At 44.4% G+C, this 72,089-nt stretch overlaps 1 protein-coding gene across 1 annotated transcript; it reads right to left on the reverse strand.

Annotated features, from left to right (window-relative positions):
• Positions 1 to 1,021: 1,021 nt before the first annotated feature.
• LOC140476589 (cysteine-rich protein 2-like) lies at positions 1,022 to 57,829 on the reverse strand. Its single transcript, XM_072569409.1, has 8 exons — positions 57,584 to 57,829; positions 31,887 to 31,981; positions 18,406 to 18,463; positions 17,014 to 17,160; positions 13,543 to 13,611; positions 13,146 to 13,240; positions 4,034 to 4,091; positions 1,022 to 1,669 (listed from the first exon to the last, which is right to left on the reverse strand). The coding sequence occupies exons 1-8, from the start codon at positions 57,624 to 57,626 to the stop codon at positions 1,605 to 1,607; spliced, it is 630 nt and encodes a 209-aa protein (XP_072425510.1). The 5' UTR covers positions 57,627 to 57,829; the 3' UTR covers positions 1,022 to 1,604.
• Positions 57,830 to 72,089: the final 14,260 nt, after the last annotated feature.

Genomic DNA, 72,089 nt, shown 5'->3' on the forward strand with positions numbered 1-72,089 from the left:
TGACCAGAAACTGAACTGGACTTGCCACATAAATGGTAGATATAAGAGCAGGTCAGAGGTTAGGAATACTGTGGTAAGTAACCCAGCTCCTGACTCCCCGAAGCCTGTCCAACATCTACAAAGCACAAGTCAGGAGTGTGATGGAATACTCCTCACCTCCCTGGATGAGTGCAGCCCCAACAACACTTAAGAACCTTAACATCATCCAGGACAAAAGCAGCCACTTGATTGGCACCAAATCTACAAACATCCACTTCCTTCACCACCTGATGCTCAATAGCAGCAGTGTGTACTATCTATAAGATGCACTGCAGAAATTCACCAGTGATCCTTAGACAGCACTTTCCAAACCCAGGACTGCTTCTATCTAGAAAGACAAAGACAGGAGACACATGGGCATACCACTACCTGCAAGATCCTGTCCAAGCCACTCACCATCCTGACTTGGAATTATACTGCCATTCCTTCAGTGATGCTGGGTCAAAGTCCTAGTACTCCACCTCCCTCCAAGGGCATTGTGGATCAACCTACAACACATGGACTGCAGCAGTTCAAGCAGGCAGCTCACCCCCACAAGGGGCAAGTAGGGACAGCCATCAATACCTATGTCCCAAGAGTGAATAAGGAAAACCTGCTGATCATTTTGAGGCTGAACATTGACTTTCATTGTAGTGACAGTGAACAGATAAGTGAAAAACAGCTGGCTTCTTATCCCTTAATGCAATGTAACAATGTCCAATTTAATTGAAAGTGTGCCCAAAAATGAACATAGTTGGATAGAGTAGTGCGCAGGGTGTGGGGACAAAGGAGGAGAGTTGCTGAGGTTGGATGTTTCCAGCTCCCTTCCTCTCAACACAGTCTGGAATCACTTGGGTAAGAGACCAGAGAGGTTTAAATCTACACAAACACTCCCAGTAAGAGTGTATTCCCTCAGAAGAGATTAGGAGAGGAAATATAGATTGGATAAAATTTAACTTTGCAGCTGAGAAGTAAATGATTAAAATGAAGAGACGCCCAGAAATATGTGGCATAAGTTTATTATCAATAAAGGTAATGACAAGCATTTAATATTTTATTTAATGTGATGTAACAGGGTGCTTCACTTTGTTGGTGCTTTCTTTAGAAAAAGAACAAGATTTTTAAAACGTAGTTTGCACAATATAATACTGTAGTGCTTGAAATCACAATGGAGTGAATGATGAGGGGACAAGCAGCTTATAATACAAGGAGAGATCAAGATGTTGTGACTAATAGGTACTGCAGTAGAGCTCAAAATAAAAACATTTGCTGGCTTTTAACCCTGACCAAACCCTCTGTGGTTTGAGATCCGACAAGAGTTTTGGCAAGTCTGTGGTGTTTTTAAGAGCTGCCAACAGCTCGGAGCTACGTTAAAGTTCGAGAGGGTGATCGGAGGCCATCAGGTAGTGAGGGCAGCCCTGTCCCATCCCTCACAGATTGCACACTACATGGAATACATCTGAACATGCCTAGTTCTAAACTATTGTTACTGTGTGTTACAGTGAAGACAGTGTCCCCAGCACTTTGCGTTAGCGGGTAAACAGCACAACATCGAACTTGGATCTTCCTGGAGTGTATGAAAGCCATCACTGGCCCCCAGCAGCATCACTCTTCTCATAGATGTAGCTCCCAACAACGCCGGTATTGACCCCTGTAAACACAGCAAGGAAACAGATGGCCATTGAGGAAGATGCACTGCCTTACAGGATTAAACAGGAAGGCCATGCATTTTAACTTGAAATAGCTGACTGCTCAGATCCCTCTAAGGTCTGACCTCTCCCTACCCTTTGTAATTGTCTCCAGCTTTTCAAAATCCTTTCCCCTTCTGTAACTCTAGCCCCTTGGTGATCATTGCCCCAGCAGCCAGGGGCCCTGCAGAGATGCCAGGCTCTGAACTTCCTCTCCCTAATGCCAGTCACCATCAGGCAGATAAGACTGACTGCTGAATCAATCTTCCAAAGCTACAACAAGTAGCATTTCAACTGAGAGGTGATTATACTGAATCCCATGGGTCACCAGATTCCAGTGAGTGGGCAGTCAGTTCCACCTGCAGGTCACTAGATCCAAGTGAACATAGAACATAGAAGAATACAGCGCAGTACAGGCCCTTTGGCACTCGATATTGCACCGATCCAAGCCCCCCTAATCTACACTAGCCCACTATCCTCCATATGCCTATCCAATGCCTGTTTAAATGCCCATAAAGAGGGAGAGTCCACCACTGCTACTGGCAGGGCATTCCATGAACTCACGACTCGCTGAGTAAAGAATCTACCCTTAACATCTGTCCTATACCTACCACCCCTTAATTTAAAACTATGCCCCCTCGTAATAGCGGACTCCATACGTTGAAAAAGGTTTTCATGGTCAACCCCATCTAAACCCCTAATCATCTTGTACACCTCTATCAAGTCACCCCTTAACCTTCTTTTCTCCAATGAAAACAGCTCCAAGTGCCTCAGCCTTTCCTCATACGATCTTCCTACCATACCAGGCAACATCCTGGTAAACCTCCTCTGCACCCGTTCCAGTGCCTCCATATCCTTCCTATAGTATGGCGACCAAAACTGCACACAATACTCCAGATGCGGCTGCACCAGAGTCTTATACAACTGCAACATGACTTCAGGACTCTGGAACTCAATTCCTCTACCAATAAAAGCCAGTACGCCATATGCTTTCTTCACCGCATGATTTACCTGGGTGGCAACTTTCAAAGATCTATGTACATGGACACCAAGATCCCTCTGCTCATCCACACTACCAAGTATCTGACCATTAGCCCAGTATCCCATCTTTTTGTTACTCTTACCAAAGTGAATCACCTCACACTTAGCTACATTGAACTCCATTTGCCACCTTTCTGCCCAGCTCTGCAGCTTATCTATATCCCGCTGTAACCTGACACATCCTTCCTCACGGTCTACAACTTCACCAACTTTCGTATCATCCGCAAACCTGCTCACCCAACCTTCTAGCCCATCCTCCAGGTCATTTATAAAAATGACAAACAGCAATGGTCCCAAAACAGATCCTTGCGGAACACCGCTAGTAACTGCACTCCAAGATGAACCTTTACCATCAAACTACTACCCTCTGTCTTCTTCCAGCCAGCCAATTCCTAATCCAAACCTCCAACCCACCCTCAATGCCATGGGGAACCTTATCAAACGCCTTAATAAAATCCATAAACACCACATCTACCGCTTTCCCCTCGTCCACCTCCTTAGTCACTTTCTCAAAGAATTCAATAAGGTTTGTGAGGCACGACCTGTCCTTCACAAAACCACGCTGACTATCCTTGATCACATTATTCCTATCCAGATGTTCATAAATCCTATCCCTTACAATTCTCTCTGAGACTTTGCCCACAACAGAAGTGAGACTCACCAGCCTATAGTTACTAGGGTTATCCCTACTCCCCTTCTTGAACAAGGGGACCACATTTGCTATCCTCCAGTCTTCTGGAAATATTCCTGTAGACAACGAGGACATAAAAATCAAGGCCAATGGCTCTGCAATCTCCTCCCTTGCTTCCCAGAGAATCCTAGGATAAGTGCCATCAGGCCCAGGGGACTTATCTATTTTCACCCTTTCCAGAATTTCCAACACCTCTTCCCTACATACCTCAAAGCCATCCATTCTATTCTATGAAGGGGTGGGGTGGGGTATCAGTTCCAAACATGGGCCACCAGATCCCAGCGAGAGGGGAATCAGTTGTACCCACAGACCACTGGATCCCAATGAGAAGGGGATCAACTTTACACCTGTGAACCTCTGGATCCCAGAGAGGGGCATCAGTTCTACCTACAGGCTACTGGATCCACTGAGAAGGGGCGGATCAGTTTACACCTATGGGCCACTGGATCCCAGTGAGAGGGGGATCAGTTCCACACATAAGCCACTGGATTCTAGACAGATGTGGATCAGTTTTAGTTACAATGAAGTCAGTAGGTCAAGATAAGCAGCAATTCCCCACTTGTGTGTTAATTCTGATAGTTGAGACCATTGTTACCTTTTGGTCCAAACAGGATTCCGTAGCAGGGCTTGTGGCAGTAGGGTTGTCCATCATGCTGTGCAGAGACAAACAGAAAAACTATTTCAGCACCTTACCACTGCACTCATATACCAACTGCTCACCTTAAACAGCCCCCTCAACGAAGATAAAATCCCCAGACTGTTTTGCAAGTGGCTTTTCCTGGGATCCCACTGTTTTGAAATGGGCCATGCTCCCTACATACCAACGGTGACAGTACTTCACAAAGCCAAATCATTAGCTGTGACACACTCTGGGATGTCCTGGACCTGCTGAAAAGCACTTCAGGAACACAAATTGCTTTTCAACAAAAAAATAAACTTTGGCAAAGGGACATGACTTGAGGAGGAGTTACAGCTGCCAGGCTCATCCTTTGGGTATGTTTTGGTGGACTCCATGTATTGGGATAAAGCATTAAGATTGTTGGTCACAGCAATCCTTGCCTTTAATCCACTGGGAGACCAAGAAGGCACCAGGCACGTTGACTTGTTGGTGATGTTCACTTTCCTGTAACTGGGGAAAGGCTTGTGGGGATTGGGGCAAGCCCATGTTCCCATTATGCAGTGAGGCAGTTGTAAGCTTGCCCTTTGTTCACCAGTCAATTCAGCATATGAATACACTCCACCTGATGACCTTTCCCCTCTTAGCTGTTCTCGACCCTCTGCCAATTTCAATCAATTGGTTATCAGAATTGGCTAAGTAGCCAGCACTGACCATGGCACTGCCCAGGAACAGGTCATTCATCCAAATCCCAAAGGCAATGCTCTACCATTCCCTGCAGCACAATTAACTTATGCGCATTCCCCATAGCAGCAGCAATAAGATAGAGTGGGGGGGGTGGGGAAGACACGAAGAGGAGGAGGAGGAGGAATGGACATTTGTCAAAATCTGGATGACTCTTATGTCCCTTTTCTTGTTTGAGAAGTGGAGGGATATTCAAAGGACAAGAGGCATCTCACTCCATTGGAGAGACATGATTGGCTCAGTATAAATTGAAGATATACAAATGTTGTTTGGGGGTGGGGACAGGCCACCCCATTAACAACCACATCTGCTACAAGTGACAGGCTACACATTTAAGACAACAGGACCCTCTTGTCCCCACCACTGGGCCAGAAGGCCTGGGTTCAAGTCTCATTTGCTCAGAGGTTTATAGTGACATCTCTGAACAAGTTAGCTAGAAAATATCTTGAGAGAGGGATGAGACTGAATTAGATCTCAGAGGGTAGTGAATCTGTGGAATTCTTTACTGCAAGAGGGCTGTCCAAGCCTGGTCATTAAAGCTGAGACAGATAGATTTTAATCAGTATGAGAACTCAAGAGTTATGGGAAAAAGGCAGGAAAATGGAGGTGAGGATGGAGGTTGAAAATGGAGTTCAGCTATGATCTCCTTGAATGGTGGAGCAGACTTGATGGGCTGAATTGCCTACTCCTGCACTAATGTCTTATGGGGACTGAACCCACATTTTAATCTGCACCAGTTATCTAACCAAGACAGCCAAGTTCCCCCATTTAAAAAAGTGTCCATTTAATGTAAACCAGGATGACATCTCTAACTGTGATGTTCTTCCGTACACAAACAGTAAGCTATTGAAACCCATTTCTCAGCCACACTGGGAGGTTAATCAGTCCTGACATTTTAAGAGTACCAGTCAGGAAATGGCTTGCAAAATGTTGACTGACCAGAAAACATCTGGATCGCCCGGATCCCTCCTGGAGTCCTGGGATGATCTGCTATAAGTCCCAGCAGAGGTAACAGGTTTGACCACAACTTCTGAACAAACTGCTCAAAGATGGACTGAGCTGCAATGGGAAACATTACTCATGCTGGCTCACCTTGCTGTCACTGTACTGCTGATATCTGTCCCACTGCCCTGCCATCTCTCAGCACCTGAACGTCAACTCTCATCAGGTAATCCTACTGTGGGGGGCATCATGTACATTCTGCTTCATATCAGCTGTGAGGAAGTGACTTACATTTCTTGAGTCAAATCTTAACTAAAACACAAAAGGAAGCCTACAAAGGTTCAATGATGGGCAAAGATCTGGTAAATGGAGTACACTGTGGCAAAATATGAAACTGTCTATTTTGGCAGGAGGATTTTTTTAAAAAGCACATTATCTAAATGGTGAGAGATTGCAGAGGGATCTGGGTGTCCTAGTGCATGAATTGTGGAAGATTAGAGTGTAGGTACAGCAAGTAATCAGGAAAGCTAATAGAATGTTATATTTTGCTGTGAGGGGAATTGAATTTAAGGGTAAGGAGGTTATATTTCAGTTATACAGAGTACTAGTGAGACCATATCTGGAGTACAGTGTACAGCACTGATCACCATACTTACAGAAGAATGTTACTGCATTGGAAGCAGTTCAGAGCAGACTATTGGACTTGTGGATTACCTTATAAAGAAAGGCTGGGCCTGTATCCTCTGGAATTTAGATGAGTCAGAGGTCAGTGATTTGAAGTCCTGAGGGGACCTGACTGGGTGGATGTGGAAAGGAGGTTTTCTCTTATGGGCGAATCTAGAACTAAGGGTCATTGTTTAAAAATAAGGGACAACTATTTAAAATAGAGATAGGCAATTTTTTTTGGTCTCAGAGACTTTGAAATTCCCTTCCTTAAAAAGGACGTGCTTGCAGAATCTTCAAATATTGTGAAAGTAGAGAGATAAATCTCTCCACTCTGCAGACACCCTGCCTTATTTCTGATGAAGGACTTTTGCCCGAAACGTCGATGTTCCTGCTCCTCGGATGCTGTCTGACCTGTTGTGCTTTTCCAGCACCACTCTAATCTAGACACTGGTTCCCAGCAACTGCAGTCCTTGTTTTTACCCAGGTCACTGTTGGAATATTGCATGCAATTCTGGTCTACTTCTTATCCGAAAGATGCTGTGAAACTTGAAAGGGTTCAGAAAAGATTTGCAAGGATGTTGCCAGGGTTAGAGGATTTGAATTATAGGGAGAAGCTGAACAGGCTGGGACTGTTTTTCCTGGAGCTGAATTGTGACCTTATAGAGATTTACAAAATTATGAGGGGCATGGATAGGATAAATAGACAAAGTCTTTTCCCTGGGGTCGAGGAGTCCAGAACTAGAGGGCATAGGGTTAGGGTGAAAGGGGAAAGATATAAAAGAGACCTACGGGGCAACTTTTTCACGCAGAGTGTGGTGCGTGTATGGAATGAGCTGCAAGAGGAAGTGGTGGAGGCTGGTACAATTGCAACATTTAAAAGGCATTTGGATGGGTATATGAATAGGAAGGGTTTGGAGGGATATGGGCCAGGTGCTGGCAGGTGGGATGAGATTGGGTTGGGATATCTGGTCGGCATGGACGGGTTGGACCAAAGGGTCTGTTTCCATACTGTATATCTCTATGACTATGACTCTATGTCAAAGGTCCAACAGCAAAACTACTGTCATTTCAGAATCAGAAGGTTTATGGCCTATCCCTCAGATTCGAGCACAGAATCCAGACTGGAAATTGTGTGCAGTGCCAGGGGGTTGCTGCACATGGGGTGTTTAATCAGATTTCAGGCCCCATCTGCTGTCGGGATGGAGGTTAAAGACTTCCACAGCCTTAACTGGAAGAGCAGGACGTGTGTTCTCTCCAGCACTCTGGAGGAAATAAAAGGAAGACTTGCATTTATGATTATTTTTCATGATTAGAATGGAAATCGAAGTACGTCAGGTTTAAATGCACCTGAATCGGTTTCTATCTCTGAGATATGTTTCAGTAGGTTTGTAATCAAGTTGGATGCTGCCTGAACTGCTGTGCTCTTCCAGCACCACTAATCCAGTATTTGATTTTCAGCATCTGCAGTCATTGTTTTTACCTTGTAATCAAGTATGTCTCAAATTGCATCCTTAATATTCTCCAGTGTTGATATGCGATAGGTTTCCAGATATGGACCATGACAGATTGATTAAACACACGTCCCCCATAACAAAGCTGCAGTAGCAGTGAAACCCTGTGTAACCCTGGCAGCAGGCAGAGAGTGAAGCCTTGGATTTGGAGATTGATTAAAAAAAGCAAGTGCTCGTTCTGGGCGGCACAGTGGCTAGCATCACTGCCTCACACGCCAGGGACCTGGGTTCGATTTCACCTCCAGGCAACTGTCTGTGGAGTTTGCACATTATCCCCATGCCTGTGTGGATTTCCTCTGGGTGCTCCGGTTTCCTCCCACAGTCCAAAGATGTATAGATTAGATGGATTGGCCATGAGAAATTGCACCATAGTGTCCAGGGTTGCGTAGGTTAGGTGGTTTAGTAATGGGAAATACAAGGATAGGGTAGGATGCTGTTCGGAGGGTTGGGTGGAACGGATCGGCCGAATGGCTTACTTTCACATTGTCAGGATTCGATGAGAGGTAGGTTTTAAAAGAGGAAATGAAATGTAGTGGGGTACACGGCAATAACAACAAGCTGCATTTACATTGTGTCCTTAATGTGACGGAACATCTGACAGGAGCTTACAAAACAGTATGTTTCCAGTGGTAAACAGAGCTGGTAACAGCAAGACACGGTGGAGATGATTGGAGAGAGAGCGGAGAGAGAGTGAGACAAAGGGGAGTTATGGAAACATGTTATTTTTAAATGCAGTAAGTTCAGATCAGGATCCTGCGCAATGAAAGGGTGATGAAAGCAGTGAAGTTTATAAAGGCAGCTCGATAAATAATTGATGTGGAAACACTTGCAGGATTACAGGGAAAGAGCAGGGGAGAGGCACTCCAATGCTAACGATGGGCCCAATAGCTTCCCTGTAGTGAGACTGTTTGAGTCGACAATTTGGGTATTCCTTCTGTGAGTAAAACGTTGTTGACATTATTTTACTAACTCCTTGCTAAAGCAATGCTCACAACTGGGTCGTGAGCCCTAAGCTCATGGCTACAAAGAGACAGTTAATTTCAACCTCTCTAGCTTGTTCCATTATCAGCTTGCAGGACCATGAGTGACAGTGAGCAGTCTGGAATATGTCTTGTTGGCTGAAGGGGTCTTCCACCCCTTTTAGACTGTGGGAAATGCAGCAACTGATTGGTGCACACAGCAATTTCCCATGCAGTAATAATGACCATACAATCCACTTTCTGTGATGTGACTGAGGGATAAATGTTGGCCCCAGGACTCCTGTGACACTACTTAGAATGAGTGACATAGCCCACTGCACCCTTCCCAGGGCAATTAGAGATGAGCAATAAATATTAGTGTAGCCAGCAATTACAAACAAACAGAACATTTTTTTTAAAATATAAAAATCGAAAGAACTGCAGATGCTGTAAATCAGAAACAAGAACAAATTGCTGGAAAAGCGCAGCAAGTCTGGCAGCATCTGTGAAGAGAAATCAATGTTAACTCTGATTTCTCTTCACACTTTATTTTAATTATTTGGTCTGGCATTGGCATGCAACTTTCATAAATTGTCATGTCTTTCCACGTGCTTTTTCAGCAATCGTCAGTGATTGCAGATCATGGGGAGATAGTGACTTAGTGTATCATCGCTGGACTGTTCCCACAGATTCTGGGGACCCGGGTTTGAATCAGACAATGGCGGATAGTAGACTTGGACCTTTATTTTTTTAAAAATCTGAAGAGTTTAATGATGGGCATGGATCCGTTGTTAATTGTGGGGGAAAAGACACATCTGGTTCACTAATGTCCTTAGGGAGGGAATCTGCTAACCATAGATGGTCATAGCTGCAGACCCACAGTAACATGGTTGACTCTCAACTACCCTCTATACAATTTGGGATGGGCAATAAATGCTGATCAAGCACTGACACCTACATCCCATGAGTGAATGAAAATCATATGAAATACTGAAAGGATCTTTGGAAAACCTGGATTTCGACTAAGTAATGTCCTGGCTGATATGGCCACACTTATGGTCAGGAAGAACTATGTGACAGGGAGAAAAATTGGAGACTATTGACATTGACTGATGGTGTCATCATAGAATGATTCAGAGATATTCATAGAATCATCATGGGTGATACGATGCCACAGTGGTTAGTACTGCTGTCTCACTCTGCCAGGGTCCCTGGTTCAATTCCACCTTTGGGTGACTATGTGGAGTTTGCACATTCTCTCAGTATTTTTGTGGGTTCCCTCCAGGTTCCTCTCACAGACTAAAGATGTGCAGATTAGGTGGACTGGCCATGCTAAATTATCTCAATGCCCACAGGTGTGCAGGCTAGCCATGGGAACTGCATGGTTATAGGGTGGGGTGCTCTTTGGAGGGTAGGTGTGGACTCAATGGGCTGAATGGCCTGCTTCCACACTGTAGGGATTGTGTGTTACAAATGGAAAACCTTCAAGTTTCCAACACTCCCCATCCCTTGCCTTGGTTCACTCCAAGCATTTTGCTGCATCACCCTTGGCTAATTTTTTCACTCCCACTCCAGAGTTCAAGGTCAAACTTGTGAGAACTTGCAAAGTGAGTGTAATATGATGGAAATCAGAGTCAGGTGGGCATCTGGGTGAGTTGGTATCTCTGTTCACAAAGGCAGATGGGGCTTAATTATGTGTGCTGAACCCCTTTGCATTCAGAAAACTCCTTTATCATTACAAGATATGCCAAGGAGAGTGAGCAGCCCATTGACGGCAGCTAATAGATGGTGGGGAGTAGAGGTGGGAATTTGTTAGTTCAATGGTTTACAGCCTTATGGACAATGTGTTGCAGCTGTACAAGACACTGATAGGACCACATTTGGAATCTCTGTACAATTCAGGGGTCGCCCTGAATTAAATTGGAAAGGCTGAAAAATGGTTTACAAGGTGTTACAGAGACTGGAAGGTTTGAGTTACAAGGAATGACTTTTTACCCCGGAGGGTAGGAGACTGAGGGGTAACCTTATAGAGGTTCGTAAAATCACAGGGAAACAGATAAAGTTAATAGCCAAGGTCTTTTTCCAAGGGTAGAGGAGTCCAAAATTAAAGGGTATAGGTTTAAGGTGAGAGGAGAAACATTTAAAAAGGGACCCAAGGGGCAACTTTTTCACATAGAGGTTGGTGTGTGTATGGAATGAACTGCCAGAGGAAGTGGTAGAGGTGGTTTCAACTGTAAGACATTTGGACAGGTACATGGGTAGGAAGAGTTTAGAGGGATATAGGCCAAATGCAGGCAAATGGGACTAGTTCAATTTAAGAAACCTGATCGGCATGAGGGCCAAAAAGCTTGTTCCTGTGTTGTATGACTATGGCATTTTACAAATTTAAGTTGTTTAAATTGCTGGAGAACCTGTCAAGTCAGCCAGTGACTGTGAGGAGAGAGACAGAGTTAACATATCGAGCCTAGGATCACTCCTTTTCAGTTTCATTCTGAAGGAGAGTCATACCAGATTCCAACTCTGTTTTCCTCTCTCTCTGCAGACCTGCTGAGTTTCCACAGCGCATTCGGTGTCTCAAAATCATCATGTGTCCAGAGCCACAGTCTCTGTCAATAATCTCTGATATTTCTCTGTCACAGTTCTCCCTGACTGTATTATGTGGTGATATCAGCCCAGGCATCATTTAGTCAAAACCCAGGTTTTCCAAAGATACTTTCTGCTTTTATTTCAGATCTCCAACATCCATGGGTTTTTTAAATTTAAATGAAAGTATTTGCCTTTGGTGCCAGTCTGACCCACTTCCCCAAATACCCTTTTTAATATTGCATAAACGTTCTACTGGATTATAAAACTAGGCCGGAACCGTCTGCAGCTGCACATTAAAAGACAGAAGGTTCATTTCCCACAGCACATCTGCACTCCAGCAGCCAGAGCCATCTTCCCATAAATTGAACATCTAATCCAGATTCTCTTAAATGAAGTGGATTCCATTATAAGAGCACCAACACACAATTGCTTGAAAGCTTTCTCTGCAGCCTTAATGTACCTCTGACAGTGATGAGGAGTATCAGAAAATTCTGGAGCCTTGCTTTTACAGAAAGGATCGTTTTAAAGTTCAATGCTATTTTGGCTAACTCACTGATCTGGTTACAAAACTCAAATACTCGGTCAAAGCAATAGTTTTAAAAAAAAGAAAGGAGGGTTCGGAGGCATTACCACCTCTAAGGCCTTAGGCTTAGGAGGTAAAAGACGGGGCAATTGTGGAGTGAAAGGAGAGGGGCAAAGGGGTCTTGCCAGACCAGGTAAGCATGGCAGTTACCTTCCCCAAAGGACATTAAATGAACCATAAGTTGGTTATTTCCCACAAATCAGCAACAGTTTCAGTCATTAGACTGAATTCAAGTCCCACCATCTGCTGTGACAGGATTCAAAGCCAGGTCCCCAGAACACTACTGGGTCTCTGGATTAATCGTCTAGTGAAAATACCACGAGGCCATCACCTCCCCTTACTGGTTTTTAAGTACTTTGTGATGGGCTGAGGCCATGAAATGCACTGCAAAAATGCAGTTTCTGTCTTTATATTGTCACAAGCTATTGAAAAGGGTTGTAGCCCTCACTCGGATCCTGTCTTGGGGTGTGCAATGTTTTCTACGGAAGTGCTCGGCCTCATTCTGATACAATGGGCCTTCATGGTTTACTTATTATAATAAAGCTAAAGGGGTTCCATCCCAATGTAAAAGCCCAAACATCATAAAAAGGACAAAGTTCTGACAAGATTTGCTGCCTGTGTTCCTGTGGCCTTTCAAGGAGTGTGGGCATCACTGGTAAGGCTAGCATTTCCTATCCTTCCCTCATTGCCTTGAGCCAAGGGCCTCGCTAGGCCATTGCAAGGGACAGTTGAGAGTCAGCCACGGAGCTGAGAATCTGGAGTCACACGCACGCCAGCCTAGGTAAGGATGGCACTAACGGACATTAGTGAACCAGATGGGCTTTTTCAACAATTGACAATGGAATTCATGGTCATCATTAGACACTTAATTCCAGATTTTCTTTTTAATGAATTTAAATTCCAGCATCTGCCATGATGCAATTTGAATACAGGTCCCCAAAACATTACATGGTCTCTGGATTAAAAGTCTAGCAATAATATCACTAGGTCATTGCTTTCCTGGAGTAAGGATGGCAGATTTCTTTCCCTAAAGGGTATTTGTGAGCAACAATTGATGGCAGTCTTGTGGAGCCAATGTGTTTTTTTAATGTCTCCCTCACCTCTGCGTGGCCTCCGGGGTTCAGGGTCTTGTTGCATCGCACGCATCGGAGACAAGGACGGTGCCAGTCCTTGCCCAGTGACGTCACCTTCTCAGCTGCGTTAGAAACAGAGAGAGAGAAAGAGAGACAGACAACACTGTTTGAAACACATCCCTCCAATTTCATCCACAATCTCAAAGAGAGCACAATGTGTTACAGAAAAACAAAATGACAGGCATTCGCACACTTGGAATGGGGGAAGGGTGTGGCATGAAGAACTCCACCTCTGTCTGCCCAGAGCTACAGCCCTACAAACAGTGACCTCCATACTATTGCTTAAATGTCTCCCTCACCCACAGCAAGAGTGTCCAAGCAGCGTGCCTGCTTTTCCGAACATTAACATCTATTGATTACTCACCAAAGTAGACCTTCTTACCACACCTCGGGCACATGTTGGGCTCCCCGGCAAAGGTGGTCATGCTCGATGCTGAGAAAGATCACAAGAAGCCCATTACGGGGTTTGAAAACATGCCCAAACATTAACGTATGCTATAAACCTCAAACAACTTACATTGGCCTCATGCCCAGCAAATGACGAAGCTGAACGGTGCTGAAAAGTACAAGAGATCAGCTCAGGAGTGAGACCGTTTGGGCCTCCATCACCCAATATGATCACCTACTTCATCTCTGCTTGCCTGTCCAAACCCATGCGGACATGGGGAGAATGTGCAAAGCCCACACAGACAGTTGTCCAAGCCTGGAATCAAACCCAGGTCCCTGGCACTGTGAGGCAGCAGTGATGACCATTGTTAATCCACATAATATAGTTTCAGAGACGACTTGGTCGACTGAGCAGCTTTATTTATAACCAATGAAATTTACAGGCAGGTGATGTGTCAGTCTATGTCCTCATAGGCTATCCCTCAATTTGGCAAACTACTAGCCAGTATAAGCACCTAGTCCCCATCCCCCAAATGTAAAGATCCAGATCGCACTCATCCCTGAAAATCCATTCCAAATCTGTTTGCTCAGCCTGGGTACCAAATCCACGAGACAGGAGTTCTCAGATCGGGGGATATGACAGGCTGCTACTCATCTTCACGTGACACTTAGCACCTTCAGAGGCAAAATCTGGAACTGGTCGGAACAGGAATGGGGAGCAGCATTGTAGCTGAGAAAGGCCACTCGGCCTTCGGTGTCTGTGCTAACCTTCCTGGCAAGTAATCCAGCCTCTTCCACCTCCCCACACAGAAACTAGGGGCAGGAGTAGGCCATTCAGCCCTTTGAGCCTGCTCCCTCATTCAATACAATCCTCCATCTCATGCTTTACCATATTCATGCTTTATCCTCATGCCACTTGATCCCTTTAAAATCTAAAACAACTACCTTTTTTGAACGTATTCAGTGACTTGACCTCCACAATCCTCTGTGATAGAGAATTCCAAAGTGATGATATTTTTCCTCATCTCAATCCTGAATAGTCTATCTCATATCCTGAGTCTATCTCTTGGTTCTCGACTCCCCAAGCAGTGAAAAATATCATCCCTATATCTGGTCTGTATCCCGGTTAGAATTCTCTACGTTTCAATCAGATCCCTCTCTAATCCTTCTTATCTGTAATTAATACATGCCCAGTTAAACTAAACTCCTACATCCCTGCACATACCTCTTTTTTTTTGATATTTTGGAAAATGTTGAAGCAGTCACAGCAAAGGAGGTGGCCAGCAAAAAAAAATCCCCTCCCCATTCTCCCCTCATGCCCTTGCTCCAGATCCATATCCCCCGGAGGGTACAGGAATTCAGGGGTGGACCCTGATGCCTTTTAAATGGATTGAGGGTTTCAGCCTCGACGTCCCCTTTCAGGCAGTGAAACCCTCTGTGGGATGGGATGGGGTCAATTCCATCCAATGACACTTCCTGCAGCCACAGAAAGCAGCCAACACAATCAATGACCCCTCCCACTCCTGTCATACACTCTTCCATCCTCTGCTATCCGGCTATAAGTTTGAAAACATATACAAATCTATTGAAGAATAGCTTCTTCCCCATGCTTATCAGACTCACATCTTTCTTTGCACCTCTTTGTAGCTGTCACACTATACTCTGCATTCTGTTCTATTACCCTGATGTACTGTACTTATGTAAGGTCTGACTTGTCTGGCTAGCACGCGAAACAATACTTTTCACTGTATCTCAGTGCACGAGACAATACTAAATCAAATCAAATCTAATTAATTCAACTTCCCTCTAACCCTTCTTCTAATCACTTCAAATCTGCAATCCATTCATACACACACATGTTAAAACTGGCAGATTTCCTTCCCTAAAGCATATTAGCAAAACCATTTTCACAACAATTGAGGAACAGCTGATGTTTCCATCCCAAGCTGCAGTAGGATTTGAGGTAAGTTGGACTGGGCGTAATGTGTCTAGATTTCTTATTCAATAATATAACTGCTGTACACCTCCATCTGCCTATAATCGCTGATTCCCTGTCACGAACCACAATGTTCTCCTGCGTGATAAATGTTTCATCACCATCCTGGGTTTCTATAGCAACTGATGGATTCTGAACATAAAGCCAATTGTGAAAACAAAGGGATGTCTTGCTGCACGGGGATAACGAGGCAGCCCAGAGGATTGCTATGCCCTCGACTTTGCAGCATTCATTATTCACAATGGAGTCACTGGAACGAAAACATGGGCGACTGGTCGGGTTACACAAGCCACCAACAATAAAGGAGGACAGGCACAAACACTGGAAACACTCAGCGAGTTGCTGAATAAAAACACAAAGACGGAGAGAGAGCACGCGCGCGCACACGAGAGGGGAGTGAACACGCGAGACGGGAAAGAGGCATGAGAGCGCGAGCAAGAGAATGCAAGAGCGAGAGAGAGAAAGAGAGCGTGCATGAGAGAAAGACAGTGCGAACGATGAGAGAGAGAGAGAGAAGAGCACGAGAGAGATATAGTGATCGTGAGACTGACAGCAAGTGACAGGGAGAGCATGCAAGAGAAAGAGCGCGCGAGGGAGAGCACGAGTGCAAGAGAGAAGTTAAGCAAAAGTGCGAGAGAAAGAGGACGAGAGAGAGCGCACACAAGAAAGAGAGATGGGTTGATGGATGAAGGGCTTTTGCCCGAAACGTCGATTTCGCTGCTCGTTGGACGCTGCCTGAACTGCTGTGCTCTTCCAGCACCACTAATCCAGTATTTGCTTTCCAGCATCTGCAGTCATTGTTTTTACCTGATGGAGAGATAGACTCAAGCCTTTATTAGCCTTGTTCCTGCTGTGAGGCAGAAACCACTGACTACTGATCCAAACTCAACAGAGAAGAACTGATAGTTTAAAATTACAAACACAAATATCTCTAAGAGGCTTACATTCAGAACATCCCAAAGTGCTCTGCAACTGTAGTAGTACTTGTGGAGCACAATCACCATTGCAATGTCAGAAATGTAGCAATCAATTTAGGCACAATAAGCTCCCAAAAAAGATGTGATATGATAACAATCAAATAGTCTTACATTGATTGAGATAGAGATATTGGTACAGGATTTTGGATTAGTGGTGCTGGAAGAGCACAGCAGTTCAGGCAGCATCTGAGGAGCAGTAAAATCGACGTTTTGGGCAAAAGCCCTTCATCAGGAATAAAGGCAGAGAGCCTGAAGGGTGGAGAGATAAGCTAGAGGAGGGTGGGGGTGGGGAGAAAGTAGCATAGAGTATTTTACTATAGTGGTATAGGAACCTAGAGATCTTAAACAATGCCACATGGTCTGCCTAAGAGGGCTCCCAGCGTCACTTTCTATCAGGAAGAACAAGCCTTCGACAGTGCAGCACCCCCTCGGGCTGAGCCGGGAGTGCCGGGCCCAGAGGCCTCGACCCTCTTACCTTTACTGGGGCCCTTGGGAGGGGCTGTAGTTTTTGGAGCCACTGCCTTGGGAGCCTGATTCTCAGGGGCCATGCTTGGGGGTGGATTATTGGAGGCCGGCGGGGGCTGGTCGTAGACGTAGGAGCCGAATCCTCCGATGTTCACACCTGACAACAAGAGGCAGGAGCAAAAGTGTGAGGCAGCGGGTGCGAAATCACATCAAAACAAAGTACAGAAACAGGCTATTTGGACTCTTGGGACTGCTCTCCTATTTAACATGGTCATTGCTGATACTAGAACACAATTCCTTGTTCTCACTTTTCACCCCTGTATCCGCATCATCTGAGTGAACCTTCTCTGGACTACCTCCAATGCCAGTATATCTTTCCTTGGACAAGGGGCCCAAAACTTTTCACGGTATTCCAGCTGGGGTCTAACTAGTGCCTTGTTCATTTTTAGCCAATTCTCCATACTTTTATACTGTATTCCAAGACCAACACTCTATTTGGCTTTCCTATTACCCATTGAACTTGGATACTAGCTTTCTGTGGTTCATGCATGGGGACCCCATATCCCTCTGTTCTGTAGCTTTTTCCATTGAAATAATATTCAGCTCCTCTGTTTTTCCTTTCAAGGTGCAAACTCACATTTTCCTACATTATATTCGAACTGCCCCCTCACTAAACCTATCTATCTTTCTGCAGACTATAACTTGACACATTCCCTTAACTCATCCAAATCATTAATGTGTTGTAAATAATTGTGGCGCAGCACTGTTCCCTGTGGCACTTCACTAGTTACATTAGTTCCATCCTGAAAATGCCCCCTTTTATCCCAACTCTCTTTTATTCTAGGAGTTAACCAATCCTCTATCCATGCCAATAAATTACCTCCAAAACCATGAACTTTTGAAGGCCAATGTGTGTTGCCTTGTGAAATACCTTCTGATAATCTAAATATATTACATCCACTGCTTTCTCCCTCATCTATCCTGTTTTTTTACCTCCTTAAACAAATTCTAATAAATTTACCAGGCATGCTTTTCCCATCATGAAACCATGCTGACGGCTTGAATGTATTATGCATTTCTAAATCCTCTGCTCTGACATTCTTTCTAATAGACTCTAACATTTTCCCAATATCAGTTAAAGCGAACTGGCCTATAGTTACCTTTTCTACCCCCTTCACTTGTTAAATAAAGATATTACTTTGATAGCCTTCTGTTCTTTTGGGATTTTTCAGAATCTCAAGAATCTTGGAAGAGACATCCACCATCTCTGTCGCTATGTCTTTGAATATCCCGATGCATTCCATCAGGTTCAAGACACTTCTCTTAGTGTTATGCAGTGTTTAGTGCTTTTTGTCTCTTGGTAAGCTCTACTTGGCTTTCAGGAAATTGCATTCACTCTTACCTTTAGGGCCAAACAGTGTGGCGTAGCAAGGTTTATGGCAGTATGGTTTATCGTCATGCTGTGGAATAGGAAGACAGGCTCAGTTAGTACAAACTAAATAAGACTTGTTCGCAATGTAGAAGACTCCAAAACAAAGAGAGAACCTTGATGTAAATGTGGGAAGTTTCAGGAATTAAGCATTTATCCTAACAACCCACAGCCAACCAACAGTGCATTGACACCATTCACTGTTGAAGTATTGCATTGATCACATCACCTGTTACACATCCCAGTGACAGTGCGACTCCATCCCATCAGAAATTCCTTCACAGTGAACAGCAACTTCAAAAGTTTGCAAGTAGTCTCAAGTTTGTAAACACTTCACCATAATTTTTTTTCTTCCCCTCTCCTTTTTCCAACTATTTCTTGAATCTTAAACACTTAATGGTAAGGTCGTGGTTATTTGTGTTTTTTTTAAATCAAAAAATTCTTTTTATTGCACCTTAGGTCCTAGGGAGTGTGGCTGAACAAAATGACCTCTGGATTCAGGTTCATAGTCCCTCGAAGATACAACTACGGGTAGAAGGCATTTGATACACTTGCCTTTATTGGGCAGCGTATTGAGTATAGGATTTGGGAGGTCATGTTGCAACTGTACAGGACTTTTGGAATACCACATACAATTCTGGTCTCCCTGAGACAGGAAAGATCTTGTTAAACTTGAAAGGGGTCAGAAAACATTTACAGGATGTTGCCAGGGTTGGAGCATTTTGAGCTTATTGGGAGAGGCTGATTAGGCTGGGGCTTATTTCCCTGGAGCATTGGAGGATGAGGGGTGACCTTATAAAGGTTTATCGAGTCATGTCGGGCATGGATAAGGTAAATAGCCAAGATCCTTCCTCTAGGGCAGGGCAGTCCAAATATAGAGGGTTTAGGTTTGAAATGAGAGGGAAAAAGATTTAAAAAGGACCTGCGGGGCAAATTTTGCATGCAGAGTGTGATGCATGTATCGAATAAGCTGCTAGAGGTGGAGGTGGAGACTGGTACAATTACAACATTTAAGACGCAGCTGGACAGCTATATGAATAGGAAAGATTTAGAGGAATTTGGCCAAATACTGGCAAATGGGACTAGAATAATTTAGGATATCTGGTTGACATAGACGAGTTGGACTGATGGATCTGTTTCTGAGCTGTACATCTCCATGACTCTCGTTCCTTTTTCAAGGTTACTATCGGTTGCCAGCAATTTGCGTTCCAGATCACAAGTGGATGCACACAAAAGAAAGTTATTTGTGTTTTTTTAAATCAAAAAATTCTTCTCATTGCTCCTTAGGTTGGTTTGCCAATTATCTTAAAATTGTGCCCTCAGGTTATCAAATCTCCTGCCAGTGGACACGACTGCCTCTTGTTTGGTCTGTTTCAAGGGGCCTCCAATGTTTATGGGCTCCATCAAATCTGACATGATCATTCGTCACTCCAAGGAAAACATTTCTGGCTCCAGTCTAACTGCCACCCCCTCATGCTCACACTGACTTATACTATTTCATTGGCTGCAAAAACGCTTTGAGGCATCTGAAGGCCGAGGAAAGTGCAGTGCAAAGGCAAATCTTTTCTATTCCACCTCTCATTCTTGATGCCATTCTAGCAAAAACATTGCTGAAAAGGAAATGTGGAGTCAAAGCTTTTCATCAGGACCTAAATGCAAGAAAACCAAATCCAAAAATGAAAGAATCAACGATGTGTCATTGGACTTCGATTGGCAAGGAGACGACTAACAGTCAAGGTAATGGATTGAATTCAAACCAGGCAAGTGCACTCTATTTGGTCAGGATACTATCATGGTGCTCTAGCTGAGATTGGCTATCCCCAAAGCGCTCTCTTCTCATGCTGTATATATTCGGCTCAGTAGCTAGCACTACTATCTCTCAGCACCAGGGACCTGGGTTCGATTCCAGCCTCAGGCGACTGTCTGTGTGGAGTTTTCACATTCTCCCCCCCATCTGCATGGGTTTCCTCCGGGTGCCCCGGTTTCCTCCCACAATTCAAAGACGTGCACGTTTGATGAATTGGTCATGCAAAATTGCCCATAGTGTTCAGGGATGTGAAAGTTAGGCGCATTTGACAGAGGTAAATATAGAGTAATAGGGTAGGAGAATGGGTCTGGATGGGTTACTCATCAAGAGGGTTGCTGTGGACTTCTTGGGCCAAATGGCCTGGTTCCACACTGTCGGGATACTATGATTCTATGATATTGAGAAATCCTTTCTAAATGTGGCTTTCTTGTTTTTGGATCCTGATGAGGGCATGATAAAAAGTTTCAACTTCATGTCACCTTTTAGAAATTTTTATATTCTGGTAAACCTCTCAACATCTTTCCTAAAGTGTAGGTACCTTGAACAATCCCTCTGTGACCTAAACAGTGATTTATGAAGGATTAACCAACCTCCTTCCTTTTGTACTTTTCTGCTTCCATGAATAGAGCCAAAAGAGTCCCGGATGGTTTCTAACAGGATGCAGCAGACCCATCTGCTTCTCTACAAACTGTAATCTTGAAACAACAGTTGGTGGGATTAAAGTATAAACTACATTCCACCATGTGCTGTGTTTATATGTGGCGCAACTCACTTAAAACAGACAGAGTAAGTGCCTGTGAAATTGCCCAAGGATTATCATACAACTGTGTTGAACATCGATTTATCACCAAATTAGTGGCATGGACATTTGTAAAACATTTAGCCCCTTTAATCATCTTATTGGCTGTAGCTGCCAATACTATCCTTCTCACCCAATGGATTACTTGTGGCTTTTTTTGTTTTAATTCATTCATAGGATGTGTGCACCATTGGCTAGACTGGCAATTTTTTGCCCGTCACTAACTGTTAGGAGCTGCATGGTTATCAAACTCTTAATTCCAACTCTGAAAAAAGTTGAATTCAAATCAGACAGGAGAGGATTTGAACCAAGATCCCCAGAATACACCTGCGCCCAAAGATTAATACCACTAGGCCATCACCTCTCCAGATTCTATTGCTGCGCTGGAAAGTTTAAGAATGCCATATCATAAAGTCATACAGCATGGAAACAGACCCTTCGGTCCAACCAGTCCATAACAACAATAATGCCAAAATAAACTAGTCCTACCTGCTTGCTCCTGGCCCATATCCCTCCAAACCTTTCCTTTTCATTAACTTATCCAAATGTCTTTTCGAGATTGTAACTGTACCTGTGTCCACCGCTTCCTCTGGAAGTTCATTCCACCTATAAACCACTCTGTCTTAAGAAGGTGCCGCTCAAGTATTTTTTTTTAGAAGTCTTTCTCCTCTCACCTTAAAAATGTGTGCCCTGGTCTTGATATCCCCCACCCTCGGAAAAAGACATCTGCCATTCACATTATCTATGCCCCTCATGATTTTATAAACTTCTGTAAGGTCACCTCTCAACCTCCTAAGCTCCAGTGAAAAACGTTCCAGCCTATTCCAGTCTCTTCCTATAACTCAAACCATCCAAATAAATCTCTTCTGAACCCTCTCCATTTTAATTGTATTGCTCCTCTAACAGGGTGACCAGAATTGGACACAGTACTCCAGAAGAAGTTTCACCAATGTCCTGTACAAACTCAACAAAACATCCCAACTCCTATGCTGAAGGGAAGTGCATGAAATGCAAACTTCAAAGAATTATGTACCTGAACTCTGAGGTCTCCCTGTTCTACTTTTAATTGTATAAGTACAGTGGCACGGTGGATAGTACTGCTGCCTCACAGCGCCACAGACCCGGGTTCAATTCCCGCCTCAGGCGACTGACTGTGTGGAGTTTGCACATTCTCCCAGTGTCTGTGTGGGTTTCCTCCAGGTGCTCCGGTTTCCTCCCACAGTCCAAAAATGTGCAGGTTAGGTGAATTGGCCATGCTAAATTGCCCATAGTGTTAGGGGCAGGGGTGAATATAGGGGCATAGGGTCTGGGTGGGTTGCACTTCGGCGGGTCGGTGTGGACTTGTTGGGCCGAAGGGCCTGTTTCCACACTGTAAGTAATCTAATCTAAAAAAAAGTCTTCTCCTTTTGTTTTACCAAAATGCAATACCTTGCATTTATCCAAATTCAACTCATTTTGTTTTAGTGTTTGTACAAAACCTTGGGTAGAGCTCAGATCCCTCATGGAGGGGTTTGGTCCCTTCACCTGGCACATGATGGTCCTTTACTTGGAGAGAGCTCTAATTGTATTGGAAGTAGTTCAGAGGTTTGATTCAGAAGATGAGGGTTTGTCTTATGAAGAGAGAAATTCAGCAGCTTATGACTATACTGTCTGGAGTTTCGAAGAATGAGACGAGGTATGCAAAATGCCGAAGGGGATTGACAAAGATATGGAGAGATTTCTTCAAGAGTCAATCCAGAACAAGAGGTCATCATTTTAGCATAACATTTGGCAGATTTAAAACCGAGATGATGAGAAACTACTTCTCTCGAAGAGTTTTGAATCTGTGGAATTCAGTTCTCTAGAGTGTGGTGGATGCTGGTACAATAAATAAATTTGAGGAGGAGATAGACAGACGTTTAATTAGCAATGGGTTTAAGGGTTACGGGGAGCAGGCAGGAAAAATGGAGTTGAGGCCAAGATGAGATCAGCCATGACTGCGTTAAATGGCAGAACGGGCTCAATGAGCTGAATGGCCTATTCCTGCCCCTGATTCTTATCTTCTTGCGATATCGAAAATAAAGATGTGTAGAAGAGGATCACATGACTAATTGCTATTTTAAAGCATTCTCAAGAAACTTCACACCATCCAGGGCAATGCAACCCATTTGATTGGCACCCCATCCACAAACATCCACTTCCTCCACCACCGATGTTCAGTAGCAGCAATGTGTATAAACTACAAGGCGCACTGCAGTAACTCACCAAGTTCATGGGGATAAAGCAGGAAAGTGGAGTTAAGGATTATCAGATCAAGCATGATCTCATCAAAAGGCACATCAAACTGGATAGGCTGAATGGCCTAATTCTGCTCCTATGTCTAATGGTTTTATTCTTTCCCTGCTGCTCACCCTGTTAAACAGATTTGTCCCTGTCAGAAATGCTGCAAGGCAGGCCCGGAAAATGCCAAAACTAATATAATGGTTAAAATTGAAAACAGATGCCTTCCGTTACTGAGTACTTCAAATAGCTTGCTCTCCAAGCAGCTTCTGTTCCTGAGATCCTGGGGATTCACTCCATTTATCATTGGTGCGGTGAGATAGCTGGGTAACATGACAAGCAAGGAGCTGCCAGTGGACTGGCGAAGTTCAGCTGAGAGAAGGAGGTGACAGCTCTCGATGCAATCAATCACTCAGTGTGGCCGTCAGACCATGTTCGGAAACACAGATCCGAAGCTCCCATGTGTTGACAGGACAATCAGCTGCTGAACTACTGAGGGGAGCTCCAATACAAATAGGGTCATTGGAGGGGGCTACTTTAACTCATAATGACGTAGAACAACCACTCAGACAGTGTGAGGGCCCTTTACCAGGCAGGACTGACAAGGGAGAGTAAAAAGAAAGTGAATAGTCAGAGAGAAAGCTTAGAATGAGGCTTTTGAAAATAACCAAGTGGCTTCCTAATGAAACATATCGGCAACACTGTCACAAATGCACAGAGCATCTAGGTACAGGAGCGAAGGATGCAGATTAGTTGATGATTGTTGGACTGAATGGCAGAGCAAGCTCAAAAGAGACAGGGGCTATTCCACTTGACAGGTGAAAGCGAGGGCTACAGATGCTCGAGATCAGTGGCGCTGGAGAGTTGATGTTTTGGGCATAAGCCCTACATCAGGAATATGTGTTGAAGGGCTTATGCCCGAAACATTACCTCTCCTGCTCCTTGGATGCTGCCTGACCAGCTGTCATTTTCCGGCACCACACTTTTCGACCCTAATCCACTTGACATCTTACAGACTGCTCTTTTGGTTCATCTGCTAGGTACCATCACTTACAGTCCCCTCAAACCTCCTGCCACTACCCGTTCATCGTATCCTCCTGTACCATCCGCGCCCCCTGTTTACCCATTAGCTTTTTCACTATCTGTCTCATTGAGTCCTTCTTTTTACTGGAATACATTTTTGCTGAGCATTGTGAAACATCTGTTTAAAATCCTAACATTGCTCATCCACTGACTTTCTCCTTCATCTACTTTCCCAGCCCAGTTTAAACAACTCTTTCTTAGTCCTACTGTAATTGTCCTTATTTAATTTGAGGATACTGGTTTGAGACCCACTTGACTCTCCCTTGAACTAAATTTGAAATTCTGCCATGTTGTGATCACTATCGCCTAGAAGATCCTTAATTAAGAGATCACTTGTTAATCCTACCTCATCATACACATTACTAGATGTGAAATAATCTTTTCCTGGGTAGGTTACTGCAATGTACTGCTCTAAGAAACAATCCCTGATGCACTCAACAAATTGTCTTTCCTGTTACCCTTACCCATCTGATTGGTCCAGTCAATATGCAGATTCAAATCACCCATGACAATTGCAGTACCTCCATTATTTCCCAATTTATACTTTATTCTGCAATGATGACTTCACTCATGACTTCTTTCCCCTGCTATTCCTTATTTCCACCCAAACTGTTTCCACATCACGATCGATATCACCTAGATCAATACTCATCACTGCACTGATACCATCTTTTATTATCAAATCTACCCCACTTCCGCTTTGTTTATTCTTCTGGAATGTTGAACAGCTTGGAGTATTGAGCTCCCTGTCTTGGTCATCCTGCAGCCATGTCTCTGTAATAGCTATCAAATTATTTTAATTTATTTCTATTTGAGCTGTGAACTCATCTACCTTGTTAAGAATGGTGTGTACATTCAGATAAAAAAATCCTTAAACTTGGACTTTTGTACTATTATTACTCTCCCTGGTTCTAATTTTTATTAGACTTTACTATTTTCTACCAGTTCCTGTCACACTGATTATTGCTCACCTCTTCACTATCCTATACCTCTGTTCTCTCATTTCTGTCTGATTTTTTTTTAAACCCTTGCCCCCACTAATTAGGTTCATTAAAGCCTTGTCTACAAAGCCAGTTCCATACAGCATGGAAACAGACCCTTCGGCCCAACTCGCCCATACCAACCAGGTTACCTAAACTGAACTAATGGCATGTGCCTGCACTGGCCCTCTAAACTTTAATTGCACCCACCTCTACCACTTCCTCTGGAGCTCGTTCCACATGTGCACCACCCTCTGTGTGGAAAAAGTTGCACCTCAGGTCCTTTTTAAATCTTTCTCCTCTCAACTTAAGTCCTCCAGTTATGGACTTCCCCAACGTTAGAGGAAAGACCATACCTATTCATCCTATCTATGCCCCTCATGATTTTATAAGCCATCCCAATGGAACAGCAGTTTCTTTCCCCAGTATTGGTGCTAGTGGCCCTTGAATCAGAGGCCACTTTCCCCAAACCAATCTTTTAAGCCATGCATTTACCTCTAATCTTATTTGCTCTATGCCAATTTTCAGAGATTACTTCCATGGCTCCGCTTTTTAATTTATCCCAGAGCTGCTTGTAATTCCACAACGGAACCTCTTTTCCAGTTCTACCTCTGTCTCTGGTACTTCCAATGGACCAAGATAAGTCCACCTTCCTCTCTCACTGCAGTCCAGGAGAGAGATGGCCTGAACTTGGTCAAAATGGCCTTCAGAACTCTCTTCCTTCACTGCTGTTAAGGCAATAGATTTCCTTCCCTTGCTAAAGGAGTGGATTTTTATGACAATGAGTCATCATTACTAACACAAGCTTTCAATTCTTGAACTTCTCAGTTGAATTTAAAATCTCGCTGAATTAGTCATTCAGTAAAACAGCCTCCCTTTATCCATTCAGAAGACGATAGTTGTTTCTATCTCAAAGCACACCTACCGTGTTAAATTCTCTCTCTCAGGCCATGACTCAGCTCTTTAATTTCTCCAGCTCCCTTTAAACAATTCAATGTTTCAGGGGTTTTGCTTGTGGCAAGGTTGGTGTCACCTTGCATATGTTTCAAAGTTTTATTGAAGCAGTTTGTTTACTGGGAAGGAGAAAGAGGCCTGTAATTGGGTGGAGGCCCACTGGAAGCAGCTCTTCCAGAAGATTCTGCCAGAGACTCCTAATTGGTCTAGACGTGGCGCCCGTTGCAGTGAATATATGAGCCCTACGCTTATTGCAGTAACTTGAACACATGCCCTCATGCTCTTTCATTAAAAATAAAAAGGACAAGAGGAGGCTATACAGCCCATGTAGCCTAATCTAGCATTCAATATGTCATAAAGTCATACAACAGGGAAACAGACATAGAACATAGAACATAGAACAATACAGCACAGAACAGGCCCTTCGGCCCACGATGTTGTGCCGAACTTCTATCCTAGATTAAGCACCCATCCATGTACCTATCCAAATGCCGCTTAAAGGTCGCCAATGAATCTGACTCTACCACTCCCTCGGGCAGCGCATTCCATGCCCCCACCACTCTCTGGGTAAAGAACCCACCCCTGACATCTCCCCTATACCTTCCACCCTTCACCTTAAATTTATGTCCCCTTGTAACACTCTGTTGTACCCGGGGAAAAAGTTTCTGACTGTCTACTCTATCTATTCCTCTGATCATCTTATAAACCTTCAGCCCAACTGTCTATGGTGATCAAGCTTCCCAACCTAGACTAGTCCCACTTGCCTGCATTTGGCCCATATCCCTGTAAACCTTTTCTATCCATATGCCTATTCAAATGTCTTTTAAATTTTGCGACTTGCACCTACCATGTCCCCTGGCAGTTCATTCCACATATGAACCACCCTCTGCATGAAAAGGTTGTCCCTCAAGTGGCTCTTTAATCTTTCTCCTCTCACCGTAAACCTCTGCTCCTCTAGTTTTGAACTCACCTACCCTAGGTCTGTTTTCGTGCGATATGATTTATGGAATGAAAGAAGGGCTGAATGCCCCTTTTTAAATGAAAAGATTAACCTTATCTGTGTCCTTCATAATTTTATAAACCTCTAAAAGGTCACCGCTCAACTTCCTACAATCCAGTGAAAAAAGTCCCAACCTATTCAGCCTCTTCCTGTAACTCAAACCCATTAGTTCCAGCAACAACCTGGTAAATCTTTTCTGAATCCTCTACAATTTTAGTAATATCCTTCCTGTAGCAAGGTGCAATCATGGATGATCTAGCTTGACTACTTTCCTGCACCATCCCACATCCTTAAAGGGGAGGGACTGGCACAGTGGATGAGTTAATCCAGATCCCTAGGCTCATGCTTTTGTGACACAGGTTCTAATCCTCACCACTGCAGTGATAATTCAATTTTCAAAACCTCGGCCTTTCACAAAGTAGCAACTGTATAACGACTGTCGTTATAAGCCCATCAGGTTCAGTAACATCTTTCAGGGAAGGAAATCTGCCATCCTTACTTGGTCTGGCCTACATGTCACTCCAAACCCTCTGCAGTGTAGCTGACTCTCAATGACAATGAGGGATGGGCAATAAATGCTGGGCGCAGTCAGTAATGCCTATATCCCGTGAACAAATAAAAGAACTCTTGTGTTTCTGCAAGTCTACCACTTTCTATCTTGAATATTCTCAATGGTACTTTCAACTAGTATCCTCAGCTCTCTGCAGTAGAGAATTACAAAGATAGAACATAAACCTGCCAAATACGAGCAATTTCACTGTAAGACAATATTTGCTGGACTGTAACCATGGAACATTCTGAATTATTCAGAATAGTTTTGACAATACATTTAAGAATGAATTGTTACAGATGACTGGGAAAAGGACAGAGGTGAATTGAGTCTTCCCTCCGCCCCTCCACCCAACCCAACCCCACACAATGAACAGTTATGATCCCTTATTCCCCCGACTAAAGCAGACATGGTCATTATTTTCAAAAAAAAAGGAATGGAGTAAATACTGGGAGAGAAGGAACATTTTAGCAATTCTGGAAAGAGTAAGTCCCCTGGGTCGGATGGGATTTATCCTAGGATTCTCTGGGAAGCCAGGGAGGAGATTGTAGATCCTTTGGCTTTGATCTTAATATCGTCATTGTCTATAGGAATAGTGCCAGAAGATTGGAGGATAGCAAATGTTCTCTCCTTGTAGAGACAACCCTGGTAATTATAGAGCAGTGAGCCTTACTTCCGTTGTGGGTAAAGTATTGGAAAAAGTTATAAGAGATAGCATTTATAATCATATAGAAAGAAATAAGTTGATTAGGGATAATCAACATGGTTTTGTGAAGGGTAGGTCATGCCTCAAACCTTATTGAGTTCTTTGAGAGGGTGACCAAATATCGTCATTGAGGGCAAATGTTTGATATGGTGTATATGGACTTCAGTAAGGTGATTGATAAGGCTATTGCACAAAATACAGAGGCATGGAATTGAGTGTGATTTAGTGGTTTGTATGAAAAATTGGCTAGCTGAAAGAAGACAGAGGGCTGTGGTTGATGGGAAACGTTCATACCGGAGATCAGTCACTAGTGGTGTACCGCAAATATATGTTTTGGGGCCACTGCTGTTTGTCATTTTTATACATGACTTGAATGAGGGCGTAGAAGGATGAGTTAGTAAATTTGCATATGACACTAAGGTCAGTGAGTTGTGGATAGTGACGAAGGATGTTGCTGGTTAAAGAGGGACATAGATAAGCTGACAGCTGGGCTGAGAGGTGGCAAATGGAGTTTAATGCGGAAAAGCGTGAGGTGATTCACTTTGGAAGGAGCAACAGGGATAGAGTACTGGGCTACTAGTAAGATCCTTGGTAGTGTAGATGAACAAAGAGATTCTTGTGTCCATGTGCATAGATCCCTGAAAGTTGCCACCCAAGTTGATTGGGTTGTTAAGGCGGCAAATGGTGCGTTAGCTTTTATTGGCAGAGGGATTGAATTTTGGAGCCTTGAGGTCATGCTGTAGCTGTACAAAACTCTGGTACAACTGCACTTGGAGTACTGCGTATAGTTCTGGTCACTGCATTATAGCAAGGATGTGAAGGCTTTGGAAAGAGTTCAGAGGAGATTTACTAGGATGTTGCCTGGTGGAGGGAAGGTCTTATGAAGAAAGGCTGAGGGACTTGAGGCTGTTTTCGTTAGAGAGAAGAAAGTTGAGAGGTAATTTAACTGAGACATAAGGTAACCAGAGGATTAGATAGGGTGGACAGTGAGAGCTTTTTTCCTCGAATGGTGATGGTGAGCTTAAGGGCACAAAGCTTTCAAGTGAAGAGTGAAAGATGTAGGACAGATGTCAGAGGTAGTTTCTTTATTTAGATTAGATTAGATTAGATTAGATTAGATTCCCTACAGCGTGGAAACAGGCCCTTCGGCCCAACAAGCCCACACCGACCCTCCAAAGAGCAACCCACCCAGACCCATTCCCCTACATTTACCCCTTCACCTACTACTACGGGCAATTTAGCATAGCCAATTCACCTAACCTGCACATTTTTGGACTGTGGGAGGAAACCGGAGCACCCGGAGGAAACCCCCGCAGACACTGGGAGAATGTGCAAACTCCACCCTGAGGTGGGAATTGAGGCACTGTGCCACCGTGCTGCCCATTTAGAGAGTAGTAGGGGTGTGGCATGCCCTGCCAGCAACAATACTAGACCTGACAACTTTAAGGGCATTTTAATTGTCATTGGATAAACAAATGGATGAAAATGGAATAGTATAGGTTAGATGGACTTCAGATTGGTTTCACAGGTCAGCGCAACATCGAGGGCCGAAAGAACTGTACAGCACTTTCGTGTGCTATGTTCTATGTTTGCAGGTGGATAGAGAAAGAGCAGGTGAGAGAGGTGAGTTGGATAGCTGGCTTCAACATGATGTTCCAAATGCTACCTCTGTACTGAAATGTTGTGTGATCATTTGTGTGTATTTTTAACCATAAACTGACAGCAATCTATTATCCCATTGGGCAGCTGTTTTGCAGCTTGCAACACGGTGCAATAATATCCTTGCTCTCTTATGTACATACATACACTCACTTGCACAGACATATAAACAGACACGCACACATACATACACAAAAACACTAGCGCAGACGCATGCACCAACACACATACACACCCACCCACCAGCTCCCTTACTCTGATCTTACAACTAGCTAAATCAAGGTCAAGGAAACAGCAGGGTCCAAACTACACTTTCACCGCTTTGCAAAGAGCCAAAGGTGTGTGGAGCTGGTGTGGTCGGTGCACGTAGAGCCTTTCCCACTCAACAGTCCAGCCGCAAGAGCGTGGCAGGTGCTGCAAACATCTGACCAAGCAGTCTCACATCTGGAACAGTTCAGCCACCAATAAGCTGTGTGTGCCTGTGCATATGTCTGTGTCTGTATGTTTGCGTGGACATCTGTCTGTGCACACATATTTGAGTGTATATTTGTGTGCGTCTTTGTGTGCATGTATTTTTGTGTGTGTGTGCACGCGTGTGTTTGTGCGAGTGAGAGTGTACGCGTGCGTGTCACTGTATGCATGTGAACTTCAGAGCCTATCTGCCTCAGGGAAGTGTAAGCAGAGACCGGAGAGATAAGGAGAGCTGAACAATGTTCCATCCTGATGGTTAACCCTACTCCAGTTATCAGGATATCAAAGGCCATATTCCATTTTCATCCGTATGTTTATCCAATGACCATTTAAATGCCCTAAAAATACCTGGTGCCCCATGTACAGTATACACGATATTTGCTGCGCCATGTAGAGTAGATTAGATTCCATACAGTGTGGAAACAGGCCCTTCGGCCCAACCAGTCCACACCGACCCTCCAAAGAGTAACCCACTCAGACCCATTTCCCTCTGACTAATGCACCTAACACTACGGGCAATTTAGCATGGCCAATTCACCTGACCTGCACATCTTTGGACTGTGGGAGGAAACTAGAACACCTGGAGGAAACCCACACAGACATGGGGAGAATGTGTAAACTCCACACAGACAGTCGCCCGAGGCTGAAATCGAACCTGGGACCCTGGTACTGTGGGGCAACAGTGCTAAACACTGACCCACCATGCCGCCCCAGTTAGACGCAGTTACCTGCTGCCCCTTGTAGAGTAGATGCAGCTACCCGATGCCCCGAGTATACGTGGTATCTTTTGCCATGTGCAGAGTTTATGCGGCTGAAAATGTGTTGCTGGAAAAGCGCAGCAGGTCAGGCAGCATCCAAGGAGCAGGAGAATTGACGTTTTGGGCATGAGCCTTTCTTCAGGAAGTCCAGATTTCCTGAAGAAGGGCTCATGCCCAAAACGTCGATTCTCCTGCTCCTTGGATGTTGCCTGACCTGCTGCGCTTTTCCAGCAACACATTTTCAGCTCTGATCTCCAGCATCTGCAGTCCTCACTTTCTCCTAGAGTTTATGCGACACCTGGTATACCATGTTGGGATCACAGTCTATGTTTAGTGATAACTGGTTGGTGAGGTGATGCCTGTCATGGTCATTGTGCTGCCGATGGCATATGGAGACAGGACTCTCTGTGGTGTGATGTGGTACTCACCGAGGCATGACTCCCGGGCGACAGAATCTTGTTGCAGCGTTCACATTTCAGACAGAACTTGTGCCAATCCCTTCCCAGAGAGGTCACTTTCTCGGCTGAAACAAGAGCAGTCAGTAAATCGGTCATAGCCTTCGCTCAATTATTCATTCACCAGAACACACATGTTGGGAACACCATTCTCACTCTCTGCTTGGCTCAGGAGCTGGATAGAAAGTGCAGGGAGCCTCCCAGAGTAAAAGTGATCTGACCGCATGATGCGCTGTCTGAATAAACCTTTCCCCACCACCCACTCAGTTTTTCTCTCCTCTTTATGCCCTTTTACATCTGACAAAGGAATAGGGGGTGGTCTCATATTCCCCAGACATTCCAAGAAGAAAAAGACCTGCATTTACACAGCACCTTTAGCAACCTTGAGATGTCCCAAATGTTTCTGCGGCCAATGGAATACTTTCAAAGTATATCGTAGTTCTCGAAGGCAGGTAATGCTGCCAATAAGTACACAACAAGCTCCCAATGAATAACAAGGTGACAATGATCAGATTGTGGGGTTGAGTGATGACTGCTGGCTGGGAGATTTAGCAAGTGTTCTGCCAAAGATTGTAAGAAACTGCAGAGAGTTGTGAACAAAGCCCAGTCCATCAGCCCAATCCAAGCCAACCACCTATCCATTGACTCCATGTATACTTCTTGCTGTCTTGGAAAGGCAGCCAACATTAGCAAAGACCTCTCCCACCCCAGTTATAATCTCATCTGTGGGATAGAAGATACAAAAGTTTATACACACGTAGCAACAGATTCAAGAACAGTTTCTTCCCTGCTGCTAATAGACTTCTGAATGGACTCTGAAATTTTAAATTTAATGTTGGTTTCACTCTTTGTGCATCTTCTCTGCAACCATAACATTGTATTCCTTGCTCTGTTCTATTACCCTAATGCACTTTGTATGGTATGATCTGCCTGTACTGCACACAAACAAAAAACTTTTCACTGTATTTCGGTACATGTGATAATATTAAATCAAATCAAGCCAAATGTTGACAGCAAAGCCTCTTGCTCCCTCTTCTTGCAATGGGATCTTCTCCTTCCACCTCAGGGTCTCGGTTCCATGCCTCAGATGAGGCAGTAGCAGTAGCAGTTGCCAGTAGCAGTAGTGGACTCTCCCTCTTTATGGGTATTTAAGCGGGCATTGGATAGGTATATGGAGGATAGTGGGTTAGTGTAGGTTAGGTGGGCTTTGATCGGCGCAACATCGAGGGCCGAAGGGCCTGTACTGCGCTGTATTGTTCTATGTTCTATGTTCTATGAAGGATGTCTCCAACAGTGCAGCACTCCTTCCCGACATATGGACAATGTGGGACTTGAACCCATAAGCTACCTACCAGAAGCAAGAGAGGTGCTAGCAACTGTGCAAAACAGACTCAAAGGAAGGCAGGAATAGATTTGCTTTTGGAATCCCTTTTCTCCCCATGGGGCAATGCCACATGACCCAGACTGTAAATATTAGAAATTCAAAGCATCTGGAATCAAAGGGAGGTTGGGACAAAAACTTCAGATCTCACTCTCTCTCTCTCACTCCAATCAATGCCAATGGCTACACTGCATACCGTCCAGTCTTAATTTATCATCACTGAATTCAAAAACCTGTTTTAATCTATTAGCATTAAACCATTTTCTGTGTTATTTGTGTTGCATTATTATTGGATTGTTTGATTTTCCAGCATGAAGAACTCTGACTCCTTAGGAGTACAATATAAAAATAAATTCTGTTCTCCAAATACCCAAGCAGAATATAATTGATACTGTCACAATTGTATGTGAACTGTTGGTTATTGTTACAGTAGAAAATATTTCCTCTTGGGAGTCAATCTTCGGCATGACAGACTCCAATTCAATTTCCCTCAGGCTTGTAATCTGACCTTGGCACTGGGTTGAAGATTAATCATTTCATTGTTTAACTTTGATCTTTAGGAACACAACGTTAAAAGGAATCAGATATAGAGCTTTGGGCTAAAGGGATCAAAGGATACGGGAGACAAAGTGGGAACGGGGACTACTTTGAACGCAAGGGAGAGCAAGCTCGAGTGGCCAAATGGCCTACTCCTGCTCCTATCTTCTATGATGATGCAGAGGTTCTTCAAATATGCTGGCCTACACGTTACTGTGGATCCTCTGAAGTATTGAGGAAAGCAAGCCCCTGAGGTTCATAGGCAATTAGGGACATTTTGACCTTGCCTGTTATTCTTTCACAGGATGTGGGAATCAAAGAAAAACAAAGTATATTTTGCCTTTAAAGGACAGACATCGAAGATCTGATGTACTATTTCAAACAACAGCCAGTAACAACGTACTATTTTAAGCAGCACAGAAGCCAAACTCTCTGGTTATTTGCTGGTTCTCTCACTTTGGCTGGATAACATTCCTTGTTTATGTGGACCAGGAATAACATCAAATTCCAGTCTGGATCATCTCGCTGGTGACCAGATGCATCAACAGTTTAAAGGATGATTATGAAGGGCTCAGAGGGCCCAAGCATGAAGGTCATAGATATAAACAGCACAGAAAAGGCCCTTCGACCCATCGAGTCTGCACTGATATAACTACCACTAGAGGCACATTAATCCCAACTTCCTGCATTTGTCCCATATCCTTGAATGTTACGATATCTGAACTATCATTTTAAAGTTTGAAAGGTTTTCAGCCTCCACTGCGTTCCTAGGCAGTGCATTCCAGATTGCTACCACCCACTGAGTGGGAATCTTTTCCCCCAAATCCCCTCTGAATCTCCTGCCCCTTACCCTAAAAGTATGCCCCCTTGTGATTGGTGCCTGAACCATGGGGAACAGCTGCTCTCTATTCACCCTGTCTATACCCCTCAATGTTATACATCTCAATCATGTTACCCCTCAGTCTTCCTTGCTTTAAAGAAAACAATCCAAGCCTATCTAGTCTCTCCTTCTAGCTCATGACTTCCCCTGACAAAGGAGTACTGCTCCAAAAGCTTGTGATTTTGAATAAACTTGTTGGACTATAACATGGTATTGTGTAACTCCTGACTTTAAGAGATTAGAATTAGAATATGTTACCATCACATTAGCTCAAGGATTAATCAGAAATGCCCCCCATTAAACCATCCCTTGAAATGTTCCAAAGATAAATGATTGTATAAACTAAGTATCTCCCGCCAGCGTGCAGAAACTCACATAGCTCCCTCTCAGAGGAAGCAGCTTTCAGTCCCCAGCTCCTGCTTAATTGATCCCAGCGGAATTTGCAATCCCACCATATCCTGCAGGATTTGCTTACGACAGAGGCTGCCTGCTTCCTGAAGGCACTTGCATTGTGCCCAGAAACTGACGAGACATCAAACTAAAGTCCTGTATGATTGCTGTCTTAGGGACATGTACACAATGCCACAACACTATCGTGAAGAGTAGGTGAATTATTATCTGTGTCCTGACTCATATTTATCCCTCAAACCAATGTCACAAAAACAGATCATCTGGTCATGATCACATTTGAGACAATCAGCACTATCGTTGTGTAATCACCATCAGTGACCAGCTTTCAATTCCGAATTACTCCTGGAATTTTGAACCTCTCTCTCCTCAGACCATTCAGCTGGATTGCGTGATACTAACCCAGTTACATCACCACTACTCTCCATTGCAGGCCTGACCAGCAGTAAAACACTCTGGACTATCCCAAAGTTGTGAAAAGTCCCATATAGGTCTCTTCTACTGCCTTCTCTAGAGCACTGCTCTGGTAAATGCCTCATCCTGAACTGGTTTCTTTTTCCTCTTGACATTTTCCTTTACCTTTGATGGCTCACCTACATTAAAATCCATAGATTCCCCACGGTGTGGAAACAGGCCATTTGGCCCAACAGGTCCACAGTGACCCTCCAGACAGTAATCCACCCAGACCCATGCCCTATTACTCTACATTTCCTCTAACTAACGCACCTAACCTACACATCCCCGAACACAATGAGCAATTTAGCATGACCAATTCACCTAACCTGCACATCTTTGGACTGTGGGAGGAAACAGGAGCCACCTTGCATGACCTCCTTGGCCCTAACCACCTCCTCTTCACATTAGCTGTCTAGCCCCTTTACAATCTAGCCAGAACAGTGCGAGAGCCCCCCACATCTCTCATGTCCCCGGCTCCAGCTAATGCCTACCTCTTAGCAACCTCTCACATTGGTCAATTTCTCAGGGGCTTGCTTGCTGCCTCACAACACCAGAGATCCACTCTCAGCGACTGTGTGGTGTTTTCACTTTCTCCCCATGTCTGCATGGGTTCCTTTGGGTGCTCTGATTTCCTCTCTTAGGCAAAAGGTGGATTGTTAGGTTAGGTGGATTGGCCATTCTGAATTGTCCATAGTGCCTAGGGATGTGTAAGCTAGGTAATCATGATTTGGAGATGCCAGTGTTGGACTGGGGTGTACAAAGTTAAAAATCATACAACACCAGGTTATAGTCCAACAGTTTTAATTGGAAGCACTAGCTTTCAGAGCGCTGCTCCTTCATCAGGTGATTGTGGAGCATAAGGTTGTACAATTTATTGCTGTAAACTTTTGCTATAAATTCTGTGTCTTACAATCTTATACTCCACAACCACCCAACGAAGGAGCACTGCTCTGAAAGCTAGTGGACTATAACCTGGTGTTGTGTGATTTTTAACTAAGCTAGGTAAATTAGCCATGGGAAATGCTTGGTCACAGGGATTCGGTGGGGGTGGGGGTAGATGGTGGTGATGGCGTATCTGGGTGGGATGTACTTTGGAGGATCGTTGTGGACTCGATGGGCTGAATGGCATGGTTCCAAACTGTAGGGATTCTCTGACTGGATAAATCTGACCTTCCACCTCTTGCCCAGACTGGAAAAACAACTATCACCTTGTTTCCAATCTGCACAATCCTCTCACTCTTTCCTGATCAATCTCGCTGACCCCTCTGCATCTCTGGAAATGGCCTATCAGGGAAACCTTTACTCCGAACCCACAGCTACAGTTTCTCATATGCCACTTTGTGAAAGGACTCTTTATCCTAATTTCTGTATCTCCATCAGATTTGTTCAGGCTTGCTCAGTTGGCTGGTTACTGATTTATGGTGCAGAATGATGCCAACAGTGTGGATTCAATTCCCACACCGGTTGAGGTTATCATGAAGGACTCTTTTTCTCAACCTCTCCCCTCGCCTGAGGCATGGTGACTCCCTGGTTAAACTCATCACCAGCTGTCCCTCTCAAATGAGAGCAGCCATACAGTGTAGTAAGACTATGATGACTTTACCTAACTATCCTGATACATACTCCCTTTCGTATTGACAAGGGATTCTATCCCAGCTGGGCTTATTATACCCCATTCTATTTCCCACCTTTCATCTCTCACCTTTTCTCCTCCCTCTGTCCATTACAGGGTTCCCCTTATCCTCACTTCCTGCTGTTTCCATTGTCAATCCTCTGCCATTTGTGTCTTCTCTGGTGTGATGCCATTGCCACTTCTCTCCTGAAGAGACCACTTCCTCTCTGTCTTGCCTTAATCCACTCCACGATCACCTCCCAGTCTGGCCATAACTCCTTATGGCATGTAACTCCTTCACCAGCGACTACAGCATTTCATTTAAGTGAAACAGTAATTTATTTGTACTTGTTTCAAGTTGATTCACTGTATTGGCAGATTGTGGTCCAGTATATTGGCAAAGACCCAGCACAGGCAGGAAAGACAGAGTCATAGCATCGCAGAACACAGAAACAAACCCTTCGGTCCAGCTCGTCCATGCCAACCAGATTTCCTAAACTGAACTAGCTCCATTTGCCTGCGTTTCGCTCATATTCATCTACCTGTCCAAAAGTCTTTTAAATGTTGGAATTTCACCTGCGTCTACCACTTCCTATGGAAGCTTTTTGCAATACAAACCACCCTGTGTGGAAAAAGTTGCCCCTCAGGTCCCTTGTAAACGTTCCCCTTTCACCTTAAAATTATGTCCCCTAGTTTTGAACTGCCCTACCATAGGGAAAAGACCTTAGCTATTCAGCTTATCTATATCCCTCATGATTTTATACACCTCAATCCCCTCATCTCCACTGAAAAAGAGTCCCAGCCTATCTTTATAACTCAAACCCTCTGTTCTTGGCAGTAAATTTTTTTTGAACCCTCTTCAGCTTAATAATATCCTTCACATAACAGGTCAACCAGAACTAGGCCTCGTACTCCAGGAGAGGCCTCACCAACATCCTATACAAGAACATTGAACAGTACAACACAGGAACCAAACAAGACACCAAATTAAACCAATCCCTTCTGAATGCCTTTGGACCATATCCCTCCATTCCTTGCATATCCATGAGCTTACCTACAAGTCCCCTAAATGCCCCTATCACATCTGCCTCCACAATCATCCCTGGGAGTGCTTTTCAGACTCCTATCACTCTGCATTAAAAAAACTTGCCCCTCACCGTCCCACTTGGGCAGCACGGTGGCACAGTGGGTAGCACTGCTGCCTCACAGCGCCGGAGACCCGGGTTCAATTCCCGCCTCAGGCTGTGTGGAGTTTGCACGTTCTCCCAGTGTCTGCCTGGGTTTCCTCCGGGTGCTCCGGTTTCCTCCCACAGTCCAAAGATGTGCAGGTCAGGTGAATTGGCCATGCTAAATTGCCCGTAGTGTTAGGTAAGGGGTCGATGTAGATGTAGGGGTATGGGTGGGTACGCTTTGGCAGGGCGGTGTGGACTTGTTGGGCCGAAGGGCCTGTTTCCACACTGTAAGTAATCTAATCTAATCTAATCTAATCTAAACATCTCCTTTGAACTTTCCACCCGTTACCTTAAATACATGCCTCCTAGTTTTAGACATTTCAACTCTGGAAAAAAGATTCCGACAGTTAACCCAATCTATGCATCTCATAATTTTTATAGATGTAAGGTTAAAGAAGCAAAAAAAATGGAAAGAACTGTGGATACTGGAAATCAGAAACAAATATTGCTGGAAAAACTCAGCAGGTCTGGCAGGATCTTTGGAGAGTGAGAAACAGAGTTAATGTTTCCAGCCCAGTGATCCTTCTTCAGAACTGATGGTAGCTAGGAAAGGGTTGGTACACTGTATATGCTGAAGATAGGGTGGGGATGAGGAGTAAACAATAGATGGAACTGAGAGAGAAAAAGAAAGAAAAGACATCTGGACAAACAAAGGAATGAATAAAGGTCAGCCCTGGAAAATGCCCAGCTGCTAATGGGGACAATTAGTGGCTAACAATGGATTATTTGTGGTAGCAGCATATGTGATGACAAGGCCTGGTGTGTGTTGGGGGGGTGGGGGTAAGATCTTGAGAGAAGGTGCTCAGGGCCTAAAATTATTGAGCTCTAAAGCTGTCGAGTTCCCTAGTGGAACATGAGATTTTGTTCTTCCAGCTTGTGCTGAGGTTCGCTAGTGCACTGCAGCAAGAGATGTTGGCCAAAGAATGCAGTGGTGTGACAAAGTGGTTAAAGAAATGGTGGCTCTTTACCTGAGAGGGATGGGAGAAGGAGGGCCGGAGACCAGACTGGAGGCGTGGTTAGGCCTGATCACGAAACGGTGTTCAGTTCTGGGCACTGCATTTTCAATGGGGACCTTGGTGATGGCTCTCCTCTCCCCGGCAGACGGTGAGACGACAGAAATGGCCCTGGAGACAAACCCTTTCCCCCTTCTTGGTATATCAGCAAGAAAGAACCAGGTGAGAAGATTCATTTGTCCCCTCATTTACAAAGCTGATAAATCTTGTGGTCACTTGAGGGTCATGACTCACCTCCATTTGCCCCAATTCGGGGGTAATCAGAGCTGCAGATTAAGCATGGAGGAGTGGTGGTGGTGGTCCTTGCCTCTGACCCTCTGTTTGCCCAGTGTCCTCTCCATCCATTTCACCACAGGATGGGGTCGAATGGCCTCCTCCTAATACTAAGTGCCTTTTCCTTCTTTAATTATTTTAAACAGTAGTGCATGCTGACAGAGTAACTGTCACCATCCCCACAATAACCGCCCAAGATTCCTTTTTGTTTTAAAAATAATCGATGTTTACTTAAAAGTTAAAATATTGTGCCAGGATTTAGTCACCCGTCTTCTAAGAATAGAAGCAGACGCACAGTGTAGAAGGTGGAACGGCAGTGAAATCCACCAGAAATAATGGCAGGAAATAAGGAACTACAGTTGACAACACTCGAAATTATACCACTCCCTTGCTATGGAGGGTGTGAATGAGAGTTAAATCAACAGCTCACACCCTGCAACAGAGACAGAGATACAGGTGGGAGGAGAGAGAGACAGAGATAGAGAAAGAAAGAGACTGTGAGACAGAAATATGGAGACAGTAACAGAAATAAGAGAGACAGTGACAGAGAAAGAGACAGACACACACAGACAGAGAAAGAGAAACAGAGAGACAGAAAGAGAGAAACAAAGACCGAGAGACAGAGAGAATCACAGAGACAGAGAGAAAGAGACAGAAACAGAGAGAGATGTGGCGCAGACAGTCTGATCCCACCCTGGGCCTGTGGGATAGGGTTGCTGCGGAAGCTCACTGGGAGAGTGAATCAAAATTGGTTTTGCCCCAGCCTATTTAGTGTCTCCCTATAGTTCATGTGCTCGACCAACACAGCCACAGTCATGGGAGCTATCACCTCTCTCTCTCATACACACACACACACACACACACACACACACACACACACGAGAGAAGGTACACCCCAACTCCCTGCTCATATGTTTGTTCCCACTGAGTTATTAACTGGGAGAGAAGAGAGAGACATTTCCCTCGCACCAGTCACATCCTCAACACTCCCCCACTGCTGCCAAGTTGAGTACCACCACCCTATGAATATCTTTGAGAAGTGTAGACTCTGCTGTGATGAAGGAGATTAGCCAGCCACCCGAACGTCTAGAAACTGCAAAGTGAGTCGACCAGTTTTAAGATACGGATAAACTTTCAGCCAGGGAACCATAATTCATCCTGGTCCGATCTGCAAAGGACAGCATTTCCCTTCAGGGGAGCAGCACTCCCTGGATATGGAAATCTCACCCGGAATTGTAGGTTGGAGACCACCCGCCCTCTGAACGGCACTCAAACCAACAACCACCTCATTCAGAGACAAAGAGGGCTGAAATGGTGTCATAGGTAGACAGAGCAGTGAAGGCATTTGGAATGCTCGCCTTCATTAGTCAGAACACTGAGTATAGGAGTTGGGACGTCATGTTGCAGCTGTACAGGACATTGGTAAGGCAACATTAGGAATATCTTGTTCAGTTCTAGCCACCCTGTTATAGAAAGGATGTTATTAAGCCAGAAAGGGTGTAAAAAAGACTGACAAGAATGTCATGGAAACTAGACGGTTTAAGTTGGATAGTCTGGGACATTTTTGTCCCCTGAAGCGTACGAGACTGAGCATTACCTTCTAGAGGTTTATGAAATTATGAAGGGGCATAGATAAAGGTGAACAGCCAAGGTCTTTTCCCCAGGGTAAGGGAGTCTAAAACTAGAGGGTATAGGTTTCAGGTGAGTGGGGAAAGATCATGAAGGGAAATGAGGGGCAACTTTTTCACAGAGGGTGATGCACGTACCAGAGGAAGTGGGAGAAGTGAGTAAAATTACAACATTTAAAAGACGTTAGGACAGGTACACAGATAGGAAGGGTTGAGAGAGAGATCTGGGCCGAACACAGGCAAATGGGATTAGTTCAGGTTAGGAAGCATGGACAAGTTAGATCAAAAGGCCTATTTCTCTAAATCCACTCCCCAAGCTATAGCATGGATTAACTTAGCAGGGATGATTCAAATCAGAGGCCAACCACAGATAAATAAGTCTTTGTGTCCCTCCCAGTCTGCCCACTCAGTAATTGTGAACTGCGGCCTCCACTGATTCATGGAGCCTGAAACCTCAGGCATCCATATTTCTAGAGGTGAGCTGACAAAGGTCAGAGAACTAGGTTTCAGCCCAAATCTCCGGGTCTCTTGTTTGCAGCAATGATAGCTTTCCTTCGAGAAAAGGAACAGGGAGAGCTCAAGTTGACAAGGAGCTGCTTGACATTACTGAGCAAGCTGACAGGGTCTCAGTGTCTGCCTTGCAAGGTTTAAATTCTAGGCTGCAGAACTTCAAATGGAATATGTAGACATCTGTCAGAAACTGTCAGCACCTCAGAGAGAGAGAGAGAGAGAGAGAGAGAGAGAGAGAGAGATACAGAGAGACAGACAGACAGACAGAGAGAGAGATAGGAATATGGCTTGAGTCAAAATCAGTTAGACGTACAAACCTGTACCTTTAATATTTTACTGAGGCGTGTGAACAGACTAGCTTCAGCAAGAGGACCATGGAGATAATATTAGAAACATACATGTCAGTATCTGTCCGGTTGGGAGTGTGCCTGTCTGTCTGTCCATCTGTCTGCTTGGGGATGTGTGTGTGTCTGTCCGTGGGTGTCTCTCTGCATGGGTGTGCGCAGCCTGAAATAAGTCACAGAGATCTACAGCACAAAACAGGCCCTTCGGCCCACTGAGACTGTGCCAATCAAAACAACCATCTAACTATTCTAATGCCGTTTTCCAGCACTTGGCCTATAGCCTTGTTTGCCTTGGCATTGACAGTGTACATTAAATATTTCTTCAATGTTATGAGGGTTTCTGCCTCACTGTCCCGTATGGGCACAGTGTTCCAGGTTCCCACCACCCTCTGGGTGAAATTTCTTTACCCTCCTAGTCTCCTCTAAACCCTCTGCCCCTTACCTTAAATTCACGTCGCCTGGTCATTGATCCCTCCATCAAGGGGAAAGGTTTCTTCCTGTCTACTCTATCCCTGCCGCTCTTAATTCTATCCATCTCAATCATGTCCCCTCTCAATCTCCTCTGCTCTAAGGAAAGCAACCCCAGTCTATCACCCGATGAAGGAGCGACGCTCCGAAAGCTAGTGATTAAACCAATTAAACCTGCTGGACTATAACCTGGTGTTGTGTGATTTTTAACTTTGTACATCCCAGTCCAACACCAGCATCTCCAAATCATGACAGTCTATCCAATCTCTTTTCATAACAAACTCTCCAGCCTAGGCACCTCTCCAGTACAGTCACTTCCCTTCTATAATATGGATTCCAGAACTGGACATAATAGTCTAACTGTGGCCTAACCAAGGTTTTATACCAATTCCAGCATTTCCTCCCTGCTCTTAAATTCTATGCCTCGGCTAATAAAGGGAAGTATCACTTTGTCATCATAACCACTTTGTCTTCCTGTCCTGATATGTTAAGAGATTGGTGTAAATGCACATCAGGGTCCGTGTGATCCTCGGTGCTTCCCAGGATCCCACTGTTCATCATGTATACACTTGCCTTATTAGTCCTGCCCAAATGCTTCACTTCACATTTATCCAGACTGAATTCCATATGAACACCAGTCAATATCCTCCTGTAATCTGAGGCGATCCTCCACACTATTTACCACCCTACCAACTTTTGTATCATCCACAAATTTACTGATCAGCTCTCCTACAATCGAGCCTAAATGATTTACATAAAGCGCAAACAGTCTTTAAAAAGGAGGAGGAGATAAGGGAGTACATAGTACATAACTCCACTTGTGAGCATGTCTAAAAAGTTGGGTGGCGGGGTGGGGGGGTATAAATACAAGAAATTCTATTTACTAATAAATACTAATACTAATACTAATACTAATAAATTCGGTCAGGATTGTACAGAAGCTTCTGAACCCAGAGAATGGTGGGAATGTGGGGTTACTCCCACATCAGTGTAATGGAAATTACAAGAAAAGAGCCACTAAGGAGCAACTTGTGAAGTACCTGAGGGAAAACAGAATGGTAGGATGAGGATTTGGGGACTTTGTGGTGCAGTGGTAGTATCTCTAGTGTCATAGAGCCGTACAGCACGGAAACAGACCATTTGTCTAATCTGTCTATACTGACCACTTTTCGTAAACTGAACTAGTCCCATTTGCCTCCTTTTGGTCCATATCCCTTTAAATGATTCCTATCCATGTACCTATCTAAATTTCTTTTAAATGTTGTAATTGTACTCACTTCTACCACTTCCTCTGTCAGCTCATTCCATACATGCACCACCCTCTACATGAAGAAAGTGCCCTTCAGGGCCCTTTCATATCTTTCCCCTCTCACCTTCTGTTTTGGACTCCCCTACCCTAGGAAAAAGACCTTGGCTATTCACCTTATCTATGTTCCTCGTGGTTTTATAAACCTCTAGAAGATCAACCCTCAGTCTCCTATGCTTCCGGGAAATAAGTTGCAGCCTATCCAGCCTCTCCTTATAACCTCAACTTTCCAGTCTCGATAACATCCTTGTCAATCTTCCTGTGCACCCTTTCCAGTTTAATAACATCCTTCCTATAGCAGGGCGACCACAATTGTAGGCAGTATTCCAAACATGGCCTCACCAATGTCTTGTACAACTGCAACATGATGTCCCAACCCCTATACTCAGTGCTCTGACCAATGAAGGCAAGTGTGCCAAATGCCTTTTCATCACCCTGTCTACCTGTGACACCCTAAGTCGAGGCAGTAGGCCTATGTTCCAGATAAAATATCGATGATTGCGGGTTAATGAAAGGGGGATTGATGGGAATGTAAATGCTAGACTAGACCAGATGGCACATTGAATGGTTTCTTGCTGAATGTTTTAAATAATTTGATCAGTTTTGTAAGTGCAATTGTCCAATGCAGCAGGAGATATTCCCAGGGGTGTTCTTAGCTGTAAACGCATGCGCATGCGCACACACACACACATATTCCTGATGAAGGGCTTTTGCCCGAAATGTCGATTTCGCTGCTCCTTGGATGCTGCCTGAACTGCTATGCTCGTCCAGCACCACTAATCCATATACACAGACTGTCAGTCTCCACTACACTCACTCACTCCAACAGTCTGCCCTCAACAGCAGTTGTCTGTGCTCCTTAAAACCCGGCTGCATTCCCACCAGCGGGAATTTCTTCCAAATGCCCACCCACAGCTTCCCTCAGGCACAACTGGCGGGAACCTAATCCTCCCTGGCGCCTGGGGTGTGCCCACTCTGATCAGGGACGTCCACCTGGCTACACAGTGCCAAGGGGGTGGGGGGTGTGCATGTGGGGAAACAGGAGAACCGGAACCAATCCAGAGGTTCACTGGGATTAGAGCTCAGATGTAGTGTTCTTTGACACTGTAATCGCTCCTTTTAATGCATGGAGCATGTGGTGTAAGAGACTGTATGGATAAAACAGAGACAGACACACTCCAGGAAAATCCAACAGGAGTTCCTGTCCTGCATTGCTAAAAATAAAAAAGAAAGGTTTTGCTTATTTATCCATTCCTATTCAGTTCCTTTTTAAAAATAAGAATGGTCCCAGCCAAACAGATGGGGAAAAATACCAGGAAGGCTAATGTTGAACATTAGAACTGTGAACAATCTCTCTATTCATGTGGTCCAATGGTTATGTTATTCGACTAATAATCCAGGGAATGGGAGCCTGAATCCAGCCCTGGCAGTTTGAAAAGCTGAAGTTAATTTAAATGGAAAATTGTGGAGAATAACACACTGGTATCAGTATCCACAAAGCTGTGGCATTGTCTTACAAATAATCCAACTGGGGTTCCACAGTTGACAAAGCTGGTGGCTGTCACGTGATTGGTTTCTCCTGCACTGGTCCAAGTTTAGATCAGCTCCACAGGTTGTCAATGACATTTAAAAATCTCTATCTCCCCAGACTCCAGTTTGAAGTGATACAGTCAGGACTGATTCATCTTTCCAGTGGAACTCTTAATAACTGACCCCTGACAATGGAAAACAGCTAGATCTATAGGCTTCATCTGTTCCTATATGAGCTGCTCCTCTCTCCAGCCTATTCCATCTCTCCGACCCCTCCCACTTTTATTGTCCCAGCTCATTCCCACTTCCCAGCTCAAGAACGCAAGGAATGACAGAGTTGCGAACGCAGTCCAGTCCACTGTGCAATCCAGCCTTCCTTCCATGGACTCTATCTACACCTCCTGCAGCCCAGGAAAGCAGCCAACATAATCAAAGACCCTCCCCCCCGGGGTCTTTATACTCACTTCCAATCTCTTCCGTCAAGTCATAATTGTTTGAACACACATACCAACAGATTTAAGAACAACTTCTTCCTTCAATTGTAAGGAATTGAATTCCTTTCCATTCCTGAGGAATGGAAAGTCTGATCCATTCCTCAGACTTATGAATGAATCTCTCATATATTAGGGTTGATTTTTCTGTACTCCTTCTCTGTTGCTGTAACATTATATTCTGCATTCTGAGAATCGATGTTTTGAGAACCGAAACGTCGATTCTCCTGCTCCTTGAATGCTGCCTGACCTGCTGCGCTTTTCCAGCAACACATTTTTCAGCTCTGATCGCCAGCATCTGCAGTCCTATTCTGCATTCTGTTCTATTACCCTGTTGTACATATGTAAGGTACGATTTGTCTGGATAGCACGCTTTCACTGTATCGCGGTACACATGACAATAATAAATCAAATCAAATCCCAATCCCAATCCCAAACACCTCTCCCCTCCGGCCCATTCACTCTCGCCAATACTTGATCCACAATGATGGACTACCACTCTCTCACAAAGCTTCTCCCTCCCTCCCTCCTCTCTTTCTCTGTTTTACTTGAATGTCAGCCACACTTCCACCTTATCTTAACTGAACAGTAGCACACTCACCAAGTACTCAAACATGAATTCAGTTGGTGGATTAGTGTCTGTTAGTGACACACTTCCATTGACTCAGAGGGGAAAAATTTGAAAGGAATTTGAGGGGTAACTTTTTCACGCAGAGGATGGTGCGTGTATGGAACAAGCTACCAGAGGAAGTAATGGAGACGGGTACAGTTACAATATTTAAAAGGCATCTGGATGGGTACATGATTAGGAAGGGTTTAGAGGGATATGGGCCAAATGCTAGCAAATGGGACTAGTTCAGATCGGGATGTTGGGTGGCATGAATGAGATGGACCAAAGAATCTTTGCTGTATGAATCTATGACATTATAAGGGGCCCAAAAACGTTCACAGTATTCCAGCTATGGGCTGACAAGTGCCTTGCCTAGTTTTAGTAAAATCTCCCTACTTTTATACTCATTCCCTTTGAAATAAAGGCTAGCAGTCTGTTTGCCCTCCCACTCTTGTCCTCAATAGGTGGCCCACACAGGCCTGACAAAACCCAGTGAAACCTACTGCAGTCCATGAGGCCTCAAGAGTAGAGACCTCCCATTTTTCTCCCAATAGTTTCAATCTTTTGTGATCCTGATTTCAGCATCTCTTTTAACGTTTCAGATAAACATTATATTGGTGTAACTGGAAATAGAAGAGTGAAGAGATTGTGAGACAGCCTACACAGACCAAATTTCTGGGCTATACTTCAATCTTTGGAGTTACTTATTAACAATATCATGAGTGACAATTTAACCATCTCAGAAGCACTGGGTTTTATAAATAATGTGTAAAGCATTCACGGTCTCCAAGGGACTACAAGCAGTAATCCCAATCCATAGCTTATGCTCAAAATGTTGACTCTCCTGCTCCTCAGATGCTGCCTGACCGCTGTGCTTTTTCAGCACCACACTCTTGACTCTTATCTCCAACATCTGACACCCTCACTTTCTCCATTCCATAATCCAGTCAACATTTTTCACTGGAGTATCTGACGGTGATCTTATAAAATCATGAGGGGCATAGGTAAAGTAAATAGCAAAGGTTTTTCCCCCAGCATAGGGGAGTCCAAACCTAGGTGGCATAGGTTTAAGGTGAGAGGGGAAAGATTTAAAAGGAACCTTGAGGGCGATGCATGAATGGAACAAGCTGCCAGAGGAAGTAGTGGAGACAGGTACCATTACAACATTTGAAAGACATTTGGAAAGGTATGTGGATAGGAAGGACTTCGAGATATGGGCCGAACAATGGCAAATGGGACTAGTTCAGTTTAGGAAACCTGGTCAGCATGGGACGAGTTGGGCTGAAAGATCTGTTTCCGTGCTGTATGACTCTAAGTTCAAAACCATCGACACAGCAGAGAGCAACTGAGTATTTTCGTGGATTCAAGGGAGGTTTATAAAATATCAAGCACTCGAGCATTAGGCATTGAAAGATCATCCCTGTTCTGGCACAATGTGGTCTTGTTTATTCTTTCCCCAGTGGAAATAGAGATGGATAGCAGAGATTCCCAATGGAAATCTGAAAAGCTCGCCAGCTAATAGTCACAAGGAGACGGGATGACAGGTGGGTGATAAAAGACACCCTTGTATTCCTCCCTCCCATACTGACTAACTGCTATGGCAAATCCCTCACAGCAGCCATTCCAGTTGGCTTCTGTTCCCCACTGGCTGACACTGTTTAATCAAAAAAACCCAAACATTTTAATATTTTACTGTGCGGATAACATTTGTCAGAACTGCTCCCAAAATAAACCAGCCCTCACAATGAATAATAGGCTGCCATCTCCCCTCACCTTCCACTGTTGCGTGACTCTGCATTGAGCCAAGGATTCTGTTGAACTAAAAGGGCATTCATTCAGAAAGGTTTGGACAGGAGTCAATTCGGTTATAGCCCAGCTGTTGTACTCTGAAAAACCCTGACAGCCCACTCTCTGTCATTAGCGATATCATAATCACTTCATTCCCAAGAGCTGTGTAGCTTTCCCTCCCAGTCCCAAAATAATCCTTCATTGTTGCCTCCTCCAAAATCGGGCTATCGCTATTAATTTGCTAGTCTGTTGCCATGACAACCCAGCATAGCCCATCTGCTCCATCCTAACTCTGTCTGGCATTCCTCAGAGATTGCAATCGTCCATCCAGTTATTTATAAGAATACCAGATGACAGTAGAATTTAACATTTCAGGACAGCATCCACAAACAACTCTGAATCTGTTTCCTGCTCTTCAAAAAGAATTCATTGCCCTAGGTGGGGGGAGTGCTCAGGATGTACTGTGACCGTGAAAGATGCTGTACCAATGCTAGTTCTTTCCTGCTGCTGGGATTTGAAGCCTCCAGCCCAACGTGCGATGAAAAGAGTGAAGCTCTACATGGCTTACTCATGGAGCAGTGATTCATGTCTCTATCCAGCTACAGTCCCACTAAAAATCATCATGAGCTTTTGATTTTTGCGTGGTATCCACTGTCTATTCCATGCAGTGCAACATTTACAGTTTAGTGAAATGTTAAGATGGCTTTTTATTTACTCACGGCGATCTACTGCTGCTACTTTCCGTACATCTCTATCTATCCCTTGCTCACACCTTTGGGATGCATATATTGTGCTTGGAGGGATTACAAGAATAACACCTGGACTTCAGAGGTTAAGTTTGAGGAGAGGAGAGTTTACACAAATTAAGCCAGCTTTCTCTAGAACTTAGGTTAAGGAGTGATCAGATTGAAGTCTTCAACATAGTAACAGGAAAGGACAGGGTTGATAAAAATAAACTATTTCCACTGCTTGGGGGTTTGAGAACGAGGGGGCACAGCCAGAGTGTTCAGGAGAGATGTTAGAAAACACTTTTACATGCAAAGGAAATGTTTGGAACTCTCGTCTACAAATGGCATTGGATGCTGGATCAGTTTTTAGTAGATTAAATTTTGTTAAACAAAGATATTAAGGGATATGGGCCAAAGGTAGGTACATAGAGTTAGACCACAGATTCGCCACAATCTCAGCGAATGGCGGAACAGGCTCTGAATGGTCTACTCCTGATCCTCAAATGTTCTCTGCAGCAAGTTAATGAGTAACTGCAGCAAAGGACAAACACATTCAGCCCTCAGCACAGCAGTGTAGTCAGTCATATTATCCCTCTCTAGCCCCATGTGCTGTCCAATTCTTTCTATAAATTCGTTCCTGACCTCAGACTTTCCACGGCGACTTGCACCAATGAAGTACTTTCACTCCTAATTCCTATATTCCTATGACTTCAGGCTCACACCTTGGGAGTGGGGCTTTAACCCATAATCTCCTGACCGCAAGGCAGGGAGCCACCGCTGAGAAAAGACCAATAAAAGGATTTTGTCAACATTGACTCAGTGGCCCATCAGCAGATATTTAAGGCGAGAGGAGAAAGATTTATAAAAGGACCTGAGGGGTAAAGGATGGGTTTATGAATAGATGGGGTTGAGAGGAATATGGGCCAAATGCTGGCAAATGAGACTAGATCAGATTGAGATGTTAGGTCGGTGCAAATGAGTTGGACTCTAAATGCGTGCTAATATATTTCCCAGCAGCCAGGGGTGAAGGTTCATTAGACACTCGCAACCTCCTACTCTCAAGTTGTCTCTCCAACCCGGAGTGCTGCTTTATCCATTATTGGTATCTGCGATTTACCACTGTAACTAATTGGTCTCATTTCATTTTATAACAAAGGCTGCTTATTTTCATAAAACAGTACAGAAATTCTATAGCAGTGTGGGGAAGCTGGCAAGTTATCCTCCCCACATTAATGCCTCAAGTTGTAAAATATCTTCTGATGGGTCATTGAGCAGGTTTGTAAAAATTAAAGCCAAAGGAATATTTTTCCTGTTTTGGTCCCTTGTTCATGGGTGTAGCATGCTAGTTGCTGGCTAGTTATGTTTCCACAGCTGGACTGCACTAACAAGTATATCAATGCTCACTAAGGTAGAAAGCTCTGCTAAATTAGTGGGTTTCAAACTATTTGCAGGGAGAAATATCTGCAAGCTCGAAGAGCTGTCCAGAAAATAATCCTGTGCCCCAGAGCTCCCCAGCTACTGAAATCCTGAAGAAATCCTATAAATATTCTGCAAATGCTTGTCCTTCCCACCTGAGGGAAAAACCCTCATTTGTCCCCGCTGAAACTTAGTATGCCGAAGGTTGTAGAGTCCACCTCTCAGTGTCTGGGGGACTCAAACCCATTAACTTTCAGACTCGGAGGTGAGAGCACTACCCACTGAACAGGGGCAGATACCCTGAAAACAAAACAAGCCAGCAATTCCGTCCCGATATTCCCCCAACTATTGATGAACTTACTACTGGCAGCAAGCTTTGACAGTGTGCGTTAGCCACTCCAAAAGTGGCCTGGCAACATAAGAATGACTGGATAAAGAGAAGGCACTCTGACATTGGTTAATCAGGGTGATCCATCTCTTGCTATGAGTCGACAACAGAGTGCGTTGTACTGAGGCAACTCCCAGTCAATGGAGAGTTTTAGGAAATACTGGCTCATTGTCACCTCCTGCTCCCAAAGAGGCTACACAGGCCTCAAATTGCTCAGTTACTGGAATGACAAGGAGGAGGAAATGTTAATGTGACATTTGAACGTTTAAATAACACCATGTGGGCTGCCGAAATGCAGGGTGTAGCAGATGATATGAGATAGCCACAATTCTCAGCTTGCCTGCTCAACTGTCTGTACAAGCCTGCTCATTCTGTCATCTCCTATTTGGCCCCTAATGGGTTTGAGTTATTTATTGTCACGTGTATCTCATTACAAAAATACAGTGGAAAGTGTTGTACAGTGTCACCACTCTCTGACACCATCTTAAAACACAGAAAAATAAACCAAAACACAGAATATAAAGGCAGAAAAATGAGGAAATAAAGCAAGTGTCCAACTTTACAGTACTTCTTGTTAAGAATTATGGGCCAAATGTTGGCAAATGGGACTAGATTAATTTAGGATATCTGGTCAGATTAGACTGAAGGGCCTGTTTCCATACTGTACACCTCTATGACTCTAAGCGCTCTGTCACAGACCATAGACCTGGTAGCCAGACTCTAGTTCCCTTTGCCATGTCACCGCTGCTGAAACAGAAGCCACTCTTCGACGCCATCTCGCTTTCACCAATGCCCTCGCTGGACCTCACCAATACAAACTGTAGCCCTTTAAGTACTGCTTAATTGGAGTTTGATCTCTCCAATTCCTCCCCCACCTCAAATCCCTCTGGGTCTCCTTTCCTCAGCAGCATCACTAGTCAAGAATCAATTGCTCTTTGTAGAGATTAAGAACACTCGCCAAATAGGAAGCAGGGACATGGCAGAATTTGCACTCTTGCAAACGTGTCCAGTGTAATGAATAAAGCATACAGTGTCATCGGCTTTGTTATTAGGGGCATACAGTTCAAGAACAAGGAGGTGATTTTAAATTTGTACAAGGCACTTGCTCAACCTCAGCTGGACAATTATGATGTATAGTTGCAGGTGCCACATTACATGAAGGATGTGAATGCATTGGAGTGCAGAGATGATTTGCAAGGAGGGTTCCAGGAATGAGAAACTTCAGTGGTAAGGACAGAGAAGGCGACCGAAAGGGAGATTAGAGAGAGGTTTCGAAATCACGAGTCAGGGCTGGATAGAGTAGATAGGGAGAAGCAGTTCCTACTTGTAGAAGGAACAAGAGATTTAAAATAATGCACAAATTAAACAATGAAATTACTTTTTCACTCAGCGAGTAGTTAGGGCATGGAATGCACTGCCTTGAAATATGGTGGAAATGTACAGGTTCAATTGAGGCATTCAAGAGGGGCACTGGATGGTTATTTGGATAGAAATGGTGTGCAAGGGATGTGGGGATAAGGCTGGAGATTCACACTGTGGAATAGAAGCGGTGCAGGCACGATGGGCTGAATAGCCTCTTCCTGCACTGTATTAATACATGATTCTACAATCCCACCTGGGTGCAGATCAGTATTATTAAATTAGGTTTCCTACAGTCTGGAAACAGGCCCTTCAGCCCAACAAGTCCATGCCAACCCTCCAAAGAGTAATCCACCCAGACCCATTCCCCTACCCTATATTAACCCCCGACCAATGCATCTGACACTATGGGCAATTTAGCATGGCCAATTCACCTGACCTGCACATCTTTGGACTGTGGGAGGAAACCAGAGCACCCGGAGGAAACCCATACAGACACTGGGAGAATGTGCAATCTCCACACAGAGGCAGGAACTGAACCAGGGTCCCTAGTGCTGTGAGGCAGCAGTGCTAACCACTGAGCCACCGTGCCACCCCTCCCTAATCTGGCAAAACCCACAGTGCTTCTGGTTTCTCCAAGATTGGTTATGGAATTCTGCTGACAGGTTAATTAGAAAGAATGTGTGAGCAAGCTCGCAGTAATCCCAGGCCTCAAGTCAATTCTTACTGGAGCACAGGGTTACAGAATTGCTACAGAGCAGAATGTTGCTGTTTGGACCCACCTTGCCTGCATTGGCATCCTTGGCAGAGCAAACCACTGACACTGGAGTGTGCGGGGAAAGGTGAGTGAGAGATTGAGCAAGAGCACAAGTTCAAAGTTGGAAGAAAGTGAAATCTGAATTCAATGAATAAATCTGGAACTCAAAAGGTTAGCCCATTGGCAACCATAGAATCATAGATGTTTACAGTACAGGGTTAAAACAAAAAAGGCCCTTCAGTCAATCTGGACTGTGGCAGGTTATAAAATATCCTTATTTCTAGATAGGACAATACTGTGACTTTAAGAGGTACATTTTGTTCTGTTTTTTTTTATGAAGAGAGGTCTGTTCTGAGCAAATAAAGTAAACATTTTTTTTCTTAAAAGTTAGGACAATAGAAACAGCTTGAATGGGTAGGGGTCAAGCACCCACAAAATCAGGATTTTAGTTTAGCTTTCAGTAGCTGTTGGGGTTTGGAAGCTGAAACACATCTCTCCCAGCTATAGCAAAACACTTGTGTTCTTTCTTTCTCACACAGATTTCTCTTGATGTTCTTTCCTCCTTGATTGGAGGTATATTGCACACGAGACAATCTGTTTCACCAAATTTGCCTTTGCCAAGGGTGTGTTTATGGGATTTTACTATCTTGGAAGAGTTAATCAATGGCAGTTAACATTTTTTATTAATATAGAATTCCCACAGTGTGCAAACAGGCCATTCAGCCCAACAGGTCCACACCAACACTCCAAAGAGGATCCCACCCAGACCCAATCCTATAATCATGCATTTCCCATGACTAACACACCTGACATATCCCTGGATACTATGGGTAATTTAGCATAGCTAATCCACCTGTTCTGCACATTTTTGGATTGTGGGAGGAAACTGGAGTACCCACACAAACATGGGGAGCATGCACAAACTCCATACAGACAGTTGCCGGAGGCTGGAGTCAAATCCAAGTTCCTGGCACTGTGAGGCAGCAGTGCTAACCACTGCACCTCTGATATTATGTATTACCTTTTTAAGTATTTTGATAGAGTTATGGTTGAGCTAATTTTTTTATTCTTATTTTGTCTGTATATTAACTGAAGTATAAGAATAAAGGGCATTTTATGGGCAGCACGGTGGCACAGTGGTTAGCACTGCTGCCTCACAGCGCCAGAGACCCGGGTTCAATTCCCGCCTCAGGTGACTGACTGTGTGGAGTTTGCACATTCTCCCCGTGTCTGCGTGGGTTTCCTCCGGGTGCTCCAGTTTCCTCCCACAGTCCAAAAAAAAAGTGCAGGTTAGGTGAATTGGCCATGCTAAATTGCCCGCAGTGTTAGGGGCAGGGGTAAATGTAGGGGAATGGGTCTGGGTGGGTGCGCTTTGGCGGGTCGGTGTGGACTTGTTGGGCCGAAGGGCCTGTTTCCACACTGTAAGTAATCTAATCTAAAAAGACTGGTAGTTTGATCAGTTGAATTGCACCTGGAATTTGTGGTCTAGGCTATCATCTAATACATTTTGAGGGGGTTTGGTCTGGTCTGTAACATATACAGCAATCTGTGGGGAACTGAACCTCAGTCTCCCATGTATCAGGCAGGGACTCTAACCACTCTGCTAGTGACAATCATAAAAACACACTAATGCTCTTTAGGAAGAGAACTTTGCTGTCCTCACCCAGATGGATCTACAGTCACAGGTGCCTCCTCACAGCCCCAGCCTCCAACCACTGCCTGTGTGGGGTTTGTATATTCTGTTTGCATGGGTTTCCTGCGGGTGCTCTAGTGTCCTCCCATGGTCCAAAGATGTGGTTAGGTGGATTTGCCATGTTAAATTGCCCTCAGCGTATAGGGATGTGCAGGCTAGGTGGGTTAGCCATGGGAAATGTAGGGTTACAAGGATAGTGTAGGGACAGCAGGTCTGGGTGGGATGTTCTTCAAAATATCAACATGGAGTCGATGGGCTGAATAGCCTGCTTCCACACTGTAGGGATTCTGTGACTGTTTAATTACCCTTCAAAATAAGACAATCATTCAAAGGTGAATTAAGAACAGCCAACAAAACTACACCACTGCCACCCACATCTCAATAAAAGGAATATTAATCCACGACAAAATGTACTTTGAGACAATTATGGTTAAAGCAGAGATGAAACCAGATCGCCTTACGAACAGCTTCCTCAGTTAGCAATGCATTTGAGCACAGGTGAAGCTGCTGGGAGGTCCTGCCAAAGGAGTGTATAAAATTACACTCGTGTGTCAGGCTGTCAGAGAATTGCTGAAAGTGAGTTGCACATTCCCACACTTAATCAACAACAGACGTCAGATTGACTGGAGTCTCCAAGTAAGCCCCAGGGACAATTAACTTTCAAGTGTCAAAGGAAGAGAGGACACTGCTCCTGCAGAGTGTGCAGAAGGGTCACAGCAGGCTGATTGCGTTGTTTTCTCATGCAATTTTACCAAAAAAAATTCTCCAATTCCCTTTTGAAAACGATGACTGAAGTTACTTATAGATAACGGATCAAAGCTCCCAATAATTCCCAAGCTTAAATCAATTCTCACAGAATCACAGAATTGTTACAAGGCCATTTGGCCTATTCTGTTCATACTAGCTCGAGACAGTAGTTTGACAGTACCAATCTTTCCCTTTGACCCTTGCACATTTGTTTCAGTTGAAACAATCATCTAATGTCCCTCTTGAATGTCTCAATTGAACCTGCCTTCACCACATTTCTAGGCAGTGTATTCCACACTCCAACTACTCACTGTTGGAATAAGTATTTTCTTGCATTTTATTTGCTGGTTTTGCAGAACAGTTTGAAACCATGCCCTCTGGTTCCTGATTCTTGATCCTTTTACAAGTGGGATCAGTTTCTCCCTTTCCAGATACCTCATAAATTTTGAAAAATGCTCATCAAATCTTTTCTCAGCCACGTCCACTCCCAGTGAAACAGACCCAAGCTTGTCCATTCGATCCTAGTAACTGAAGTGCCTCATCGCTGGGATGATTCTTATTTTGTCAGTCTAACTTAACAGCAATGCAACCCCCTCAATGGTACCTGGGCTGAAGCTCAAACTTAATATTCCTGCCCAGAACCTGACCCTGGATTTTTTTTTAAAACTAAGGGGCCAGATTGGAAACAGTGTTCACTGATCCCAGGGCTGGAGTAGAAACATTGCTGATTGAAAATCACAGGCTGAAATACTGTGATTGTTTGATTCTGGGATAAATAAATAGGGGTGATTAACACAAAAGACAGGTGAAATCAATTGATTTCTTGCCAGAAATGCAGGGTGAGAGACAAATGGGTGGGGGTGGGAGACTGTGCCAAATAATCATGACTTCAAATTCCTCTCTTAATTTACACAGTATTCTGTTCACAAAGTCGTGATCTGGAATGAACTGTCTGAGTGGCTGGTGGGAAACCCGATCACTAATCATTTTCAATAAGCATTGGATGAATATCCAAAAAGGAAGACAAAAATTTTATATTACATATATAGACGATGAGGCTAGAGCTGGGGAAGGCAGCTAAACACTCATTCAGTGAACACATCCATTGCTGAAGATTCCAAGCATTACAAAAGAAAAGCAATTGCACGTTTGAACACCAGTTTCACCAGTTAATGACAGAGAAAAAAATGGGCCATTTTATTTTAAAAGGATTTTGATCCATTTCAAGTCTAGCCTCTGAAGGATCAAAGGATGTGACAGTGTGGGGATGGGCACACACCCTGAAAATCTGAGATAGAGGCAGTCTCTCAGGGTGCTTCCCAGATTCTATCCCGCTCCTCCCAGGGAATGGGGTTGAGGAGGGTAATTTAAAAAAAACCAAATTGGTTTCTCCCTCCCTCCAGTTTCAATCAAGATGGTGCAAGCAGGAGGAGGCGGCCACTCGCCTCCAGCACTGGCTCTTTGAGACATTTGAACTCGGTCTCCTGCATTCTCCCCTTCCCTGCCTCCTGTACACCCTGCACCCTCTTGCAATGAATGGCAAGTCATTTGTTTCAAAATCCAGTATCGCTTCCAAGGTCTCCGTACAGCTAACAGCGTCCACATTTCAAAAAAACACACACAGCAATGAGTTTTCAAACCAGAATTGCAAGACAAAAATGAGTTTGCAAACCATAATTATAAAGAAATAAAAATGTGTTCAGAACCAGACTGAGAGATTCCCCTCTTCCTCCCAGTCTCTGTAATGAACCGCATACCCACCCACTAAAATCCGTAATTACAATAAACATTCGTTTTTTTTATTGTTGAGGATCAAAGAGGAGTTAGTTCTGTTCTCAGTCCCTTGTTTGGGTTTGGGTTTGGGATTGGGGGTGGGAGTGGGAGATTAATTTTGGGATTAGTGCCGGTTGAGGTAGATCCTTTCTGCCTCAGTATTGCAGTCACTGTCTGTAAAAAGGATACATTGGTAGCCGCCTGACACTGCACCGACAGACCTAAGTATAAGCAGCGAGCCTTTTCTCACTCACTCACTCTCCCTCTCCCTCTCCCTCTCTCCACACAGCCTGCTATCTGCCACGGCTGCTCTCCCCATGGTTACGGTTGCTCCATACTTACCGAAGTACACAGTCTTTTCGCATTTCGGGCACTTGGATGCCATGTCCTTTGCTGTTCCTCGCTTCGCTTCTCTCTCTCGTGTGTGTGTGTGTGTGTGTCTGCTGTCTCACTCCCTGCACCGCTTTCACAGCTCTTTCCTCCACCCCATTCACTGGCTCCCGGCGCAACACCCTCAACTGTGCTTGGTCACACACCCCATGTCAATCAGTGGGACCTCCCCTCCCACTGAACGGCTGGAGACCGAGAAGGGGAAAAAAAAACAACGGTCCCTGCTGGAACGTTTTTAACAGAAGAAGCGAACGCAACCTGAGATTTTATTATCCACACAGCAGGTAGTTAGGGTGTGGAATGCACTGCCTGATATTTAGTGGAGGCAGGTTCATTTGAGGCGTTCAAGAGGGAATTCGATAAAAACGGAGTGCAGATGTATGGGGTAAAGGCAAGGAATTGTTACAAAGTCAGAACACTGAGAGAAGCGGTGCAGAGACGATGGGCTGAAAGGCCGCCTTTCTCACAGTAACATTTCTGGGGATCACTGAACCCGAAAAGTTAACTCTGCTTTCTCCCCGTAGATGCTGTCAGACCTGCTGATTTCCTCCCCCCCCCGTAATTTCTGTGTCCCTGCGACAGCCTCATGCAACAAAACAGCAGCTTTCACCCTCTTCATCAATTACCCACTACTGTTCTGGCATTTTTTACCCCACCTTCTTTACAATCCCCTCACCGCCCCCCAGGCAAACTAAAACTAAAAATAACAACTTGCGTTTCTCTAACGTTTGTCCCAAGCTTGAGTGAACTGCTTTACGGGGCAATGAAGTGTTTGAATGTTGCAAAGAAGCACAAGCAAGCTCTCAGAGTGACCCTGTGCTTTATTCGAGCAAATATTGATCAGGACTTGTTTTGAATGACTGTGCATGAATATTTACTTCCATTTAATTAACTCCCTTTCATCAAACGAGAACATTAGTTATAGAGGGTGGAATTTAAAAAGCTCAGTTAAATGTCCATAGTAGGCCATTCAGCCCATCGCATTGCTCTGCCATTCAAAGCTACTGTGACAATCCTGAACTTTTCTACAGTTAAAAATAGGGCCTTGGGCTGTGCTGTCGAAAAGAGACACTCATGGTTCAGGTACATGATTCTATGAAGTTTGCATCACGTGTACGTAGGGTGATTAAGAAGGCATTCAGTATGCTTGCCTTCATTGCTCAGACCTTTGAGTATAGAAGTTGGAGGAACATGTTGAGATTGTATAGGACACTGGGGAGGTCTCTTCTGAAGTACTGTGTGCACTTCTGGTCGCCTTGTTATGGGAAGGATATTATTGAACTGGATAGGGATTTGAAAGATTTACCAGAATGTTGCTGGGAATGAAGAGTTTGAGAGGCTGGATAGGATGGGTCTTTTTTCATTGGAGCATAGGAGGTTGAGGAGTGACCTTATAGAGGTTTATAAAACCATGAGGGGGATAGATAAGGTATCGTTTCCCTAGGATGGGGAAGTTTAAAACTAGAGAGCATATTTTTATTTTCCCTAGAGAGGTGAAAGACTTAAAGCAGACTTGAGGGGCAATGTTTTCACACAGAAGTTGGTTTGTATGTGGAATTAACTGTCAGAGGAAGTGGCAGATGCAGGTACAGTTACAATATTGAAAAGACATTTGGACAGGTACAGGCAGAGGAAAGGTTTACAGGGACATGGGCCAAATGCAAGTAAGTGGGACTAGTTCAGTTTAGGAAACTTGGTCAGAATGGACTGAAGAGTCTGTCTCCATGCTGTATGACACTCTAACTCCACCTATCCAAATGATGATTATTATCTCTTATTGGAAATAGTCATTGCTTGGTATTTGTGTGGTGCTAATGTGGCACTTATCAGCCCAAGCCTGGATATTGTCCAGATCCTGTTACATTTGAACATGGACTGCTTCAATCTCTGAGGTATCAAGAATGGTGCTGAGCATTGTGTAATCATCGTCGCACATTCCCACTTTTGACCTTATGATAGCTGGAAAAGTCATTGATGAAGCAGCTGAAGATGGTTGGGCCTAGGATATTACAAGAAAGTGAGGATTGCAGATTCTGGAGATCAGAGTCAAAAAGTGGGGCACTAGAAAAGCACAGCAGATCAGGCAGCATCCAAGGAGCAGGAGAGTCGATGTTTCAGGCATAAGCTCTTCATTATGAATGTGGTGGGGGTGCTGTGGTGGGATGGGGGTGGGGGGAGGAGGCTGAGAGATAAATAGGGGTACGGGTGGGGCTGAGGGGAGGGTAGCTTGGAAGATGATACGCAGATGCAGGTGGTGGGTGATGGTGATAGGTCGCAGCACAGGGTAGGGGATGGTGATAGGTCAGAGGGAAGGGTGATCCCCCCATCCCGGTCCTCACCTTCGACCCCACCAATCTTGGATACAACGCCATTTCCAACACCTACAATCAGACTCCACCACCAGGAAGATATTTCCCTCCCTACCCCTATCAGTATTCTGCAGAGACCATTCCCTCTGTGATTCCCTTGTTAGGCCCACGCCACCCACCAACCCACCCTCCAGTCCCGGCAACTTCCCCTGCCACTGCAATAGGTGTAAAACCTGCGTCCACACCTCCCCCCTCACCTGCATCCAAGGCCCCAAAGGATCATTCCACATCCGACAGAGATTTTCCTGCACATCCAAACACCTCATCTACTATGTCCATAGCTCTCAATGTGGTCTCCTCTACATTGGGAAAACAGGACACCAACTCGCAGAACATTTCAGAGAACATCTCTGGTATACACGCACCAAACAATCCCATCACCCTGTTGCTGAACATTTCGACTCTCCCCCCCCCCGCCCCCCCCATTCCCCCAAGGACATGCAAGTCCTGGGCATCCACCACCGCCAACCCTAGCCACCCAATGCCTGGAGAAAAAATGCCTCACCTTCCACCTTGGGACCCTCCAACCACACAGCATCAGTTTCCTCACTTCCCCTTGGCCCATCGCATCCCAGATCCAATTCAGCACTGCCCTCTTGAACTGTCCTACCTTTCCATCTTCCTTCCCACCTATCCACTCCACCCTCCTCTCCGACCTATCACCATCACCCCCCCACCTTCATCTACCTATCAACGTCCAAGCTACCCCTTCCAGCCCCAAACCCCTCCCCCTCCTATTTATCTCTCAGCATATCCCTCCCCCCACCAACATTCCTGAAGAAGGGCTTATGCCCGAAATGTCGACCCCTCCTGCTCATCAAATGCTGCCTGACCTGCTGTGCTTTTCCAGCACCCCTTTTTTTCGACTCTGATCTCCTGCATCTACAGTTCTCGCTTTCTACTTACTACAGATGTTAGGCTTACTGGTCTGTAATTCCCAGGTTTTTCTTTGCATCCCTTCTTGAATAATGGCACCACATTCGCAACTCGGTGGCTATCGATGATGCAACAATATCAGCCAGGTCCTCCACATTTCCTTCTCTAGCCTCTTGATATATATGGTCAGGACCAGGAGATTTATCCAACTTTGTACATTCTAATACATCCAACACTGTCTCCAAGATATGACCACTAACTTCTCCAAGTTACTAAGACTTCATGTCTACCTCCACAGTGAACACAGAGGAGAAATATTCATTGAGGACCTCACCCGTCTCCTGTGGTTCTCCACATAGATATCCATTGTGGTCCTTGAGGGGTTCTATTCTGTCTGTATAGTTATTCATTTTCCTTTAATATACTTAAAGAATCTCTTTGGATTCACCCTAATCTTCTCAGCCAAAGCTATCTCGTCCCCCCTTTTAGCCCTCCTGATTTCCTTCTTCTGTAAACTCCTGTATCCCCTATACACCTCCAGAGATTCCCTTGATCCCAGCTGCCTGTACCTGAGCCATTCCTCCTTTTTTCTGGTCAAAGCCTCAATATCTCTTATCATCCAGTGTTTCCTATTCTTGTCCATCTTGCTCTACAAGCTCACAGTCTTTTTTAAATCTTTCTCCTCTCACCTTAAAAACATGCACCCTGGTCTTGAAATCTCCAATCCTACCATTCACCTTATCTATGTTCCTCATGATCTTATAAGGTTACCCCTCAACCTCCTGCACTCCAGTGAAAAAAGTCCCGGCCTTTCCAGCCTCTCCTGAACCGTCCATTCCCGGCAACATCCTGGTAAATCTCGTCTGAACAGGGTGACCAGACTGGACACAGTACCTCAGGACAGCCCTCACCAATGTCATGTATAACCTCCTGTATGAGGACTCCTCATATCCTCTTCGTGATTATCCCCCTTTTATATTGAGTTGGTCTCTCCACAATTGGAATCCCCTCTACATCCCAGCATTCTGCCTTCAATTGCCAGTCTCCCTCCCCCAACACCTACCCCTGATACCTCCCCCTCCTCACCCCCTCAACTCATAATGGATGGCCCTCCAGGATTAAGAGTGATCCATCCCTTCGGATAATTAGGTAGAAAATTCCGAACAATGAGTGAATGATCAGACCCCTGACTGATATCTGTACAATGCCACTTACCCACAACCTCTCCTGCCACCCCGACCTGTCTCATAAGTCCCTGGATCCACAGGCCTGACTGTGACCCTAGTCCCCAGACTGTAATAGTACGGACCTCCTGACTGTAAGCACCCTGAGTGGCCAACTAACTGTGTCCAAGCACTTAGACTGAAATCAGAGATTAGTAGACTCCATGTGCCACGTCTGGAGGGTGTCTCCCTGGATCTGACTGAAAATGGTTCCGCTCAGACATTGAATAGGGTGGCTGTCTGATTGAAACTGTGCCGTGTCTTTGATGTGGACACAGCTGGCACATGGTGCACTGATGTAGCATGGTGCCCTCAGCCATTATGACCACCAGCTTGGATAGAATTGGGCAACCATAACAAGCGGGGAAAAGGTAGGGCAAGGTGAACTACTTTGAACCTATTAGCTCATGCTGAGAGGGCATATGGCAATAAGGCAAGGAAGTGGTGAGCAAAGCAGGCACAAAGTGGATGAGTGCCTTGAAAGAGAGTGAGGATCTCTGAGATGTCTTAGTCCAATCCATAAGAGTACAATTGTGGGTAAATAACCACAAGCTACCTTAATTTGGGCTACTTATTTAAAAAATCTCCCAGACAATCAAGTACTGAAGCAATCATTGAAACTTTATTGCTTGTAGCAACCAAAACAAAACCCCTCAAGTGGGCAAGTTTAACCTTTCAACTCAACTTGCCTATTACCCGAATAAGAATGGAAATAAGCTATGATTGCAATGAACAATGTCTGCCTCTGGAAGTGTCAATCTTTGTGCAGTGTTGTTCTTCAAAGTTTTGCTGCTGAATTCTTAAACAATATTCCATCCTTCAAGTTTGTGGTGTGACATTATTTATGATTCTTTAGATTCTTTCATTCACAATATTGACTACTGCTCTGAAAGCATCAAGTCTGCAGCTTGCATTCTTATCAGAAGGAGCTTTCCTTTCCTTTCTTATTTTTGATGGTGACTGTCAGTTTAAAGACACATCTTCTCTGCAATTAACTCCTTGAATTTTTCTGCAGGACAGTCAGTTGTCCTTGTGGCATAGCGCAGCCATTTGTCAAGCAATTGTTAAAATAGTTTTGTTTATATAGCCTCAACTCCTTCTTCAACCCAGACATTGCTAATTGCTTTCAATTCCAGCTTGTCCTTGTCCCTTAACAGTTCATTCCAGAATGAGATATTGCTGCCTCTTTCAATCTATGAACAGTTATTAAAGTTCTGAAGTTTGCACTATCATGGTGCCATGCCGTGTGCACACACCTCCCCCCCCCCCCCCCATCCCGCGCTCACTAAGTGTCATGGTAGCAGCATTCAAATGGATGTACTAAAGTGCAGAACCTCTCTGGAAATTGGTGGGAGATGAGCTATGGTGCTGTGATGGGGTCTGGTACATGTCCAATGCCAACATGTGAGAGGTACATGCAGCCAGTTCCCAATGCAGTGTTGTTGCTGAGGTTAAGAGGAGCAGGCAATGAGCTGGAGTCATTGCTCTGACTTTCATGTCAGGAATTCTCAATGTCCATATTCCAACTGGCTGGTGGGAGAATAGGAGAGATTAGGTAACAATGGGACTGTTAGTGAGTGATCAACTGTGGGGAAAAAGCCCTCTCGCTGCCCCCTGGAATTCCCATCCAATTTTCCCAAATTTCTCGTCATTACCTGCATCCTTCAGGAGCTGGGAGATGATTTCCAGACCATATGTTCACACCTCTGGAATGGGAGATGAATCGCCAAAATTATCCTCCAGGGTGATAAAGCAATCGTAGAGAAGCAAAACCATTCAGGCTCCTGGACAATTACTGTAACTTGCTTCACTTACCACTGGTCAGTATCAACTGTTTACTTTATGGAGGAACAGGTCCTCCCCCTAATCTCCACCCATCCCGAAAAATGCATTGTTAGTAGTGTTAGATATTGCTACCAGTCTATACCCTGCTTCTCAATTGATATCAGTCCAAATCTTAACTGAGTGGGGTAACAGGCTTGAGCAACTTAATGATCTCTCGTTGACCTTTGCTGTATGATCTGGACTATCTGCATTCACCACCCTCACTAGATGTATCTTCAGGTATTGTATTTTTCTCCCGACTGGCCTCTGTTAGTCTACCCCTGTGCCTACCATGCTATAACCCTTCACTAGAAAGACTCACTCTGTGTCAATCTCTGTTTCAGCCATCCCCATCCTGCTCCGAATCTGCTCTGGCAGACTGGTATCCTGTGCACTTTTGATCTCCTTTCCTCAATAAACCTTCAATGGCAGAAAATCAATTCTGACTCTTGTAAAATTAAAGATTTCTCCACCCCCATCATCTCACTCAGAGATGTCGATGGTGGTAGTAAATATAGACCATCACATTTTAACTTCCATTAGCCGAATGTTACATTGAGACCTTACATAGACCAAAATGTGTTTTAAGAAGGAAGAAACATTGACCTAAAATTGCCTCAGTGGTCAGCAGTCCACAAAGGGCTTGGGAGAACCATGTACAATAAACAAAGGCATATGCACTGGAATCACAACTTTCGTCGAAAGGCATTGAACCAGGCAACTGAGTCAGCGTCAAGAAATTGACATCTCCTAATTGTTTGATAATTTCACATATGTGGTAGCTAGCTCGCTTGGAAAGACAATGGAGCTCAACTACAAAATATATACTAAACTATATTTCAAGTGCTTTTGAGCAGTAGAGCAGAGAAAAGGAGAAGAACTGGGACAATCTCTCTCTTGTCTCCACACCAACACCCCCCCCCCCAAACATGTCATCTTGAAATGCAGCATTCAGTGTAAACAAAAAACAAATTGAGAAAACAGTTGTTCATCTGGAACTCAAAGATCTACAGCTTGTACTGCTGCTGAGAATACACATTAACTGGTAAACAATTGTGGTCTCAGGTTAAGAATGTAATACCTTTTGTGACTGTGTGTGTGTGTGTGTGTGTGTGTGTATGTGTGTGTGTGTGTGTAGTTACATTTTATTATTCTGCTTGATGTTATGTTATAAGCTAATGAAATGCAAGTTTCTGTCACCCAAGAGAACCTTGATAACTGGCACTTCCAACTTTTAGCAAATTGTGTTTTCATTGAGAAAACCACAAAAACAAAAATTGCTAAAGAAACTCAGCAAGTCTGGCAACATCTGTGGAGAAAAATCAGTTAATGTTCTTCAGAACCATATTTTAATTGAAGTGTGATAATTGTATGCATAAAGGAAATAAAAACAATTATTGTGGCCGATTTATGAGGCTGGACTATTTCTGTAAGTTCTTACTGCTTACACTTCCACCCAACTCCTTCAAATCTCCAGTCCTTCAATTTGGATAAATATGAGGTATTTTGGTAAACAGACAAGGGCAGGACTTATACAATTAAACGTAGGGCTTTGAGTAGTTTTGTAGAACAGAGAGAAGTAGGGTTTCAGGTTCATAATTCTTTGACGTTTGGGTCACATATAGATAGGGTGGTTTAGCACGCTTGCCTTCATTGCTTACACCTTTAAGTATAGGAGTTGGTACGTCATGTTGAGGTTGTCCAAGATGTTGGTGAGGTCTCTTTTGGAGTACTGTGTGCAGTTCTGCTTGGCCTGCTATAGGAAAAATATTATTAAACTGGAGAGAGTTCAAATAAGATTTACCAGGATGGAGCCAGGAATCGAGGGGTTGAGTTACAAGGAGAGGCTGGATAAGCTGGTTCCTTTTTCACTGGAATGTAAGAGATTAGAGATGACATATAGAGGCTTATAGATAAGGTGGATAGTTGATATATTTTCCCTGTGTTAAGAGTTTTCAAGACTAGGGGGCATAATTTTAAGGTGAAAGGAGAAAGATGCAAAAAAGGCAATGAGGGGCAAATGTTTCACAAAGAGAGTGATTTGTATGTGTGAAATGAACCTCTACAGGAAGAGTGGATGTGAGTACATTACATTTGGATCCATACATAAATAAAAAATGCTCGGAAGGATATGAGCCAAGCATAGGCAGAGAGGATTAGATTTTGGTCGGCATGGACTGGTTAGACCAAAGGGTCTGTTTCTGTGTTGTATGAATCTATGACTCTCTAACATTGCATGTATGGTTATTTGAAGAAGGGAACTAGGTGATACGGCAGACTTTTACCATGCAATACTTAGCACTAAATGTTACCAAACCATTCACATGAGTTAAAGAACTGAGCTGCTCAATCTTTGTTCATCAGTCTGACATGATTACTGAGCTAAAGGGGGTTTCTTTGAACACACTTCAGGGGACTGTCCTGGATATTGTCTCACCAACACAGCTGTGGAACAGGTGGGACTTCAACCTGGGCTCACTGGCTCAGAAGTATGGACACTGCCACTATAACTACAGGAGCACTTTGAGAGGACCGTCCTTGTTTAGTGAAAGAATCTGTTGGCATTAATAATAATGCAGAGAATCTTTACTCACTAGGCCAGCATTGCTGGGGAAGACATACATAAACACTTCTAAGCAATGCCGAGGCATCTGAGGCCACGTTCTGGAAAATGGCATTAGAATAGTCTACTGGTTGTTTTTGAATGGCCTGAATAATGGGGTTGATGCTGTGCTGTAGATCTCTATATCTCCAACTGGATGGACTCTCATCACTTGGAGCACACCATTTAAGAAACAAAAATTGAACATTTGTTCCAAACCACAAATAAATATTTTAATAAATCATTTGATCTTCCATATCCTGAAGAACAAATATTCAACAATTTGTGTCTCATCATTTCCCTTACAAGTGGGACATATCATATTCTGCTTCAAACTCTTCTTAATTCTAGATCTGTTTAGTGCCTAAAAAATAATGTCATTATCAATGGTTGGGTTGTCTCAGCAAGGTCCAGTTTGATTCTAATCAATGGTTTACTTGTACCCCAGGTTACTGCCTTGTAATTAACTGTCCAAAATTACAACCTCTATAATGATCACACTGAGACTAGGATTAATGACTAAGCCATCATCCAGTGTAAGTGTTCATTGATACCAATGGTCCCAGACAATAACAGTAACTTTTATCTTGTAATCTACAGATCCATCGAGAATATTTAGCATCATGCGTTCAAACTATAATTTGTTAGAATTCAACTCCTGAGCTCAGCATCTAGATGGAGGCCAAAGTAGAGACTGCAGATACTGGAGATAAGAGTCAAGAGTGTGGTGCTGGAAAAACACACTAGGAGAATTGATGTTTTGGGCAAAAGCCCTTCATCAGGAATTCCTAATGAAGGGCTTTTGCCCGAAACATTGATTCTCCTGCTCCTCGGATGTTGCCCGACCTGCTGTGCTTTTCCACCACCACACTCCCGACTCTAGATGGAGGCTTCAAGCGCAGGACTGAGGAAGAGTGTTGCCTATTGAGTAAGGCGCTAATTCAGAATGCAGTTCAGAAACTGACCTGGGCTCGCCATCGAAATACAATGGCTACAAGAACAGGTCAAAGACGAGGAAAACTGCAGTGAGGAACTCACCTCCTGACTCCCCAAAATCTGTCCACCATCTAAACACTACATGTCAGGAGTGTGCTAGAATACTCCCTACTTGCCTGGATGGGTGCAGCTCCAACAACACTCAAGAAGTTTAACACCATCCAGGACCTAGCAGCCTGCTTTATGGCACCATGTCCACAAGATCCACTTCCTCCATCACCGACACTCAGTAGCAGCAGTGTGTACTAAGTAAAAGATGCACTTCAGAAATTCACCAAAGATCCTCAGACAGCACCTTCCAAACCCATGGCCAAGTCCATCTAGAAGGACAAGATCATCAAATAGATGGGAACACCGTCACCTGCAAGTTTCCTTCCAAGCAATTCATATCCTGAACTTGGAAATATATCCCTGTTCCTTCCCTGTCTCTGGGGCATAATCCTGGAATTCCCTCCCTAACAGTATTGGGAGTCAAACCACAGCACATGGACTGCAGTGGTTCAAGGAGGCAGCTCACCCCCACCTTCTCAAGGGGGCAAAGTAGAGGCAGGCAATAAATGCTGGCCCAGTCAGCAACGCCCACATTTCATATCCCATATTCCACGTGTGAATGAAATAAAAGTCTTGGCCAATTCAGACAGCTGGCAAAGGCCATGACCAAGATTGTCCTGGAGACTCCTGGGATTTAAATCACTTCCCAGATCAGTGTTGTGTCCAAACTTACACAGTAAAACCATCAAAGGGACATTAGAAAAAAAAAAGATAAATTTTCTTTGAGTTTTTCTCTGGCTCAGATGTAAAAATATTGAAAATGGGGTGGAGAAGGTGGGAAGGCTGGGGTTGATAGCCATCATCATCCCAAGTGGGTCGGGTGCTGGCAGGTGGGACCAGATTGGGTTGGGCTATCTGGAGGGCATGGACGAGTTGGACCGAAGGGTCTGTTTCCATGCTGTACGTCTCTATGACTCTATCTAAGTGAGCCTTCTTCCTTTCCTATTGATTGATGGGAAGGTCATCTGTCATGAGGATGGAGGTATGGCCAATGAATGGCTGCAGCTTTGCGGGGGTGGGGGGAGGGGGGGGGTTGGCAGCAGGCGGTCTAAGTCATGAGATCAAAACCTCCAGGAATAGGTTGAAACAGAGCTGGCAATCTTGGCCCTCTTGTGGTGCAGTGATAATGTTCCTATCCCTGGCCAGGAGGCCCAGGTTCAAGTCCCACCTGCTCCAGAGGTGTGTAATAACATTTCTAAACAGGTTGACGAGAAGAAAAAAGGTTGAAGATGTTCTCCTAATGATTTGCCTTTGACAGAAGTCCGACTGCTTGTGGGATCTTACAGTAGTGGCTACACTTTCAAGAATTGCATCTTGTGGTTGACCAGACATGAGAAAGTGTTGCACATTGTGTGAATATATTGCCAGCTGTTTCTTCTTAAGTGAATGATGGGCTATACTAAATTCACTGTCTAGTTTACATCCTGCCCTCCAGCTTTCTCGTGTTGGCTCCTGTGGTGGTGGACAGCTTCTGTCCAAATTCAAATGCAAGTTTGGTCAACTTTCCAAAGGGAACTGGGAAATGTGTCACGCAACACCATATTAAATCCAGTGCATTGCTTCTGTGTTAAAAAGAATCCTTCACCGTCTCCCCACTGATGCCTACAAAACCTCACCTCATATTTCTTCTTAACAGCTTCAATAGTTAGTGTCATGACAAAAACACACAGACAGAAGTCTGCTTTGAAACGTTCCCCATTATTTTGTTCGGACTGAGAAATAATTAAACTGAATCCAATCTGCCACTGCAGAGGGCAGTGATGTGGGAAGAGCTTTGTCCCTATTGTTCTCTGTGAAAACTAGATGCCTCACGCTATACCGGCAGGAAATCACTGAACCGTGGGCGGAGGAGCACGTAAACATCTTTTGCAGCCAGTGTCAAGCTCTGGTGCGGCAGGCTTGAACAAAGGGACATGCAGCAGCAGTAAAACAGAGGAATACATTTGAGGATGTGGCACATCAAAACCAGAGGGATGAACAGGAGAGGGTGAAACCTGTCCTTCCTGCCCGGATTACTACCACCGAGCTATGTCGTCCTAGAAACACAACTGAGCTCTTCATTCCCTGTCCCATGGACAGTTCTGACGAGATCTCATCTGCTGAGGAGTCAGTCACACTCTCAGGATATACTGAGCAGCTGGGAACTGCAGCCCCCATTGGGTTCTGTGCCTTACAAAGAATATATATCGTGAAGACTGACATTGTATTGAGAAAGTTTCTGTCTAATTGCACTCCCTGCAATTCCCAATTTTCAAATGTTTTCCCCCAATTGGGTTGATATGGAGCATATACTGTAAATATTACAATCGTATTGAGTGGAACATGTTCGATGGAGACAATGTGACTGTAAATTCTGTAATTTACAGAATGGGCGGCACGGTGGCACAGTGGTTAGCACTGCTGCCTCACAGCCCCTGAGACCCGGGTTCAATTCCCGCCTCAGGCCATGTTCGTCAGAATTAATTTCCCCACTGATGAGGATCAATGTCAGAGGAATTAGAATCAATATCCCACTGATCATGATCAACGTGGAGTTTGCACGTTCTCCCCGTGTCTGCGTGGGTTTCCTCCGGGTGCTCCGGTTTCCTCCCACAGTCCAAAGATGTGCAGGCCAGGTGAATTGGCCATGCTAAATTGCCCATAGTGTTAGGTAAGGGGTAAATGTAGATGTAGGGGTATGGGTGGGTTACGCTTCGGCGGGGCGGTGTGGACTTGTTGGGCCGAAGGGCCTGTTTCCACACTGTAAGTAATCTAATCTAATCTAATTTTCAAGTTGAAATTATTTTGCAATGCATTTTGACAAGTGTTATGAATAAAATATATTCTTGGAGGAAACAAAATTCTCTGAGCTGAATTTTCCCAGACCTGAATGACATGGTCAGTGGTGTGACATTTGAGAAAACATGGTGAGATCGGAAAACTGAGATTGCTGGGAACTCAGTGTGTGATTTTGTGTCAATAGCCAGAAGAGAATCTCGCTAGTGAACGATGAAGGGTTTATCTGCGATATTAATATCTCGTGATTTCCCTAATCTCACCTCATTTATATGCAGGCTCCCACACCCCTGTGCAGCGTCAGAAGCCAGAGTCATACAGCGCCGAACCACACCCTTCGGCCCAACTTGTCCATGCTGGCCAGGCTTCTTAAATTGAACTAGTCCCATTTGCCAGAGTTTGGCCTATATCTCTCTAAAGCTTTCCTATTATTGTACCTGTCCAAATGTCTTTTAAATGTTATAATTATACCTACCGCTACTATTTTCTCTGACAGCTTGTTACACACACACACACACACACACACACACACACACACACACACACACACACACACACACACACACACCTGTCTATTTGTAAAAGTTGCCCCTCAGATCCCCTCACTTTAAATCTATACTGTTTAGTTTGGACCCACCCACCATGGGGGAAAGATGTTGGCTATTCGCCTTAACCATGATTTTATAAACATCTACAAGGTCACCCCTCAGCCTCCTATGCTTCAGTGAGGAAAAGTCCCAGCTTGTCCAGCCACGCTTTAACTCAAACCCTCCAATCTCCATCCATGTCAATCTTTTTTGCACCATTGAATTCTGATCATGTAAGTCAAAGTAGGTACTCGGTAGCATCTGCAGGTCAGCACGGTCTTCTCTGGGGATCTGTCTTGGACATCATTCCCAACAATATCAAGGTACACTGTGAGAGCAACAGTTCATCTCTGGAAGCCCGAGGGTAGTATTAGCCTCGAGTGGAGGGGGATCAGGCTCCTACTGCGTTGTTTCCAGCATTGGGTGCTCTCACGATGTGGAGGGAGTGCAGGAGGCCCAAACTCTTTCAGCTTTGACCAGTGAGGGGCAGTAGTCCGAAGAATAACTCACCTAGACCCATTCTCTTACATTTCTCCCTAACTAATGCACCTAATACAATAGGTAATTCAGCGTGGTCAATTAACCTGACCTGCACATCTTTGGACTGTGGGAAGAAACTGGAGCATCCGGAGGAAACCCACACAGGGTCAGGGAGAATCTGCATATTTGTTGCCCTCGGACACAGGCTTGCTTGGCCAACACCCCTTGGACAACAACAGGCACACAGACAGTATGGAATCTTCTGGGAGCTGATGGTGTTGTCATGGGGCCCAGGTGGGATGCGCTCGAAACTGGAGGAGCAGCTTGAATCTGGGGTGAACCTGCTCCATGGCTTTGTAGATGTGGACGGAGGAACTCTCTTTCCTGGACTTTCTCCTCCTCTTCCCACTCTCAGCTTGAGGCTCATTCATAGATTTCAGGGTCTGGGCTGGCAAGCCACGATAGTTGCTGCTGGACTCAAGAAAGCAAGGGAGTCCAATAAGGCCTGACTTAGTCATAGCGTCTTAGAGTCTGTGCAACACAGAGACAAGCCCTTTGGCCCAAATTGGTCCATGCTGACCAAAATGTTCACTCGTGCTATTTCCTTGCACTTGGCCCATATCCTTCTAAACCTTTCCTCTCCATGTATTTGTCCAAATGCCTTTTAAATGTTGT

The sequence above is a fragment of the Chiloscyllium punctatum genome, chromosome 4 (assembly GCF_047496795.1).
Source record: "Chiloscyllium punctatum isolate Juve2018m chromosome 4, sChiPun1.3, whole genome shotgun sequence".
NCBI lineage: Eukaryota > Metazoa > Chordata > Chondrichthyes > Orectolobiformes > Hemiscylliidae > Chiloscyllium > Chiloscyllium punctatum.

Coding starts and splice junctions, on each gene's coding strand:
- LOC140476589 (XM_072569409.1), bottom strand. CDS start 57,626: ATGGCATCCAAGTGCCCGAAATGCGAAAAGACTGTGTACTTCG. Junction 18,464..31,886: donor CGCCCGGGAGTCATGCCTCG/GTGAGTACCACA, acceptor CCTATTCCACAG/CATGACGATAAACCATACTG. Junction 1,670..4,033: donor AATCCTGTTTGGACCAAAAG/GTAACAATGGTC, acceptor CTGTGTTTACAG/GGGTCAATACCGGCGTTGTT.